The sequence below is a fragment of the Molothrus aeneus genome, chromosome 10, assembly GCF_037042795.1.
Source record: "Molothrus aeneus isolate 106 chromosome 10, BPBGC_Maene_1.0, whole genome shotgun sequence".
Classification (NCBI taxonomy): domain Eukaryota; kingdom Metazoa; phylum Chordata; class Aves; order Passeriformes; family Icteridae; genus Molothrus; species Molothrus aeneus.
The window spans coordinates 18,487,609-18,559,160 of record NC_089655.1 but is presented as its reverse complement, the minus strand read 5'-3'; the positions used below and the strand labels follow the sequence as shown (position 1 = coordinate 18,559,160).

Sequence of the window (71,552 nt, the reverse complement as noted above, 5' to 3'; positions counted from 1 at the left end):
TTCAACATTAAACTCAACATTGTTTTCTAGCCCATGCTCAGAATTACTTGAAAATTAAATAAGTTAGATTATTGACTGGTGCAGACTGAACGTCCTTTTGCTGGGGTGCACAGAGATCTATTGATTTGTATTAGTGAGGATATAGTTCATTGTCTCTCAAGACCGTTTATGAAGCAGGGCCATTGCATTCCTCAGTAGGAACTCTGATAAAAGCACCTCCACTCCTGCTCTCCTGCAGTCAGTTGTATTTATATATGTAAGTAGGAAAACACTTATTAATCCAATTATTTTTTTTAAGTGGAGATGACAGTAACTGCAATAGGGAGTAAATGGGATCCTGCACCTAGCACAGGCAGCACTATTTTTTTTAGATTTTGGATCCTGCTTGCTTAGGATCAGAACATTTCTTTGTGTAATGTGACAACCTTGATTTTTGTAATGGCTATCAAAACTGTTGAGTTTGTCATTTTAGTCTCTACAAATCGTCATCATTATTTCCTCTTAGATGAATAATTTAGATATGTTACTTTTACGAAGGCTGGAAGGAAAATTGAGTCTGTATCTCCAACACCAGCAGAGAGTTTGTAAATTGTATTAGGATGGAGTTTCTGAAATCCGGTCAGTGCTGTAGATTATTTCATAAATGAATGGAAAAAGGTGAAGTATATTTATTGCAAGGTGCATTTAAATTTTCAAACCTGTAGGTAAACTTTAACTTCTTAATATTAATAGCATTGCATTGGTAGGAAAACACACCTGCTCACCTTGTGTTTTTATATTTTCTTTAATTTTAGATATTGCAAACAACATAGACATGGAAAGCCATAATAGCCCATGATTTCTAATATTGGGTAAAGCACAAATATAAAATATACTTGAAGCTCAGCTCTAAGTAGATTATAAACATTTAATATAGAATGTTATCATAATATTCAGAGCACCAAATTGCAGACTTCTGTCACCCACTTTCAGGCATGCTTCTGAAGATCATAGTTAATTCTGCTGATTTATGGTAATGCTACAGCACTATCATATGCAGCATCAGAAACCACTAACAAGCTTAGTATAAGCTTGGACTGAAATGGTTTGAGGTTTAAATTTCTGTAACGATTATAAACTAGAGGGAGTGAAATCCCACTTCAGCAAAAAAATAAAAGTGTCTTGTTACAATTCAATATTGCATCCTTTCTCTCTCCCCCTCTCATTCCAACCCCCCTTACTTTCTCTTCTCTCTTTAGCTTCTCTGAGGAGCCATATTTGAGAAAAGTAATTTTAAATTGTGACTGGCATTTTTAAATTTAAAAATAATCCTTTTTGTATGGTAATGCGCTTTATAATTAGAAGACACAATGCTAGCATTTATTAGAAGTAGAAAAAAAGCTCAGCTGAAAAGTATTAAAATCAACTAGATTTTTTTTGCCCATTTCATTTGAAATGATAGCTATTTATAAAACATATCTGATGAGTTTGCCAACCCTTTCCATAAACATTTTAATAACATGTGTCATATTTGACTGTCTCAGGGATACTGGGGACTGCAATTACCATAAATCTGTTTCAAAACTCGCTTTGAACACAGGGTTAACAGTAAGGTGTGCAAAGAGAAAACATTATAAACCAAAGAACTTTATAAACCATTATAGAACTTTAAAGAATGTAAGTCAGAGTGCTGTTGCTCCAAAATCCAGCCAAAGGAGCTGCATTAACTTGGAGCTGTTGGGAATCTCCCTTTGGTTGTTGTCTGCACACCCTGGGCCCCTCTCTCCTGTGCCTTTGTGAGAGCTGTGCTCAGCAGCCATTTCTGGCAAGGGCTGATGCTCTACAGCAAGTACAGAACTTCAGGAACCTTGTCATTGGTTTAGACAATATACTGCCATTTTCAAATTCCAGATTCCCCACTCCCATCAGCCAAGATTGCTTTTTCTCTCTCTAGCTATATGAAAATTGCCCAAGCTTTTGAAAGGATTTGAAATGTTTATGTTGTGGACATCAAATTTGATAGCAACAATTAAATCATGATTTCTGAGTATCAAATCTTAAAGAAGGATGGGTTTAAGTTATCTTAGTTTTGGCAGGTAAAAAAGATTACAAACCACCACTGCCATCCTTCCCATTCCCCAGTGCAGCCATTCATCAAAATTAAGGTCAAGTAAAACATTGCAAGGAAAATCAGCTACATTTCTCCTTTTTTTTTTTGTGATGCTTGTACTGAACTGATTGTTCTACCTTGGTGCAACCTATTTGATTTTGTAGAATTCTGTTAATTGTTTCTTATCTCTTAGAAAAGAAATCATTAGGAAACAACAGTGATATGTTCATTATATTGGGTCAAATTCAGGCATAGCTCTTTGGGTCAATGGGAAATTTGTGAAGGCAAGGAAAAAATCATTATCAGTTCTTTGTAATTTTTGGAAGCTGAGCTACATCTTGTTTCCAGTATTCCTAACTGTACCTCCATATTGCCTTTGTCATTCCAAATGCTTAAAAAGAAGTATCATGAGTTAAGCAAAACTCCTAATCATTTGCACTATCACCTTATTCCAAATAAATTGTAGAATTTTTCATCTGAATCCAACAGTAGATGACTGTATGGCAATGGGTTTTGCCCTCATCATGGGGAAATTGGTGCAGGCACCAAATTCATCATATATTCAGAGTCCATAAGAATCATGGGCTCACACACTTCAGCACACCTCCTGATTGAAGAGGCACATGTAATCCACTGCCTGTCTGTTGAACAGCAGAGAAAGGGAATCAGCTCTTCTGGGTTCTCAACCTGTGTCTCCAAGGTGTTCAGTTGGCACCTCCAGCCAAAGCTTCTAATGCATCCAATGGTCAAAGATTTTACTGTAAAAACAGATCTAATGGGTCTAACCTAACCAGTCTCATTAGTCAGATCTAATGTTTCATTTCCTCCATCAGCCTAGCAGAGATGTGAGAAGGAAGCCACCAGGTTCTATAAGATTTGGGAGGGCTCATCATCTGGTGCTGAAATACTGACTCCACATGCTACAGCTTTCTTTTCAGGATGTCACTCTCCCGCCTCCACACTCACCACCAAACAAACATAGAAATCTACTACTGTTCTCCCCATGCACTCCATTTTCTTCCAATCTGAGAGCCATTTGTGTGTATAATTGAAAATTAGCAGTGCAGCTGTTTGAAGAGAGTAATTTATCACAGCACATTGTTCGCTCCTGACACTTTAGACCTGGCTCTAACAAGGCAGTGGTTGCTGGGGGTTGAGCTGCAGAAAGTGATTCGGCTGTAATGCCGCGTTTCCCCTGCTTTGTTGCTAATTGTAGCCTCTTTTTCTCCATTGAATTGGGAGTTGAGTAAAAGAGCTTGTTTGCTCTGTGCAACGAGGCTGCCAGGGCCGCTTGGGCTATTATCACAAGATACTCTTGATCTTTTGAAAAGCAGGAAATAGAATTTTTCTCCAACAGGGAAAGTAATTTGCGATGCGTCCATTAGTTCTTCATTAAAGCAAGATTAAATTGCACGGCAAATCACATCTGTGTTTGGATGATTAAAGGGTGGCATTTTAGAGGCCAAAACTAATTACTAGCCAAAATGAATGGGAGTGAAAAAACAGTCATGTTTTTACATTAGATAGTGTGGCTTGTAATTAGATTCAAGCTAATTCCACTATTTCTTCTCATTTAATGAGATGAGCCTGTCCTCATCTTTTTCTAGGCCATGCTAACAGCCCCAAATGTATAATTTTGATAATACTGAGAGTTTACTTTATTGAAATTTCTTAGCTACCTGCCACAAGTGACTGTTCTGTCTAGTGGTGCTTCATTATACATCAACACAAGCTACTGTGCATGATGGCCCAAGCAATATCTCAGGCAATCTCTGTACATTTATATACGTGTACATTTACACTCCTATGAGTTTGTGTGCTGTATATGCACACACATATAAATAAAATGCCCATGGTATGTGCACGTAGCCTTGTTAGATGATTACAGAATTGTTTGAGAGTATGGAAGAAAGGAAGTGAGTTCTTTCTGTATGCAGAAAGTACAAATCTCCACAAAAAATTCCTTTAATCATGGAGGTTATGGAGGTAGTTTTTCTTTAGGCATGAGAAGAAGGAGGTAAATAGGGGCATCAAGTGGTGAGTGATTGAAATAACACAGTTATTTCCTAAATTTAAAACAAAATGACGTTTTGCTTGTTTCTACAGCAATAACTCTCAGTAGATTATTGGAACTGATAGCTAATTCTAAATGGCCAAGTAATTAACTGACTTTAGGATATATTATGTTTCTAAGATCAACACTTCTTTTTTCTCATAAAGACATACTGCCAATGAAATGTGGTGCTATTTCTTCTCTTTTTGGATTCCTGTATTGAGAAGGAAGGAGGTGTAAGGAGCCACAAATTGGATGAATATGAGGCCCAGAGTAGAGATATTGTCCCTTGATTCTTCTCCTTGGGGATTCTCTAGAAAACTATCAGTTTTTAACAACAGGTTTTTTAACAATAGTTACCTGTTCCATAAAATTTCACTGCAGTTACTTCCTGAGAGATAGCCAGTCATGGCCAAGTGTCTGTTCCCAGACCTCAGGTAAACACACTGCTGGGAGGTGTTGAGAGGTAGCTGGAGCAGGGCAGAGGGGGAGGAAAAGTTCAAAGCCTAATTGATAGTAGGCCTGTTCTACAAAATCTTCTGGCTGTTGGTTTATTTTTGTGAGCTAATTATGGGTATGTTACTACCTTTAGTGTGTGTAATCAGTCAATTGCAGGGACTTAAGTAGCCTCTTTTGAGCATATATTTGATGAATAAGTGGAGTGTGTATTTCCTTTTTCTTCCAGTTCCCAAACTGTTTTTGTTTTTTTTTTTTTTTAGATATCACCAATGCCCTTCTAAAGGGAATTTGCCTTTGTCTATCCTTACTATTCCCTGAACCTTTGCTGTTGGCCACAGTCAGGAGACAGAACTACAGAAGAGACCTTTCATTCAGTCCAGGCTGGCAATTCTTACGTTCTTGGCACTCTGGTGGATTAGTCACTGCAGGATGCCCCAAATATGGGGCTGGTGTAAAGGCTATAAACTAATTTATAATGTAGAGCTGTACTTTGATAAAGTACTCACTTGAACAATATCAAAGAGTTCCCACTACCTTCAAAATTCTTTTCATCCTTACTAATATGTTAGGATTTTTTTTCCTAATTTTCCTTTCCATGCCTTACTGTCTCCTGTGAAACTTAGAAGAGGTCAGTTGTGGTCCATTTGTTGTCTGCATTATTTTCACTGGATCATTGATTTATATTCCCTATATCAGATTTCCATTAAAGATGATACTTCAAAATAAGAGCCATGAAACTGCCTCCTGGCACAATACACAGAGGTCATTAAGATCACTTCTGATTAATTTTTAGAGATTTGGAGTTTCTTCTAGAGAAACAATGATGTATTCCAGGATTGCCAGTTTCATCTGAATTTACTACGGACATTATGCAAAACAAATTGTGGAAGTAATGCAGAAGTTACAGTGAAGGAGAAGGTGAACTTCAAATTGAAACTGCAAATTGAAAATACAGTTGCAGGGAAGTCATCCTCCTTGACCATGGAGTCCTTTCCTTCTTCTCACTGAGGAACTTTCCAACAACTTAGCCAAAGGGACTGGCTTTATTGTGCTTCCCCCATGACAGTTCTTTTCAGAGATTACTTGTACTTGCATCCCCCCTTTGCCTCCTGAGATTCCACCATGAATTTGGGTTATTTTCTAAAATTTTTTTCCTCTTTGTTTGTTTGATTGATTTTAGTCTGGTTAGAATGAGATTTTAGTGACTCAGGTCTCCACTATGTATTATTTCTGTTTCCCTGGAGATTGGTTTCATGTTCTTGACTAATGAACATGAGACTCATGGCTTAGTTTTAAAGATTATTTATTATCAATGTAATAATCATGATTTGCACTTGGCAGAATTTTAACCAACATTTTAAAGTTATAGTACTATTTTAATACATGCATCATATAATATGCACATTACATCTTTCTACTGCAATCCACATAGAACAATAACATAGATGAAAAGCTTTGTATTTTGAGTGCTTCATCTAAAATACTTTTCTCTATTCTTTATAAGTTTTAGGGACCCATGCCATTGCACCTGCATTTGAATTCTCCTGATTATAGGGAACCTTGCTTGCTAAAACAATGAGAGAAATGTGTTCATTTATCATTGCTTGTACCCAGAAGAACTATGACTGACATTCCTGCAGGTAATCTGGCAAGCTAAAAGGTTTCTTACAGCTAATAGGAGGGACTAAAATTCATTTGAAGACAGAAGGGTTCTATTTTGCTCTAAAGACAACATATTTTCTAAATTGGGGATTGCAGATTCCAAAACTTTTCTAAGCCCTCTGCTGACCTTGAACACTTCCTGCAATAATGGAACCAAAGTCTGCAATAACAAGCCTTACATACTGCTTCAAAATCATTTACATATTCTGTACTTTTGGCTTCCTAACCTATTCCTTTAAACTGTGCATGCAGCTGTGGTGGTTTAACCCCAAACAGCAACTGAGCCCCACACAGGCACTCACTCACCCCTGCAGTGTGATGGGGGAGAGCACCAGAGGGTACAGTTGACATAAACCCATCAGTTGAGATAAAGACAAGTGAAAAGCTAAACCAAAAGCTGCATTCTAAGGCAAAACAAAACAAGAATTAATTCTCCACTTCCCATGGGCAGGTGTTCGGCCATCCCCAGGAGAGCAGGGCTCCATCAGCTGTGATCCAGGGAGACAAATGCCATCACTCTGATCATCCCCTGTTCCTTCTCCTCCCCCAGCTTTGTGTGAGGAGGGGAGGATATGATGATGCCACATGGGCTGGGATATCCCTTGGCTCAGTGGGGATCAGCTGTCCCAGTTTTGTCCCTTCCCAATCTCTTCTGCCCCCCCAGCCCCTGGCTGTTGGTAGGGGGTGGGGAGCAGGAAGGGCCTTGGCTCTGTGCAAAGCTAAATTATCCCTGTATTACCAGCACTGTTTCCAGCACAAACCCCAAACACAGCCCCAGAGTAACCCTAAGTTTTGCTTATCAATCACTCAAATCTATGAATGCAAATAATTGTCCTCTTTCAACCTACAGAGGCTGAAAAGCTAAAGAGAGGATAAAATACAAGAAAAAAATTTTTTGCCCATAAACATAGGATCCATAAAAAGTTACAATTAAAACAAATAATAGTAAAAGGCCAGATTATCTTGCTATTCCATAAATAAAGCTCAATCATCCAAAGTCTCCAGATGTTTCTCATTGTTTTCCATGGAAAGAAGAATAACTGCTGAGATGTTAACACCACTACATATCACTGTGTGCATGCACATATAGTTACAGAAATCATTGTATATGAACACCTTACAGTCTAAGGGAAGATAAATATATGAAAGACTACTAGATCACTCTATTTATTCAAAAGATTATAAAATCACACACAAAGTTACCACATTTCTGATGGGAGGAATAATATAATCATAGAATTTACTAAGTTGGAAGGGAGACAGCCAACAGAGGAACTGGTGACAGTGACCTCTTAATCTTCTTCATTATCATAAGCATTTGTGTGATTGTGTCTGTAGGATGGTGAGAAGTTTGGTCATAGCCCAAGAAATACTGTTGAGTTGTGAAGAGGAAGGTGAAAGAAAAAAGGTTTTATGGCCTGCAGCAGAAGGAAAAGATCTCTGGGCAAAGGCAACAGGAGTGGTAGGAAGAGGTAGAATAGGTTGGAAGGATGCAGCTTTACTAAGACAGAGACAAGATTTAGCTGGAAGCAAGGAGGGGGAGCCAGCACCATGTGACTCTCCAGCCAGTGTTTGCTGCCACTGGTATTGCAAAAGAAATCTCAGGAATAAAATTCAATTTGAGGCAGAATAATATATCTAAGTCATGATCTTGGCATTTGGTGGAGATACTATAATTATAAAAACTTGATCAGATCTTCCAGTTAGAAATCCTGTACGATGACAAGTAATATTCAGGTCACACTTCTCCTTTGAAGTTTTAATGGCCACTACAATTTTATGTTAGTCACTCACTCATGTTTGAAGTAGGCATGCAAAGCCTTGGCTGGCTCCATTTGTCTATAACTACTTTAGAAGCTTCTGAAGGCACTGAACTCATAAAACTGCAGGCTTCAAAGAGCTTATTCAAAGATTCCATTCTGCTGCTGCCATTTATCAAAGAGACACTTTTAAAATATATAGCTCTTTATAATAAAATATTTTTTAAAATATAAACCTGACAATGGGGATGATTAAAACAAAATCTCCATTGGCTTCAATGGCAGCAGAACTGAGTTCCATAGCTTTAAATATAATATTTATATTTCTACAAATAATGTTATAGTCAAGCAAGTTTCTAATATAATGAATCATGGTTCATTTTCCCCTCTTTTTATTTCCCCTCCCCCCAGTAATTTTTTGGAACTTCACTGTGTGTTTAACCTTGAACTTTAAATCAAATTTTAAATTTAACACCACACTACAGAAAAGGATTGTCTCTCCTAAAGAAAATAGAAGATCACTGTTTCTAAGTAGAATTAATTCCATTTTCTGATGCAAACCTGAAGGGTCGGTAGAATGTTGATGTTAATTATAATTTATTTTAAAAAGAAATCCTAATATATTTTATTTTATCCTGTCATTTATCAATTCCATGACAGATCTTTTTGAGTTCTAGTACACGATTCTAGATAAATCACATGACATTGAGTTATTTTTTATCCCATTTAAACCAGAATAACAATACTTACCTACAGGACACAGTCTCCTGTCCAATCCTGCTCCCCAAAACACAGCAAGAGACTTTCCATTGGCTTTATTAGATCAGCCCTTTAACGCCTTATCTTCTGTAAAGAATCATGGGCTATGGGGGAATTGGTAGTTGATGTCTATGGAATGGGTATGGTATCAGCTAAAAATTATTTTAGAAGTGCATATTTAGGGTTATAAGGTACTGCTACTCCTTCCTTAGTCCAGCTCAGTTGCTTGTTTTGTTTGCTCCAGGAGAGGACATCATAACATCACATCTGTTGCCATGGGAATGGCTGTGAGTTTGCAAATTCAGCTTCATGTCTTCATGGAATCAGGCAGAACAAAAGAAATGGGCAATAGGGGAAAAGCTGCTGTTTAGGAACAAGGGCAATTTGATTCTAAATTCAGGCCTAAACCCTCTGTCTTTCCTGGGGTAACTCCCCATCAAGCACCTTTAGAAGTTATTCCTTTTCTGCCGTTTTTTACAAGGTTTCCCTGGTTGCTTTGGGAAGGGAATTCCACATCCAGTCTGCTTGAGCACAGCCTGGTGGAGCGGCCTGATTTGAGTCTCTGGACTCAAGTAAACAAAGATTAAATGATGATAATGATATTGTAAACACAGGTAATAGCACTTCACTTTTCCTACTCTGGAATAATTCGCCACCTTTCCAATTAAAAATTACTTTATTCCAAAATAATTTCTCTGGTTTGGATAACAATCATTTTTCTAAAATAAAATTATTACTATTTTAGACTAAAATTCCCTATGACAGAAAATCTACTGGAATATCTAAATGACAAGTATCCGGTTTACACAAAACTTCAGAATCTGGACTTCCTAAATAGGTGTATTTTTTTTTCTTTTGCAGTAGCATTGTTGCTTTATCTGAGTTAACAGAGGAAGAAACTTGCACTACATCTACCAATCATAGTTTCCAAAGTGTTATTCTGAATTCCTAGCTATTCCTGGAATACACAGTCCTGCTTGGAAAACCATGACTCTGTTAAGGCCTGCTTTAGAAGTAAGACAATTGCCAATGAATAAAAATTGGCATAGATGATATTTGGGAAATGCAGACAATTCATGGTCTCCATAGGGCTGTTCTGAAATATCAGGGTAAATTATGAACTTTCTTGGAGTGTTGAACAAATTTCTGTTTCATCTTTGCAGAACCATTTAGGAAGGTCAAAATAATGATATATTCCTGCACCTAATGTTTTTGACTGGACTTGTGCATCATTTAAAGAGTTTACCCCTCTCTGGAGATGGATTTGACTGATTTTTTTTTTTTCCTTGATAGACAAAACTAAATTCCCTGAGACTTACAGTCTTGCTTTCAAAATAATTTTTACAAACTACTGGAACTCTAGGCCTTTTTCCTACACACACAGTGAGACCTTTTATAGTAAAATTGAGGTATTTATTTGAAAATCCAAAGTTTTGAATTCTCTAATAAGCCATGAAAGGCCCTCTCTGGGGGACTGACAGAATTGTGAATGCTGAATGCCCTCCCCTACTTCCCCCTCTCCACATGTTAAACCAAAGATGTGCAACTTTGGTAAACTCTGGGGTACAAGCTCTTGTTTGATGAAAAATCTGAGATGGAATTTATAATTTATTTCTTAGAGAATTTGATTACATAGGGGCTTGTTTTTAAACTGGGACTTACCCAGATTTCCTCAGAGGTCCTCAGGTGCTCCATGCAGTTGCAGTGTGATGCTGGAGATGTGGATGTACCTTAGCTGTGCACAATTTCACATTCTCTAAGTTCCTGCCTGAAGATCAGCCTATGCATTGTGCTGCCTGATTCCTTCTCTGCAGGCTGCTGCAGTTTAGACCTTTTTGGAGTCAGAGAAAGAACAAGATTGTGATTTTTATGTTCATTTCCAGCCATTGCAGCCAACAATGTCTTCTTCAATCATCAGTCATAGGATAAAGCACTGAAATAATCCCAGGATGGGAGGTGGCACCTGTTTTCTTTGCTGTACAGTAGTTTTAAAGGGAAATGTATTTCAAGGCACCTTTGATCAACATTTTTACTTGGGAAAAATATTTTTTCTCTTTAATAAACTGTTGAATAAGAGCATTCTTATGGTTTGAACATGACTGATGAATTTGTGTAATGTGAGGTTGGTCAGACCAAATATTTATGGCAGACAGAATAACGAGGCCAAAGCAATTGTTGCGGTAAATTGACCAAATATTTTGAGATCTACTGAAGAATTCTTCTGTACAAAAGATGGCATTAGCAAACAGGTACAGACTTGAACTGCAGTCCTGAGAAATGTACACCTTGGCACAACTGCAGAAAACAAAAAGGTAAAAAGAATGACAAATAGGTTTTCAAAACTATGGAGCAACTCAAAAATATTTCAAAACTTCTCCATGAAACGAGGTGCAGTAGTGTGTCTAGCTAAGCTGGCACAATTGTATCAAAACTCAGCTTCAGTTTTGCTGTTTATTTCAAACCAAAAAACACTATAAAGCTGGTCTTTCCCATTTACAGCATTTTTTTTCTAGTAAATTGTACCACGTTTCTTCACTTTATATTATTTACTTATATAATGCAAACATGCATCACACAGGAAAAATTATTGAGGTATAAGAGCAAAGGCACATCTGAACAAACAGCTTGAGGACAAAGCTGTGATAACATGGGAGCAGTTCTCACTGAGGCTCTGAATACATTTTCAAAGCAGGATTTTGTACCCGATTTAGTTACTGTTTTAAATTTCCAAATAAATATTGGTGTTCAGTGAAAGATAATTACTAGAGGCATTATGAGTCTGAACACAGTGTCAAAAGCAAAGAGTATGATTGTTTAATAATGTGAACAGAATGGGAACCCTTATGTCTGAAACACTTTGAATCACATCATAAGGAGATGAAAATAGCACTTGAAATGATAAAAACAGGGATCCAGTGTGAATCTGGGTGGAATCTCTGGTGCAGAATCAAACTATCAACATTGGGTAAACCTTCTCTGCTGTTCAGGATTTGAATGCTTTTCTTAAATCTCATAAGCACTCCTAAAGTTCTTTGTGTGTTTTTAGCAAAAGAGAGCACATTGACATAAATTCCATTGTGCTGAACTGTTAACACCAAGGGAAAGCTAAGCTGTCAAAATCAAACTTACTGAATAAGTTCAGACTTCTCCTAAGGTAAAAATAACTCACTGTTAAAAAAAAAAAAAAAGAAGACACAAAGATAGTGGCAGATACACTGAGTGCATTTTGAAATGCAGAAATGTTGTTATTTAACTAATAAAAAAAGGCATTACTCTGAGTAGAACCAACTTAAAAGTGTTACATCCATTCTTAGTAAATATTTTTCCTATTTTTCTCTTTGGCCTTACACAAGTCCAGCTGTTAAAAGCCATCAAAATGCCCTGATCTGAATATTAGAAGAAGTGATTATCTCTGGATTGCTTCTGTGAAGTAAAACTTATCAGTCTCATAGTTTGAGAGACAGCCTGTACTACACATCTCAGGGACCAAATGCCAGGAAAGGATTAACAAACTACACAGAAGTTGTATTCACTGGAAAATGTATCAGAGCACCAAAAGGAAGCTGCACAGAGGGTGAGCCTTTAAAAAGAGCCATTCCATGCTGAGGTACCTGGGCAGCTGCTGGTTTCACACTTCTGTCAGGCTGAAGCTTAGGGACAGGACAACTGACATGGGAAGAAGACCTTTTGGAAGTTACAGAAACAAATTCTTGGGAATGCCCTGAGGCTCCCCTTTCCTCCATCATGCCAGACACTGTGGATTTCCTCCCAATGCCTGGACATGCCCAGATCTGAGTCCTTCCTTCCAGCCCCACAGGGACTCTTTCCATGCCCACACCCCTCACTCTTCATACTTTATACATGTTGGACCTTCATGGCTTCTTCCCTCCACACTCCTTTCACACCATTATTAATTCTATTTCTACAATGGGAGCCCAAGCAGAGATGAGATATTTTGTTGTCACACTGCATGCTGCTAATAGCTTTGATCTGTGGGCAATTACAGATCCTATTGTAGCCTCTGGATCTGCCAGCTCAATATCTGAGCTTCATATATTCCCTGTTTAGCTTTTTTTCTCATTTGATTCTGCTTAAATTTGTAAATACCTGTGAATTTATGCCTAGGACAGTCTTTGAGAAATGGTGGAGCTGACTGGATGTATTATTCAAAAGTTTCCATGTTACAGCCTAAAAGCCAAACGACACCAACTTGAGAATAAAACCCTGCTCCATTTGGCTCCCTGTTATCTGCAGCAGCTTTCCTGGGGTGAGCTATTTGGAGCATGTACAGAAGCATGTGTCACTTTCATGTTGCTATTAAGGTGAGGCCATTGTGCCAAGAGCTGAGAGGAGTTTTCATATAGTTTGAAAAGACAAAACCAGGACACTGGCTTTGCTTCACGTGTGGGTGAAAGAAGGCAAGGGGCACAGCCAGAGGAACTAGGAACCAAGAACAGCCAACCAGAGAAAGTTCTGTAATCAAAGTCCAAGAAAAGGGTTTTTTTTTTTTCATGAAATTTGCCATTAGAGATATTGAGGAGGCCTATGTATTAAATTCCTGAGTTTTGAGGCACTGTAATAGAGCTGTCAAACAAAGATATAGAAAGTGCCACTGTTTCCACGAGACATGACAAGCTAAGGATTCCCAACAAAGTCAGGCCACCTGAGGAGGGATAATGAAAGTGATTACATCAGCAAAGAGGAAGGAACAATCCAGGTAAAGAGTTGGTGGATGTTTGATCTTGGAGGGTTGCTGTTACCTCCAGTGCAGTCATCCAAAGCTGTCTAAAAATTAAATAGGCTAAAAGAACAAGAATGCCTAGGATTTCTTCCAGGAATTTCTGTAGTTACCTACTAGGCATCAAAGGAGGCTTCTTTTGAACCTTCAAATATACAAGGAGGTCACATGCATTAGCGACTGCAGATTTGGAAACCTATTATTCATTATTTTCTTTTATTGATTGTTTTACAGTCCCCAAGGCTTGTGTGTTGCTTTCTGTGCCACAAAAAAAAAAAAAAATCTGTAAAATCTTGAGGTTTTTCACAAAAAACCAAGCAGCTGTCTCTCCTTGTTAATGACAATAGCAGCGTATTTTTTTGCCTATTAATTCTAATTAGGGGGTCTCACATGAATGTTAAGTCAAATTTTTATAATGAATGATGTCTTGTAACCGGAAAAAAACAGATAGATTGACCTAAGATAATTTCTTATATAAAGATGACTTTTAAAAATGTAAAATTGCAATAAATTAATTACTCGGCTTAATCACTTTGTTAATTTTTGTTTAAAGAAAATATGATGCCATGCCATACTCAGACCATGCTGGCATCCAGGACAAAGAGACAAGCCAAAGCAATGATAAAATTGTGGAAAAGTAAGGTATCACCCAGAAATATAAATAGCCACTAATTAAACAGATGCAGTTAGAAAAATAATCTACTTGTTTTATAACTCTAGGTGGCAGCAGTGGAACAAAATAGAGAAAAATGTATGATTATGATTATACTGGCTCCCTGTTAATACAAAATCCATTAATTAAATACTGTTGATGCTATTGCTTGACACAGTGTTACTTTTACACTCTAGATGGCAGCAGCATCACAAAATACAGAAAACTAAGATTAATTGTATTCATGCTGTGTCTGAGAATGCAACCCCTTCAAGTTTTTGGAGGTTAAAGTTGGAGAGGTTGAAATGCAGATTTCCTGTAGGCATTTCCCACCACAAAAGAAGAAAAAAAGCCCTAACAGTGATTGTTAAATATCATGTACAATTACAGGTAAATCACTTCTGAAGCAAAGCGAGGTTTTGCCATTCTGGGTTTTCCCAATGGAGAACAGATGTGCAGAAAACATAAATGACAGCACCTCTGCAGGTGTGTGTAGTACAGTGATCCTAAAAAAATCTGTGCATGTGCATACCTCTCATGCTTTTGTGAATCAGGAGAGTTACAGCCTTTGCCAGAGAAGGCAGTAACAGCAACCATAGTGTGTATTCTGTCTTTCAAGGGTAGGTGTTTGCACACATCAGTTGACAAGGGCTTCATGTGCATAAGGCTGGGTCAAAAGACTGACGTGAAAAGAAGGCATTTGCTTTAGAAGATACAGAGTTTTGGTAAAACCCATTTTGAGTATTGTCTGACTAGAAAGCATCATAGGTGCCAGCTTAGCAGAAGGCTGAGCTGGGGCCAGCAGCAGGAGGGCCTGGAGATGGAACCACAAAACCTCATCTCTGCTGCTTTTCTCTCTCCTGATGGAAAGAAGGTCCCAGCTGGATGAAAAGCTCCAGCAGTCCAGTAATACTTTCATATTCAAACCATTACCTGCCAGGGGAGGTTACACAGAATTCTACAGAGCATTATTTAAGTATCTGAGTCTGTTTTTTCAGGTTGCTGTGGGTACTTCCCCTGTGTCATTATGCTGAGCTATGGCCAAAACAGCAGGTACCCAGCAGAGACTGTGACCAGCAAGGTAAGGCACCACCAGCTCTGAACATGGGATATTAAGGGAAATCCAGTGAATGAAGAGATTCTTTTGGGGAGCTCACTTTGTCCAGCTGGCTGCTGTATCAGACTCAGAGGCCTCTGGAGGGTGGGGAAGGTTATCTCCTGCTCCAGTTGCCCAGTGCCATGGCAAGGTCACACCATGGGGGGGGGGGTTCCTTTGCCTTGTTCAAAGGTACAAATCTCTGCTGAGATGTCTCACTGGGATCTGTCAGTGTGATCCAAGAGTAGGACTATGAGAGAGACCCAAACACTAACTGGGGGCCCAGTGAGTTTTTCCTTTGTTCTTTGATCACTTAACATTCACTCAGTATGGAAAGGTTCTTGTTCTGTGATGCTTAATTTAATAATGGATTTTTAATGAAATTATTATTTTGTTAAAAATTGTTATATCTGTCTAGGAAAAAAAGATGAAAGTGGGAAACTAAAATTGGGCCAGTATCATCAGTATTAAGCTAAAGCAAAAGTTAAGACAGTCCACATACTGAGTGAATACAAACCTGAAGAATTTTTTTATCTAAATATATTTAAAAGCTATTGGTAAATTGGGTCTGAATTAAATTATCAGATCATCAGTTCCAAAGACTGACTATAAACTAACTCTATGAGTTAGTTCATTATGAACTCTTTGATTATAAATCCTAAAGAATTTAATCCTGTGAATCTGAAACTCAGAAGTTACATTAATATTTTGATAGGGAAATGAAAAAAACCTTTAGTACCTGAACAATCTCTGAGAAAGAGATTGAGTTCTCTTTTCAGTTCCTCTGCAGTGGCTAACACCTTCCTTTTCTCAAAAGTAAGCCTAGCCAACTATTGTTTCAGGCTACTTAAAACTTATTGCAAAGTTTTCTGGCACTTTTCCCAGCTGAACTCCAGTAGCTTTTAATAAACAGACCTGCATTTTCAAATCCTAAAATTAAATTAAAAATATTTCGGATGTCTCTCACCAAGGAAGGTAAGGATAAAAGCAAGTACAGGAAAAATCATATACTGAAGACTGCAAAAAATTTTCAACTCTCTCCTCTGTTCCTGTAGTCTTTTGGAAGAAGAAGTGAAGCAGTCACAGAGCCAAGAGGTGGTGCAGGTACTGTGCCCCTCACTCGGGGCTTTTTCCACAGCCCAGAAAGGAGCCCATGCACAGGGGTGCTCGGGCTGCTCTGGAGCTCTGCCAGTAGATGTGCTGAGGTTTCTATTTTCTGGTGAATTCCAGGTGCCACCTGCACTGTGAGGTGTGTGACAAGCTCCCTGTCCTTGGCAGCCCTGCATAACTCCATGGTCACAAGCCAGTGATGTGTTTGAGATCTGAGTTTTCTGAGGATTAGGCACAGCTTAGCCTCTGTCCTGTAGGGACAAGTGCCTGCTGGGAGGCTGTTTCAGGAGACAGTGATTCCATGGAAATAGTAGTTCCTGTTAAAGTGAGAGTCCTGTTGAACTTAACACTGTGGCATTAATTTGGCCAGATGTGTATTTGCACATCTGCTGTAGCCAGATTCCCAGACAAAGCTGTTCCACGGGTGGGATCAGAAGGCACAGTGAAACAGGGGGGTGTATCTGCCACCTGGGCCAAAGCTCTCTGTCCCTTCTCTGCTTTGAGTTGATCCCTTCAAGGCTTGGACAACTCTTGACAGCAGAGATCCCATTGGATGGTGCCAGCTAATTTGTTGGTGGGATGAGGGCAAAGACAGCTGCTGCTTTCTCCTTAGTATTATTAATACATGCAGTAATAGTAGTGTTATTTTCTGCCCATTATTATTAATTTGTCAGGTGAATAGCAGCTACATACTGCAGGAGACCAATCTGCAGGGTTTATTGTTTTATTTCCTCATTATTGCAATGACTTTGAATACTTCTTTAAAAGGAAGTTCCTGTGCCTGAGGCCATAATGCACGTACCTGCTGTCTGACCCACTGTACAGTTGCACAGAGAAAGGACCAAAGACCTGTTCTAGAAACACTGCCTTGGAGTGGAGCAATGCAGGAGGAGGAATGACACAAGAAGAATGTGTGTTTTCTCTGGAGAGGAAAATGCATTAGGACACAAACATTTGCTGCATGTGCATGAGTGCCTGTCTCAGTGACACAAAGCCACTTCACTGAAGTGCTCTCTCAGCCTGGGAGGCACCAGCATCAGGCACAGACCTAAACTACCTCTTGCTTTGTGAACTCCTGCAATTCTCAGGTGTGGAGGTGTCTTAATTTACTGAAATGAGACAATGGCTGAAGATGCTGAGAAGCACTGGCTGAGATTGTCACAGAACCCTTGCAGCAGAACCTGGTTTCTTTGAAATATTCTCCACCATTTAAGTTATTTTTCCCCAAGTATGGGGATCATTCCTGTGATTTCTAGCACATAGTCCCTCCCCTAGTACATACTCTCACCGTGTGGGCTACATCATAAATCCTAAAGAAGGTGATTCACCAGCTCCTTGGACTGCCTCTGGCAGACTTTCTCTAAAATTAGTGCCTTGGGAATATCACTGGGAGCAGGGAAATTCTCCAGCTAATATTTGAATAAAAAAGAGATCTTTGCTTAATAGCATGTGAAGATTATGTAGTGAGGAGCACTATTCTGCAGGTAATGTAAACTGATCCTCAGTATAAATGACCATGGTGAGATCCTTCATTAGAAGTCCATAAAATAAAGATAACACAGATTAAATTATATCAGGAAGATAAAGTTCCATTTGGGTGAAAGCACTGTGCTGAAACAAATAATCTGTCATATTGATCAGCATAATGTTTCTGACAGAACTGTTCTGCTCCTTTGAAATCCCCTTCACCTGCTTTTTGCTGTTGTGGGATAATGCAGAGCTGGGCTGTGAGGAGCTGTGAGCTGGATCTGCTTTACAAAGCCCTGTCCACATCCCCCTACTCCTGTCCAGCTGCAGGCTGTCCCCTCTGCCAGCAAGCAGCTCCTTCCTCTTTCACACAGCACTCAAACCTCACCTGGCACAGCTCTCCTGCCCTGTCTACCCTGCCTGAGCATCCCCTTCCACCTGCAGCAGCTCCTTGCTCATCTCCTGAGAGTTCCCCATCCCCTCCCTGTGTGAGCAGCCAGACTCTCCCCACGGCTGACCAGGCAGCTCCATTCCCCCTGAAAGGCCCCATTGCTAGAGACCCCATTTTCTGTATGCATAGGCAGCTGCAAAGGGTGTGGGCAGGGAAGGTGAATGGCAGGAGCTGTGGTGGGGATACCTTATGGACTGGTATCATAAGAGCTGTGTGCTGGGCTGCAATGCACTCAGTGCTTTCACACATGGAAAATGAAATTGGCCTTCTCCAACTACAAGTCAGATGTAAGACTGAGATGATGATCTTCTTCAGTCCATGTAAACATCAAAAACTTCATGCTTTGAACTGAAGAGCTCAAACCTAGGAGAAGAAAAAATGTCTCAGCATTTCATACTGAAATCAACTGTTATCTTTACAACATGAACAAGCTGCACCAATAACACTCTCAGCTGAACGCGCAGATTCTCAGTTTGGTTTTGCTGATAACTAAAAATTAACAATTCAACATAAGTCTTAATATAGGCATGTGTCTGTCTGGCACGTGCAAGACTTTCCTCCAGTAGTTCCTCTCTTAATGCTGCAAAAATCAGTAACACCAATGACTGATTGAGCAGAAAATACCTTGAACTTTGGAAGAGTGACTTGGCACCTGAGCCCTACACAGCTCCAAAAGGACACTACTCCCTTGGAGCTTACCAAGTCTTCTCTCAAAGGTTACATGACAAAATGTCACCAGAGCCTTCAGAAAGAGTTTGATCAATCAAAGTATGATTAATTTTCTGGTTTATGATATTTCTACTTTGATAAGGGGATAGGCAGATTAGGTTTTTTCATTAAAAAGTTAACCCTTTATGTTCAGTCTTATCTGTGGCATTTGAATTGGATTTTACGTTCAGCTAGTTTTTCCAGACTCAAATAGATGAGAGACAATTTTCTTCACTTTTTTTGTCTTGTCAAAAGAATTATATACTACATTTCATGTATACAATACATGTATACAAATGTATTTGATGAAACTGGGTAGATGATACAAGCTGAAATTTGAAACAGAGAAGTCTTGATTAACTGGAAGTAAATGCATAAAATATGTATGCACATGATGGAACACTGGAAACACAAGTTCTAACTACAGTTTCAGCTCCAAGGTTATGGTGTCGGGTCTTGGGTTGCAGGTTTTCCAAGCCCAGTGGCACAAAAAATATGTCCTTTGCTTTTTTTTTGTGCAGAATCATTGACAGACAGCAACAATACATCTACTCTATACAGAAGAATATGTAGAAAATCAAGTATGAAGTGTAATCTCATTATCAAAGAGAAGACAAAGCTTTGATGTCAACAGGAGTCCTTCTGTAGACTTTGATATAGAATTAATTTCAGTAATCTTAATTATTTTGCCCCAGTCTTAATATCTTTATTGCACCACTTTTCCTAAGAGAGAGCAAACAGTTTGGGGATTTTCTTTTCTTTCTTATTCAATTTTGTTTTGGTTTCAGTGGGAGTATTTGGTGTTGGTTGAGTTGCTGACAAAGAAGTCCTGAGGGACAAGAGAGGATGCGTGTGTCTTGGAATGTAGATGTAGGTGGCATATTGGCCTTATGATGGATGCAGAGAATTGAGGAGTGATAATTTACCAAAAATCCCCAATTGTAATATTTTGATGTATTATGACAATATAATCTTGTGTATTAATAACAGATTATAATATGTATATTTATAGGGTAGTATGTTGCCAGATGAGATTTGCTTATGTAAATTGTGCTACCTGTGTTTGAAACTGATAGTGGCTGTAACTTAATGGTGCTCCAAAAAGCACATTGTAGCTTCAGTCTTAGGTGGGATTGTGTGTTTGAAGAAGTCTCTCAATGTTTATTTGTTTCCTCCCTATTCTCTCTTTAGGATTTTTAGAAAAATGTATTTCCTCCAAGAACTCTAGTCTCCTAATTTGGTGATATAAATTTCATTTAGCTGTGTGCCCCTTTATGCAGTCTTGATTTAATGTGTCATTTTCTTCTGCCTCACAGAACAGGGATGAGTGAGCAAGAACCAAAACTTTTCTGAAAACAGCAAGAAAGGCTTTATTATATAAAGCTTAAACAGAAAAGCAAGAGTGACAGGATTTCCATACAACTGAAAGATTATCTTCTTTAAATGTGTAACTCGTGTTTGCTCTTTATGGGCAGATTGTTAGACTGTATGTTCAGCTCTCTCATGAGGCATTTAGGACTTCAAATGCAATAATAAATTAATTTGCAAGATAGAGACAATAATAAGAGATTCGATTTCAGACCAGAGACGTGAAACTTTTGTGGAATACTCAAACACTAAAAAGCATAAATGACAGCTTTATTTACTTGTGTAAATGAGCCCACCAAGGAGGCAAAACACAAGATCAACAGTGTTAGGAAGAGCAGCTCCTTTTTTCATCTCCAGAGAGATGTGCCTTACATCAGTGTTATTCCACTTTCCTCCACGTCACTTGGCTACCCCAGTCCCCTGAGAGGCCAAGGCAGCAAAGCAAGGGCACATGAGAGCCCTGGTGTGTGCAGGCTCCCTCCTCCTGAGATAACCCAGGGCACTCCTGGACACAGGACAGGGCAGCTGACACCCATCATCTCAGAAAGGAAACCATTCGTTTACTCAGAGGCCAACACAAAGCCACCAGATGGGAACAGTTTTCTGTCACTGTCTCTCAAGGCTGGAGCACAGCTCTCCAGCCTTCTGTGACATCAATTTTATGCTGAGAGCACAGCAGTCTCAAAAAACACTGAAGAGCCATTTACTTGTGAAGTATAAGAAACATCTGTCAGAGGCTGAAAGTGTTAAAGAAATGCTTAACTGTACATTGAGTTGGCAGAATCTTAGGCTCAGACTACAGGAAAAAACATTAGCAGTAAAAGTCCACAAGATTTATCCTAATTTATCAGATTACTTCCTCAGAAAGTCTCCTTTTGAACTGCTCTTCAACAGAAGAACAAATGTGTAGACTTCAATGCTTAATAAAGCTAAAAGCTTCTCCCTGGGGTAATTGAAATTTTTCTATCAAAGGGTAGATAGACCTGGTTGCAGCTGCAACAAAGAAGAAACATATAAAGCCAAGTGGAAAGCAGTTAGACAGCATTGGTGGTGTAGGACCATTGAACATGGTCTTGCTAATTGGAATCTATAGCACAGGACATTCAACTACATGCTGGGCAAATGACCCTGAAAGTTTCAAGTCTATCTAGTATAAAAAAAAAAAGTTCAGATGTAAAAATAATCATAGGAATGATGGATTCTGTATCCTTGAATGGGCATAACCAACCAGAGATCTGGGTAACTGGCAAATTTCTTTTTTAAATAAGGCCCTTTGAGTCCCATATATGCATCTACTTTCACAAGCATTTCAAAACCCGTCTTCTAATAATTTCACACAGAGCTTTCAGAGCAGCAATGTTCAAAAGAATGAAAGTAATGAAACACAGCAAAGTTTTACATTTTTATTTCTGTACTTTGGGAAAATTCCTATTGAAGACAGAAGGCAGTTCAAATTGGAATTGCTTTACTGCCAACAAAAATGTGTGACTCTTGATCTAACGAAAAATTAGAGAGATTGAAAAGCAGAAGTAGACTTAGGAAAGATTTCAGTTACAGCAGGATGCAGCCCTTATTGCATTTGTAGTTCAAACTGTGATCTCTAAGAAGATCTAAATTGCTCTGGAGTGTGGAATTTAGGGTATTTGAGACTTTATTTTCTCAGAGGAATAAGTATGGGTAGCTAAGAAATCAGGTTTTATTGTCACACATTTAGAAAACATATGTCACTTTAATTTAAAATAAAATGTCATTTAATGATGAAAATGCTACATTCTCAAAACCCTTGTCATGCGAATATGAAGTTGTTCAAAATGGTTTCAAGAAGTGGATATTTTAAATTTTTTTTTAAGCTTTTATTCCAGTAAACTGATTTGGATTAGCATACTTTTATTTTATACCAGAAGAACTGTTGTATTTGTGATTTGTGATTATTAGTATGTAACAACTTTGAAATAGTTGTTGTCACATGCTCTGTACCTTTGTGAGCACTAAAGTATTTCTGGGAAGTGAAACAGGTTCAACAGCAAAAGCTGTTATTACACTGACATAAAAGGGTGTCAAACACTGTCTCTGTGCTTCGGTGCCCCTCAGGGGTGAAAAACCCAACTGGGAGGTGGAGAATCTTACCTTGGGTGCAACACCACATTATGGGTTCTTCCCATGCAAACATCACTTCATTCCAGCTTATTGCAGTGCCCTGATGGGATGTGGCATTGACTGAGAGCTACAGACATGGGCACATAGTTCAGAGAGTGAAAGAACTGAAGGCCAATTCCTGACCCAGGGCAGCAAAAAGTAGATTTTAACTTGGATGTTCAAAATACCAGTTACCATTATGCTGGATATGAATTAATCTTATGGGTCTCTATTGTTGATGTTTGCAACCATCTCTTCTACCATTCTTTTTTAGTGAGAAAAAGCATGTGAATATCACAAGTGACCATTGTGTATTCTCATGTACTCCCCAGAATTGTTCTTTCTCTTGATTTCCCTCATCTATCACTCATTTTAACTAGCCACCTCTCTTACTTCTTCTTTTTTATTTATCAAACACTTTTTCATTAAAGCCTGAATTTGGTACTTTTCTTCCACTGTCATTTGAACTTTTCTTTCTTCTGTTGTTCTTTTCCCTCTATTCTTGATTTTTTAATCATTTTTCTCCTTCTTTTTCTTTTCATCCATACTTCATCCATTTGCACTAATCCTCCTCAGCCCCTCCATTTGACAGATCTAATGTAGTTGCAATAAGCCACTTCTTTTCCACTGTCTAAAGCAGCATTTTAAATGTTGAACAGAGGAATTCCCTTCCAAAATCCAGCAGGAAAAGTCCAGGGCTGGACACATCACTCCACTGAGACAGAACAAAACAAGCAGGCACATACAGCTGTGGTGAGAGCAGGTCAAAGCAATCTCAGCTCTTCAGGCTCAGCTGATGAGCCTATGGCAACAAATCACTGGTGAAATCACGTGCTGCAGTGTCTAATATGCCAGACAGCAAACAGCATTTGGCATCAGAGGATCAAACAACTGAAAAAAGGATGTGGAAGCATGCCAAAGGCATGAAATCCTGAGCACTCATGCAATAATTTTACTGATTAGATCAAAAGAATGGTCAGTTTGGCTGTATTTATCAGAACTGTCTATTTTATCACTAAAGAAGCTTAACGAGTTCCCTTTTCCATCTCAACAGCCAGGCAGTCTGGGAAAACACTATGCTATTAATAGAATGGTATTTTTAGAAAGATGGAAAAAAGAAAAAGGCAAGAGTCCAGATTTCATCCCACCCTCTTCAATGGCATCTGTGATACTACTGCAGCACGCGTACCAGAGGAAGGTCACCTCAGTTGAAAGAGCATTTACAGAAGCCACAGGAAACATTTGAACTTCTTGATAACTCCCTTCACTGAGCTGCTCTCTGTTCCATACTGCCTCACCCTGTCTATACCAGCAGAGATGGGCTTGAGGGAACCTAGATTTGTGTGATGTGAGTTACCAGCTACTTCTTGCAATCACCAAAATGTGCATGTTTAATCCCTTATTCTGACTGTTAGTATTTAATTTCTTAAATCAGTGCCTATGACCAAAGTAATAGAAAAGGTTTCCCTGTTTTTTTGAGGGAGCTGAATGCAATCCATATGGGAGAACAACTGATGCTGAGATCCCAACACTGACATATCAACATTCTACTACTTTGTTTGTAAAATGCTTATCTTTGCTCCTGGGGGACCCAGGCTTTGTGTTTATCAACAGTTTCTTTACATATGCACATAACGACAAGCATACAACAAATACATACATATGGAATTTATGTGTATATATATAATATATATCTGTTGCTCTGCAGATGGGACTTTTCAGAGAAACCAGAAAATACATGTACACAGAAAGCTTTACATTATTGTTGTGCCAACAAATTTGAAGAAAACTTTCTTCTCAACTCCTTTCTTTCCAGAGGAGCACAGATTAAGCCAACTATTAAGTCATTCTTATATCCCTTCCATTTAGATGATAAATAAACACCTGTCTAAGTACTTGGCTGTACCAAAGCCTTCAAAAAGTAGCGTGTGTCAAGACAGAAACCTGCTTTCAGAACTCTCAACAGCAGAGTGCCCTCCGCTAACAACTGATCTCCTTTTGAAATTAATTATTTTGTGCTTTAGATTATATCAGGTAATCCTCTAGGAAAATATATGTTTTTCAGTTTGCTGAGTTTCACACAGATGCATTGTTAACGTCTTCCTACCTCTAAGTTCTCTCTCTTCCAAACTGCATTTTTTCATTGGGATTGATGTGCATCCCTTTGCTGCTTCAGGTACACCTTTGTTTAAGTGCAGTTGTTTCATGTTTTCGTGCCCTGCAACACTAAATTTCTCTACCTCAGATCATGTATTTATGGTAGGAACATGTCCACTGTCCACCCTCTCTCACAAATTTTGCTCAAGGCTTCATTGCCTCTTTTTTAGAGCGGGCCTTGAATTTAAGAAATGAAATACAAATACTGAGAACCAGGGATTAAACATGCACATTTTGGTGATTGCAACTCATATCACATAAACTTACATTACCTGAACCCCTGCTCTGGGTCCAGTCCCACAGTAGAAATAAATGCAAATATCTCTTTACATGACACTGACACTAAAACTTGACCCAGGTGTCAAGTCAAAACAAAGGTAGTCTGGACTTGCCTGAGAACCAAACAATGACCAAAAGTGGATCAGTTATAAAGAAAAACATAACTTTCCTCTCCTGATTTCCACTGAAAGTATTCAGAAGACAGAAATTATTTGGGTTTTTGTGGGTGTCAAGAGCGATAGGAAGGATATAACTCCTAACTAACACTTGTAGACAAGAACTTTTGTGCTTGGACACCTGAAGTTAATTCTGTGGCAGGTTTTCCCACACCATTACATCACCACAAGTGCAGAGGAGTATCAAGGTCCCTCTGGAGCTCACTGCATTTATTTGCTGGCTTGGAACAAAATCAGGCACAAGGTTAGCTTGGACCAGCTGCATCCACACCAGCATTCAGAAGAGGAAGATGCAAAGTGATAATGAAAATTAGCAAACCAAGCCAACCCCATGAAAAGTTGGACTGTGAGTGGATGAGCTCCCACTCCTTGCACAAAGTCCATTAAAGAGCAGTGTTCTCATTGGAGTTCATTAAAATTTCATTGAAATGATTCTGCAGTTTCTTTGCACGGTGCCAGGATGAATATTGAGTTTACAGCAAGCATTGTCTAGTGCTTCTTGTTGCTTTTAGAATGACATCAAACTTTAATTTTATTTTCCTTACTTTCCTGTGCTGCTACTGACAAAAATGGGAAGACCAGTAAAGCAATGGTAAGGCAGAAGTTCACACTGTTTTTTCACCAGTGTGAAAAAACAAGGTTCATATGTTGTCATTCAGAGTGAAATTACTTTCACATAGTAGTCTGTTGCCTGGATGTATATATTTTTCTTTTTCTGAAAATGCACATTATCTTGTGGACTTTGAACAAATGAAACCTGAATGATATTGCTCATCATTACTTCAGCATAAAAACAGACTGTAATCAAAACCATTTTAAATACTGGTTCCTGATCCCTTCTTTATATAATTTAATTAGCTGAGTGACTTTTTATTTTTTAGATTGCAGTAACAGGAAGTAGAATACAATAGCAAATACCTACTGCATTCTGTGGATTCTTAACACCTTTTGTCCTTCTAAACACAGAATTTTTAACCCTACACCTGCAAATCATTTTAAGTTCATTTGGTCTCCACAGATAAATGTGAGTGCCATCAGCTATAATACACAAAAATAAATTGGCTTCAGAGGTTTTTTCCCTTTAAAGGGAGGTGTAAATGATTGCAAGAGTTAATTTACAATAATAGAAACATCTATGATTTATTCTTTCTCTGATTTCCATACCAGACAGAGGTATTAAAACTGAACTGCACAAAAATGTTTTTACATATACTCACTTAGCAACACCTTTTGTGGGTCCTATTTTCAGAAGTGGTGTCTGCTTACAGCAGATGTGGCTGGACACGGATGGGGGGTTCAGCAAACCTCCAGACAAAAATTCATTCACTGGAAAATGTCAGGAATGCAGTTGTGAAAGGCTGATGAGAAATGGTAGAGACTCTTCTTCAGCTCAATATTCAAATAGGGCAAAAATCACAGAGAAGTATAAAACAAAACAAATAAAATCAAACCACAATCTTTTCCAAAGGAGTTTTCTACAAGTACAGGCCCTTTATCGAGCCCAACAGGATGATCTGTATCGAGGCCATATGTCTCTATACCAGTCCTACCACAAGAGATCAGATCCTCTGTTCTAATCACACAGGTTTACTGGAAGTAATTTTACTTCCTTCTGCCACCCAAGTACAATTCATAGAACAAAGAAATGATACACATAACTGAGCAAACTTGGAAGCAGGTAATTTTTCAAAAGAACTCCTCCAAGACTTTTGCTGAGTTGCAATGTGGTTTTGTCATTTGTTATTGTCATGAGGCCAACATGATCTTAATATTTCAAACCTGTGTTGTTTGTCACCACTAAGAATTAATGATGCATAATAATTTACAGAGCATGCTCCCTGTTTCCTAAGCTTCTGCTAAGGCTGGAAGTCTGTGGATGGATGCCTCTCATAGTCATCAGCCTTCTGCCAAAACTTCAGAATGAGCAATGGAACCAAAAAGGTTTTTACCCATTTACAGGCGAAGCTAGATTAATTTTTTATCATTATTTTGATTTTTATGGCATGAGTTGCTAAGTGTCAGCACTTCCCTTCACCGAATGGAATGTAAGACCCAGTTTGTTATATTGTAAGTGAGAGCATAAGCATCTGAATTTAGTTGACCTTAGGTTTTGACTATTTTTTTTAACAAAATATACGAAGACAGGATGGTTCTGGGTTTTTATTTTACTGAAAGGTAGGAAATGTGGTCAGAAAAACAGAGAAATTACCCCTGTTCTGTATCAGAAGAGACACTGAAGTTATTTGGCAGGAAAATAACCGATAGTTTAAAACTACAACATTTTTTTAAAACAAACTTTCAGGCTATTAGTAGCATAAGAGGAATATCAATGTGTGCATTTTTTCACAACTAATCTTACTTTAAGAAACCACTATTCTAAATAGTTATGTTGTTGATTTCAGTGTTGATTTCATTCTTCCCCAAGTCTTTGAAAATAGCTAAAATTTTTCTGCTTTTGGCTGCGGTAAACATTAACAGTCTTATGTCAGAAGGTCCCTGAATGACAATGCCAGTGTGCCCTTCAGTTACACAGATGATTCCATTAATTCATGTATGAACTAGAGCATACTCAATATTGATTTAAAAATTGATAGTGATAGGAATCTAAAAAAGCCTGTGTATTTTTCCTACCTGGATAACAGCAGATTTTGGAGAAAAAGTCAGTATTTCAAAATATGAAAACTCTGCTATGATACTGTTTCACTGTGAGTTACATTTTCAGTGGTTTCATGGCTTTTTCCTGGACCCTCTCTAATATTCCACATACTTCCTGAATTTTAGAAAATGGCATTTGGAAGGATAGGGGTGTGGGTTGGTTGTTTACTTGTTGAAATCAATGCTTGCAAAGTTTTCTCTCTTGAAAATTTGGTTTATATTGCTCATGCTATAGCATCATCATAAATGTTTTTTCCATCCCAAATAAAGTAGGCAGGAGTTACTAACTTTCATTAATTCATTCTGAAAGGCTGTTCCTGAAATTTTTTCAACCTCCCATTGTAAACTTCTTTCCAGACTAAGTTGATTAATGGTCAGTCTATAAATTTTGGGGAGTCCTTTTGGTCTTTTACAGCCTCAGTCTCTCATAGATCATTATCCCTCTGTGTGCCTTGATGTATTTGAAGGATCCTAATCCTTTGGTGTTTAATCTTCACCCTTCATTTCACTCACTCAAATTAGGGAATCCTTTTTCTGCTCTTTCCAACCAAGGTCCCCAGGATACAGGATCTTGCAACTTCTGACTTAGTGTCCTTCAGGCATGATGCAGCTTGCTCTGTCTCCTGAGCTGTGGAGGTTTCAGAGAGGACAGAGAATGGTTCAACCACATTTACCCAAAGTATTTCCTGGACCACATCAGCTCTAGGAAATGAAAGTGGCAGTTTCACTGCGGGTGTTGCAAAATGAAACCAAAAAGTGAAACGAAAATGAAACCTTAAAAAGTATCGTGAAAAAAAAAAATATTAAGTAGCTATTATCAAAGGAATTATTGAGTTTTTTGAATCTGGATCCAACCTTTTCTTGTTTCAGTAAATGTTTAAAGCAATTTAATTTAGTAGTTACTCATAATTTACATTCAGTGAAAACTAAACTTAGAACAGATTCATCATCTGGCTGATGTGCTGCAATGGCCCACAACCTGCTAAAACCTTTTTCTACCCCCATTTAACGCAGGCACAGCAGTCTGCCTCAAAATTAACATGTAAACAACCCTGTCCCTTTAGCCACTATCATCCTCACACTTCCAGAAAAACAAACGTTATCAGGCAAATTCAGATGCAGATTGCATTTGCTCAAGCCAGTCCTCATTATCACTAAAGCCCAGAACTGTCCCCGAGTTCTGCAAATGTGGACACCCAGGCACCTCACACAGTTCTGGAGTAATTTTTTTTTTTTTTATCCACATCCTTTTTTTTTATTTCTAAGGTCAGCAGCTCATGCACAGTTTATTTGTAGTTTGGTTTTTTTAACCCCAGACACCATTTTTTAGCAGTTGGCATTGAGACTCTGTGTCTTGGAAGCCGAATAAAAGAACCTCAGTCTATGCAATCTTGAGGTGATGAAAACTTTAGGCATAGAATTTTTGTTTGCTTTATATTATCTGGTTCCTTTATCCTGGAAAATCCTGAGTGGACTCTGCCAAGAGGAAAGGAGGTACCTTTCTTCAAGAAGTGCTCTCTTGCCCTTGTGTGGCCTTGGCACCATGAACAGAATAAGTTGTGGGTAATTTTTAAAAATTAAAACAAAATTTAGAATAAAAGGTACCCGCCAAAATTTATGTGGATTATTCAAGATTAGGAATATTCATGCACACAGCATGGGTAAAAACATTGATGCTGTTGAACTCATATCTTTCCTTCAGTTATGGCACATCACGATCACAGAACCATAGAAATGCTGAGCTTGAAAAAGACCTCCAAGATCATCAGGTCCTGCCATCAACGCACCACTGCCTTGTTCAGCACCAAACCATGTCCCCAAGTGCCACCACTGCACAGCCTTTGACCTTTTTGAGCATTTGCACCTCCTTACCCAGTACCTCAAAACCTTTTGGCCTTTATTGTCCAAAATCCTCACCCATCTGACAGATTTGGTTACAAGCAGCACAAAAGCAAGACTAACATGAAGAAACTGAAAATGAAAATATCTGATGGATAAAATATCATCATGGACTCCTGGCCATTTGGGCCTGATGCCGAATGGGAAAGATCAGCTGAATGAGCATTTGAAAGCATTGCTATTGAAATGGCCTTAGGCTGAGATGAGAGATTCAGATTAGATATCAGAAAAAAAAAGTCAGGGTTAGGATAGTCAGGCATTGGAGTAGTGGTCCAAGGAGGTGGCGCTCACCATCCCTGGAGGTGTTTAAGAGGTCCTTGGATCTGGCACTGGGTGATGTGGTCAAGGGGTCACAGTCCTAGTGCTGGGTTCATGGTTGAATTTCATTATTTTAAAGGCCTCCTCCAACCCAAATGATTCTATGGTTCTGTATTTAAAGCTATTGCAAAAACTCATGGATTTGGCACAGGTACAGGCCGTTCATCAGGCTCTGCGTGACTAAGCTTATGTGAGCATCCAGCTCACAGCACAATTCGCTCCCCAGTGTGTTGTGAGGGCCAGCACATCACAGGCAGTGTTTATTTTTTATTGTTTCTGTCGGCAGCATCACAGGGGGACAGCAGGCAAGGCAGGGCAGGGCAGGGCAGGGCAGGGCAGGGCAGGGCAGGGCAGCCCGGCGGGGTGTGAGCAGGGCGGGGCAGGGCGGCCGCCCCGGGGCCGGCGCTCCGTGAGGGACAAAGCCGAGCCGGGTGTCGGGCACCATCTTTATTCCCCCGGGCAGCGGCTCGGGAGCCGAAGGTGCCCCCTCCGGCGCGGCCTTCTGAGCGGTGTTCATCGGCCAGCGCGGCCCGCCCCGCACCGTGCCGTGCCCGCACCGCATTGTCTCCGCACGCAGCGCCCGCCGCGTCCCTCACGCGGCCGCACCCGCGCCCCGCGCTCCCCCCTCAGCCCCGCGCCGGCGGGCGGGGAGATAACGGCGGGGAGTACTTCCCGGGAGCCTTTCGCGCAGGGCCCGCCCCGCTCCGCCGGCGGCCGGGAACCCTCCCCGCAGCGCCCGCTCCGCTCCGCTCGACTCCGGAGAAGCAGGAGGAGCCGGAGGCGCGGCCCGGCGGGCGGGGGGCGGAGGGGGCGGGCGCGGTGCGCTCCCCCCGCGGTGACAGTTTCTAGAAGCTCGTCCCGGCGTCCTTTGCGGCCCCAACATGGAGGAGCTGACGGTGGAAGTGCGCGGCTCCAACGGGGCCTTCTACAAGGTACCGGCGGCGGGGGCGGCGCGGGCGGCTCCGCGCCCGGCGGGGCCGGAGCCGAAGGGCGGCGGGGGAGGGGACGGTGAGCGGGGAAGGTGCGGGGGGTGCGGGCCGGGGGCTCGGGGATGGAGCGGAGCGGGGCGGCGGCGGCGGGGGGGCGGCGGTGACGAGGCTGCTGAGGGCTGCGCGCAGGGGAGGTTCGTGTGTGGGGAACGCAGAGCGCCCCGGGGCCGGGGGCAGCAGATGCGCGGCGCGGGGATTCCCTGAGCCTTCGGTTCGGGAAGGGTGGGTGGGCGTGTGGGGGAATTGGTGCTGGAAGATGCAGAAGCTTTTGGGTGGGATGGGGTGAACCGAGGCGATAATAATGATTTTAAAAGATTTTAAATAATTTTTTTAAGATTTCGAGTTTATTTATGCCTTCAGAAATCTTCCTTCACCATCACCCTCCCTGGAATGTCAGGATGGTACAGGATCAATGCAGAATACTCTCAGCTGTTGCCTGTCAGTCATTTTCCCCTAAGCCTGGCTTCAGATGTTTAAGAATCCCAGCTCTTTTTATGGCAGTAGGCTCCTGTCTTCCTCTCCAGAAGGGCTGATTCCAGCCAGTATTGTGAGCACGCAGCCTGGCTGTGTTCTGGGAGGATTTAATCTCGGGACTCTCTTTAGCTATTGTGCCTAAGCACATGCACGGTGTGGCATTGCACGGGCAATGCCACACTTGGTGTGGGGCTGGCCCTTTCGATGCCCCCTCCCCCCTTCAGAATTTCCTGTGTGCAGCTGTGGATTTGGCTTGGGAATCATGTGGTGACTGTACAGTATGCAGAGGCAGTTGGGTGTAAGGGATTGTAACCAGCTGACTTCAGGAGTTAGTTCTTTCAACTGGCCAAGACAGATGGGAGATACCCTTATGAGGAAGGAATGCTGTGGGATAAACTGCATCCCTAGTAGGGAACCCTCTGAATTTTTTTACCAAAAGGAGTAGATAATAAATTTTATACAGTGGATAATTTTTTTGTTGAACCTGAAGTATCACACAGAAACCCACATCAGAATCATTTGCTTCCAGAACAGGATGCTCCTAAATAGAATTGATTTTTTTTTTCCTCCTGAGCATTAAGAAGGCCAGAATTTGGAAACACTTTTCTTAGCTTTCCATTTTATACCTTGTGATCTTGGACAACTTTCCAAATGATGAATCAGTTGCTCTTCTCCTTAAGGGGAATGTCAGACACATGGGAGTATGAGATGTGCTGAATTTTTGGACTGAAGGGATCTTCTCCACAGAATTTGGTACAATAAGCCTGTTCTAAAATCTGCAAGGATGACATCTCCTAAATCAGTGAGAATTATCAGCCTTGGATTAGCACCATCATGTGTTTTAGCCCTGTGAACAGTGACTTTAAAAAGCAGAAGTTTTAATTAAAAATGGCATAATGGCCTTGAGATCAATGAAGTGGGGATTATGTCCAGTGATGAAGATGGTGGATGAAGGCAGGTTAGAATGATTTGGATGCACCATGATCAAAGCCCCAACTCAAAGTAATCCACTGTTAATACGGAGGGGGGAGAAAACCACATAACCCCCATAAATAAAGACCCAAACCAAATCATTCAAACAAACACAACTTCAAAGATTATTCTTGTGAGCTAAATGCAGTGACATGTGTGTGTCAGTGACTCCATTTTGTGAGTCTTACTCGTGAGGAAGGCGGAGGTTTTGCATTTATTTTGGAACTAGGTAGCACTCCCAGGTCACTTGCTGTTTAAAGTGACCTAAAGCAAAGAGGTGTGTCAGTCTCTTTAGGAAGTGTCCTATTTTGGGCACCAGTAGCATTGATCATTGCAAGATAATGACAAGAGGCTCATCTTTTCTAAGCTGTGTGACACTCCATGGAAGGTGGCAAAAGTTTTCAGAAGAGAAAAAGCAGAATTTCTAAAAGGGAATAAGATTTGAGGTTTGCCTTTAGAACAGTCTGAATTTGGATTAATTAGCACAGCATAACCCCAGGTAAATGAGATCAGAAAGATCCTGCTATGTCAACAGAGAGAAAACCATAATTATGTAAACAATAACATGAGAGATTTTCTTTTAAGGAGTTGTTACTATGATCTGCAACTTAGCTGCAGTAGAACAAATGTAGTGGTTCAATCTGTTGGAGCATTCTAGTGGGTTTTCAGTACTTACTAGAGGTATGACCATGGTAAATGAAACTCTTTATTGTAAAGTTTCTTTAGTTCCTCTAATAATTGCTCTTCAGTTTTAACAGGGAATTCTTCCTAAGTGCAGGAAGACCATACATGATATATATACACTGTGGTTGCAATAAATTAGTATGGAAAATTAATATTCTCTATTAAAATTCATGCATCGTGAAAAGCATTTTGAGTTTTCCTGTTGCAGTGAGCAGTTATGGTAAATCCCAAGGTGATTTAAAAAAAATTATAAGAGGATATTATGATCTAATTTTAAAATTGTGTACCTAAGTCACCAAACTAATTTGTGGTTTCTTTTTTTTTTTTTCCCATTTGCTTTAAAGAAGTAATATAATCTGGAGAACAGGACAGCATTTACTGTATATTTTATGCCAGGTTCTCAACCATTACACAGCAGAGCCGGTGTTTAGCCACTTCCTGCATCTTAGGAGACTTTGCACAGATCATAATTTTGAGCACCCATTGTCTTTGGAGAAGAGATGGCACTGATGGGGCTTGAAATGGTCATGGCCTTCTGACAAATGGGGGGGTTTGTGCTGTGGAACAGGGGAGAACTGGCAGGCTTGCTGAAGACCACTGCTCATGGGTTTGCATATATTAAATGTGCTATGAGGGCTTCCTGGGAATAGAAAAGTTAATGCTTTCTAGGTGAGGACTAGATGGCAGGAAGGTTTTTGTCTTTGGGACATTAGAATAGACTTTTTTTTAATATATGGAATGGTCAAAAATACCTGGATTTCTTTGGTTTCTGAATGTGTTGAAGAGAGTGAAAGCTGTGTGCTCCCAGCCTTGTCTTGGCCTGCCTGCAGTGTTCTCAGGATGATGGGTCACTGTCATTAAGGTGATGAAGTAATTGACAGAATCACAGGTGCCTGAGGCTGGCAGAGACTGTGGGAGTTCACCTGGTCCCCACCTCTCCTCAGGTGGGGCCACCTAGAGCCAGGTGCCCATGTCCAGATGGCTTTGGAGTATCTCTGAGGATGGAAACTCTACAGCCTCCCAAACAACCTGTGCTTCTGCTTAGTCACTCTCACAGTAGAAAAAAACGTTTCTGACGTTGATACAGAAATTCCCATTTGTGCCATTTCCTCTGGACCTGCCACTTGTGGAGGGTCTTGGAAGAACAAGACAAACCCTTCAGTTTTACTCAGTATCTCCATCAGCTCACTTGTATGTGCTCACTTGTATGTAGATCAAGAGCCCTGCTGATGCACATTATTCATGATTTCCCATGTCAGCTTCCCTGAAATAGATTGGGCCTTACAGTAAGACCAAGGTACATAAATTGAACATCAGATCAATTCCTCTGACTGAGCCTTTCAGTGGCATTTGAAAACTCTGGAAGATCCAAGGTGTTCTTCCTTGTAGGGCCTTAGCTGTGCTGGAAAATGGGCTCTGGTGTGCTGCAGGCCCTTGTGTTCTTTAAGTCCTACAGTAGTAGCTGTTTATGCAATGGGAAAAAGCCCTATGTATTAAAATGGAGCTCACCCCTTAATTTGCAGGTTCTGAAGTGTTTCCTTGTTGGCCTGTTCCTCTTTCAAGAGGAGCAGTTGTTCTGCTAACAGGACTAAGCAAAATGCTGGTAGCAGGAGTTGGCATTGGCCTCAAGGCAGACACAAGCCAAAATATTACTAAGGGGAAAAAATGATGAATGACAAGTACACACCATTTCTTCACTTGTAGAGCCAAAGCTTGATGAGCAACTCTGTGGGAGTGAAGGTTTATGCATCAATGAAAATACAATTATTTTTTTAAATTTTCTTACAATTTTTAATTAGTGGCTTTGCAAACAACTTGAGTTGCTCTGAGTGGTTTTCAGCTGATGGTTATTAAAGTAAGAAATTGTCATTAGGAGTGTAGCTTACACACTGTTCATACCCAATTACTACACCAGGAAACTGTGACTGGAATGACCTTTGGTTTTTTTCTTTAAAGATCTTAACTGCGTTATGATTGTTAGCATTTTTTATTACATCTAGCCCTACATCGATATGGGTGGGGAATTTTAGACATTTTAAAGTTGTTCCTGATCAGTTGAAAGTTGTGTAGTCTTGCAGAAGCAGCTGTAGTTGTTGCTGTTGGTGAGCTGTTTGCTTGAGCCTTTTAGGCTGATGGAAGGGAGAAGCCAGAGGGAGTGGTTATTGATTTTTGAGGTACATGGTCAGTGGAGGGTGTCTTCCAGAAGTTTTGCCCTTTTGGAGGATGCATATGAAGAACCCAGTGTAAGAAATGAGTCATTGAGACAAATTCAGTGCTGAGGCTCTTGCGCAAGTGTCAGAACAACCCTTGAATTGACATGTAATTTTGATTGTGGATGGAAATAAGCAGTAATGTCATAAATTAAACTGTGCTTGCTAGAACTGATGTGATAGTTCAGGATGTTTTTCTTTCCTGATACCTGCTTATAGTGTTTGTGTTTTGTAGTAGGCCACAGCTGCTTGTTTCTATCAGTTCCTTGTATAAACAGGTGCAGCTGATCACTTATAATGAAAGTAATACCAAATTCAGTCTTTCTTGTCAAGTGGTTTGTGTATTTACAGGTTTCTTTTGTTTGCTTTATCTTCTTTCTTTTTTTGGGGGGGGCTCAGCATGAGAAACATCTTTAGCAATGATTATTTCATGTGTTTGTTACACGAAGCAGTTGTGTTTCAGTGTTGGTTAGAAATACCAAGGGTTCTTGCATGTGAAAAGGAGTGAAAGGCTTGGTAATTGGATATAGGCTGCTTGACCTTTATGTCAGTGGTTCAGGAGCAGCCCGTGGTACCAGATGCCGAAGTGTTTGCTGTTAGGGGTTGGCTCAGCAGTGGGTAAGGTGATATTAATACAGTTTTAGTGTGCAGGTATGTGTGACTCAAAGGCCAACACAGTGGCTGTCCCTGGAAACAAAGTTTGCAGCTAAACTAACAGCACCTCATTTTTACCTTGGATCACCCTACTTGGAGGTCAGATATACTTACAGAGAGTAGGATATGGAGGGAACTTGGATTGCATCTACCTGTTTTACAGATTTTGTGACTTTGCCTGGAATTGGATTTAAAAAAGTGTGTGTGCATATACACACACAGACACACAGTTCACTGTAAGGGCACTTCAGTAAGTCTTGATCCGTTTATGTTATCAGCAGATCCTAATCCTAAATCCATGAGCAAAACCCAGGTAAAAGGGAGAGAGTGTGTGTGGGTGTCTGTTATGAAATGAGGAAGTCTCAGCTGCAGTGATTTTGGTGCAGAGTTGGTTGAGAGTTTCCTGCCCCGTTGCTCACCCTGCACCCCCAGACCAGCCCCAGGCTGGATCCCCTGGCTCTCCCGTGCTCTCCCTGTGCAGGTGCTGGTGCCAAGTGAGTGGCAGAGACAGGTCTGAGCCCTGGGGAGGCAGCAGGCCAGGAATAGCCTGTAGTACAGTACAGGCTGCTGCTCTCATACATGGGCTGCCCTGAGTGAGTGACTGACACTCGGATCTGCACTGCCTGAATCCCAGCTCTGGCAAGATGAAGTCATGACCATTTTTTTTCCCCCCTCTTGCTCTCTGCAGATTTGTGTGTGGTATAAAACACACATAAAGGTTATGTGTAAGATAAAACACACATAAAGGTTATGTGTAAGCTCACTTGCTGATACTGCAATTCCTCACTCTTTTTGATGCCACTGTGTTTATTGATGATGTGTTTGGTGGTCTCCTGTTAGCTCTGCCTTGTCACCCAAGGTCCATGCAATGATATGTTAGGAACATAGAACACTTCAAACTTAGACACTGGCATTATCTGTCTTAGGCAACACTGCTAAGTTAAATTTCAGTAACAGAGTACATTGTTCATGAGAGCAAAAGTTAGGGTGATGGATCATTACTTAATTTAGTAGAGAATGCTTTTGACACAGTATCAGGCATGATTAGTGCAAATCTATTTATATAGGTTGTCTCACAAATAAAGAGCTCCTTCAAAACTCCCTAATTGAAAACCAGGTTATTTAGTTTTCTGGTTTATGTTCATCACCCCTCTTCTGGAAAAATCCTTTTGAATTTATACCATTTACTATAAAGTCCTTTTTGTATTGTGAAATACCAAAATACCCTAATGCCACAAGTTTTGTTGTAAAACCTTTCTTTTTAAATTTAATTATCATAGACTCTATGAAGACTTCTTTTAAAACTACACTAAATCTCATCCTGACATGCATGAAATCTCTTTCTGGTCTTATCTGGAAGTTGTAAGTGACAGCTGATAATATGTATAGGCAGGGTTGAATGCCACACCAAAGTTGTACTCAGGAAGTTTTGCTTTTAGAAAATGTTCTAATGGTACTTTTGATATCCTTCTTGATGGTAATGAAATAATTTCTTAGAAAACTATTCGAAAGCCATACTGAATTTTCATTATTTCTAGTTTTATTACAAATGGACCATACAGTCCATAATACCTCATAGACTGCTGTACTTCAGTTGCTGTAAATGTGATCTCATCCCACAGCTGTAGAGAAATTGATAATAATCAGAAGTAAATGTATACAGTTAGGCTCTAATCAGATTTTTTTCAGGCCTCACAACAATAAAATTATTTAATAGTTATATAATTTCATTTGATACTTTACACATGTGCAGCATTTGTGACTCAAAGTGCATACTTGATAGGTATTGTGCTTGATTTTACTAGGGAGTGAAAGTTTGGGAATACCAAGTGAGAAAGCTGTGCAGGTAATTCCAAGGCATTGCTGCCTGTGTGTCTGCCAGCAGTGAGTCTGCATTCCATTCTCCTGTGGGAGGGAAGAGCAGTGTGCACACTTTGAACTGAAAGACTTCCTTTTGTGAAGGAGTTCCTGAAACCCACATGGTGTTGTAAAATGTACAGACTCTTTGTTGGAATTTGTACTTTGGATTTTATTAAAAATTGTCCCTGTGCAGCTGATGTTTGTGCAGTGTCAGCTGTTGGTCTGCTGAGAGCTGTAGCTCTGCAATACTGTTCCACTTCAGCTTTGGCATTCTTCAGTGGACCTTAGCTTGAAAATTGGTTGTGACTATTAAACGTGTCTGTACCTTACACAGAAACCCACATTTACCTGGTCATGGGCTAATTAAATCCTCAAAAGTCAATGCAGTTGGGTTCTTTTTTTGCACTTCTTTTGTCTTATTAATGAAGCCTATAGTCAGTGGATTCATGACTTTCTTAACTCTGCAGAGCATTAAGTTCTGAATGTTAATCAGATGGTTTAGGATACCTGGTTTGGAATCTCTCTTGATTCTGAAGTTGTGCTTTTCAGCAAAGGAAAGAACTGAATTCAGTTCTGCAGAATAAATTTTTAGCTACTATAGGCTTACCTTAAAAACACATTGAGTACTGTGAGAGCACAACAGGAATAGAAGACCAGGTTCAGCTACAAAATAAAGTAGCATAAGGAGGCAGAGACTGGTATTGGATCACAGACTCTTGGAATGCAGATAAATGGCTGTCTCTAGTAGGGAGTTCATCTCTCCCTGTAAATACTCCTGTCTGTTGATAAGTTGTCATGTAGCAGAACGCTGGACTGCGTGAAGTTGGTTTGAAGTGCTTCAGTGTTTTGTCCCTGTGTAGAATTTGGATAAATTGTAGTAGAGAAACTCCTATTTCCTGCACTGTGTGCCATGTTCATTTATCCCTGTGCTGGGGTACATTTGAAGGGAACTGCTGGTAGCATAAATTTGGTAGAAGTTCTGCTTTATCTCTGTTGCTGGCTTACACATGCTTCAGGCAGTAAAGTTTTATATGCTCTTTGCATCTTTAAACAGACATAACTTTATACTCCCATCCGGTTTCCTTGAAACCGAAAGTCCCTGACTCTGGGTGTATTTTACTCTCAACTGTTTCACTTGCTCACCTTTCAAAGGAGGAGATTTGCCTGCCTTCCCTTGCAGTGGCAGGATGGCCTTTGAGAGGGTTTATTTTATTAGGAGCACACTAGGTGGTTCAACAAGATGATTTCTGGTGACCTGCTTTGTTGAGGGCTACCAGGGTGCTTTCTGCTAGAACCAGTCTTTTGTGTTGCTGACAGATGGGTTTGAGGGGAGCTCAGGGAGCAGAAAAGCAGGTTTTGAGCAAATTCTTTCAGAGCATTGGCTGAATATGGGCTCAGGTAAAGGAGATTGGTTTTTATAGGCCCCTTGCAGCCAGCTGTCAGTGTGGGCTCCTTTACTGTCCGTCATTGCATGGAGGGATCGACTGTGTCAAAATTTATCTTTCCCTGAGCTGACACATAATACCTCAGTGGTGCTTGCACAGCTGCTATGTTCTTCGTCCTCCTCAGTTGTCAGTTTCTTTAATGGATATAATCTATTCAGCAGATTTCCTGGAACTTCTTTCTCTGAACATAGCTGTGCAGCTTTCTTACTCCTTTAGAGCTGCAGGGTCCTCCTTGACCACCTCTGCTTGGGCAAACACCAGGCTGGAGCAAAGGCAGGAATAGTGGGTTTATGTTTTAATTTACTTATTTTTTTTCAGCATGTCTGCCCTCCTTAATCAAGAAATGTAGCAGCTTAATTTCTGCATGGATACTTGGGTATAGCTCTGTGAGATTGATCTTTAAGTTTTTGGTATAATGAATGTCCCCTAAATGTAAGCACAAAAAATCCATGAAATACTGTATTCTCTTTGTTTTCCTGGGAGGTCCAGCAGGCTTTTGGCCTCATCCAGTCCCCAATTTAGTACCTGAAAGATGATACCATAACTGGCTGTGTGGCAGCCTCTACTGCCAAATGTGATTCAAACTGGCTGCCTGGCTGTTGGGGGGGCAGTTGTTTAGGATTCAGTTTGTGTTGGGAGGAACAGCAGTGAAGCACGTAGTACTGTGCACAGCCATTGGAATAACTGTCCTTGCCTGGATCTCTCTCATTCTGTTCCTGTAAAACACCTGTGCACACCTGTGGGTAGAGGAAGAAACTCTTGATAGTGAGTTCAGTTGTAAATGAGCTGGTCAGATTTGAGCAGTCATTGGGAGCAGTCCCTGTGCTCTGCACGTCTTGGAATAGCCAGCTAAGAATATCAGCAACCTCCTGCAAAGAGTGGGAGTGTGTTTTGGAGCTTTCTGAAAATGGAACCTCACTGTTAGTGGTAGTCTTAGCTCAGGTTCAGGCTGTATTGGAATTGCTACCTTTTTGATTTCACATGCATTCCTGTAACAAAAATATTTTTGTTTTAGGGATTTATCAAAGATGTTCATGAGGACTCCCTCACAGTTGCATTTGAAAACAAGTAAGTATTTTATCTTTAAAATAATTATTTGAATATTGGGTTATTTCAGCTTTTGGTGGTTCTTTTGTTTAATTGTTTGCCTTTAAGAGGGAAGAGATTTTATTAGATACAGTTCTAGAAGTACAGGCTCACTATTGTGTTCAGCTTCCATGAACTGCCTTCTTGAATCTGTATCAGACCTCAGTTCCTCAGTCCTGTACATTCTTTGGTATCTTTAGTGATGCCCATAGATGTGACAGCCAAATTTCATTAACATAGGAAACAGTGGCACAGGCTTGATACTCTTACACAAAAGCAGGAAATGATGGAGAATACCAAAGTACTCAAATGAGCAATTCTGTGTCTGCTGTGTGGAATGCTGACCAGTATTCTCAACCAGAGAAAAGTAAAATTATCCTGATGGTGATTTTTTTTTTAACTATTAGGATGATAAATATACATATCTAGCCACTCAGAAGACCTATTGTTTTTGAGAGGAAAAGAGTACAAATCTGTTAGCAAATCTTGAAAAAGAATTCTCCATGAGGTGCATTTAATTTAATATATAAACACAGCAATGCTGCTGGGAACTTGTAGTGGCAAGCCAAGGATAATCCATGGGCTGGTAAAGTACAAATGAGTACCTGTTGTTCAGTGTCTGACTGATAACACTGTGGATTACCTGGGAGATTTCAGTGCTAATTCCAGATACTCTCTGAGCTGCATCCTCTTTCCTGTTTCTCTTCCAGTTACTAGGTGGAGATCCTATAAAATGTGTCACCTTTGATGTGAAAATTGAAAATTGTTATAACCTTTGCCAGCCCTAACCTGTAGATTAGTCTTTGAGCCTTTCTTGAAGAAAGATTGCTGGGTAATAAAGGTAATGCTAGGGAGTGTGCAAGTGTGTCTTCATAAACAGTATTTATAATCCTGCTGACATAATCCCAGGTGTGTATGTGTGTGTACAGATATATACATGTGTGTGAGAAGAAGTCCTTAGAGGTTAACATAAGTAGTCCTGGGGTTTACCTGCAAAACCCAGTGTTTGTTTCTTTCTAACCTATGCTTTCTAGTCCTTCATTTATGAAGACAGTTAGAAGATGAGGTGGCAACCATAATTTATAGTAATACTGAGGTGGTTATGGAACCTATTACTGTCTCCTAGGTTTTCATATCCTCACCCCAAAACCCAACAAACACAAAAAAATTTAAATCCTTCATTCTGTCCATGGTCTAATTTAAATCCTTCATTCTGTCCATGTGACAAATCATGAGTTTCATCTTCAACATCTACATTACTTTCTAAAGAAAAGTAATTGGTTCTCTTTGCATTTAATGTACATACTTTGATGTCAGAAACTAAGTAAGCTAAAGGAAGTGCCAGGGCTCACAGCAGGAGTTGGATTGTTGGCAAACCATTTCTAGTGTTTAGTATCTCTATCATCCAGTTGTTCTACAGAAAGTCTGGCAGCAGCAGCCATGTTTCAAAAAGGATGGGCTGCAGCATATGTAGAGTGTTCTGTTGACTAAAAATAGATCTGATCAGGAAGTGTCTACACAGTCAGATTGTTCTGTGACGTAAATCTGATCAATTGGTGTGCTTTTTACAGAGTTAAATTCATGAGGGCTTTAGTGGAACCCAAATTGGCAGGAGTGTCCTGTGCTGAGAGCATCAGTGTTGTGATAGTGATAATCACTAACAAATACACACATCTACCCCACAATAGGCAGTCTAAACTGTCACTTTGCATTTTCTGCTATTGTTAGCCAATCCTTATCCACAGCTATTGTAAGGTTCCCAAAGTTAAGTGTACCAGCACAGACTGCTAATGATGATTTTGTGGCCATAGCAACACTTAGTCTCTGGGCAGGTAGCCTTAACTCTTTTAAGAGACATTTTCTGAGGGTAAGGAGGCAAGGAATGAATGCAGAAGCTTCAGGACCTGGAAACTTTTACTGCTGTTAGATGGAAAATTGGATCTTGAGGTACAGTTTCATGGAGGCTCATTGCAGTTTGAAGCAGCTGTATTGCAGGAGAGGCTTCTGTGTTATGAGCAAGAACCTCCTTTTTTGGTGATTTGTGCCCTGCAGCTTAGGCATCAGTTTTGTCGGATTGTCTTAGTAGGTAGTTTGTATCCCATCACAAGTAATTTCTTAAAACACCTTGGTTTGCATTTCACCAGTGAGGTGCTCCAATTCTGGACTTAAAAAGTTTTGCCACCAAGACTTGGACTCATATTCTGAGAGCTGAGCCTTCTGTGCACTTTCCACTGTGTGCTTCCTCCACTGGCAGGGAGGGGAAGGAAAAACTCAAACCATGAGATTAGTAACTGTTATATTTGCAACAAGGACAATTTAATTGCAACTGATTTTTTTTTTCCAGCCCCCTTCACCATTTCTCAGAAATGGAATGTGATTTAACTAACATTTTGTGGCCAAAATACCTTCCAACCTAAACAATAGCTATCCATGTCCTAGAATCCTCAAGGCTGGAAAGGCTGACACTTGATCCTCTGAGATCAAGTCCAGCTGTGAGCCCTGCACCACGGTGTTCACCACTATGGTAGTGCCACATCCATGTGCCCTTGGAACACCTCTGGAATGGAGATTCCACCACCTCCCTGGGCAGCCCATGCTAATGTCTGACACCCTTTTAGTGAAGAAATTTTTCTTTCTATCAGTCTAAACCTCCCTAGCACAGCTTGACACTGTTTCTTCTCAGTTCCCTCTGAGCCTCCTTTTCTCCAGGCCGAGCTCCCCCAGCTCCCTCAGCTGCTTTTCATCAGATCTATGCTGCAGACTCCTCACCTTGTCCTTTTTGAATGTGTTCCAGCATCTCAGTAATAATCTTCATGCATTTTTGTTGTTTTTCAAACTAAAATTAAAAGAAAATGTCTATTATAATGTCTAGATTAAAACTATATGATACATAACATCTTTGTTAAGTGAGGTACTTGAGTGTAAGCTGTGGTTTCAGAGCAAACATGTAAATGTATCCATCTTCTCCTCTGGGAAGTTGCAGAAGTGCCCTTTGCTCCTCATGCTCAGCCTTGTTCTACTAATCCAGGCTGCTCTGTCTGCAGAATATTAGAAGTCAGCAAAGCAAATGGCTTGCAGTAATCCTGACTGTTACAAGGGTTTGTTCTGATTCTGTTGGTGTCTGATGTGAATCAGATGGGCAGGAAGGATGGATGTTGCAGTGCTTTGACAGGTACCATTAAAAGTCCCTCAGATATTCTAAATTAATATGGGTTTTTTGAAGGGTCTTGCCCTTGGTTTTATTTCAACCTTTGTAGAGTCTTTGGTCAGATTATATGACTAAGAGCGAGGAACAGCTGATGGCATTCTGTGACATTCACAGAGTAGAAGGAGAAAGAATTTCAGGAGAACACAGTGGATTTGATTGCTCCAATAGTCTTCATAAAATGCACTGGAAACATACACTTCTACAAATAAAATATTTTTGTACAGCCAACTATAGTAAAAAAATAGACTTGCTGTGTAAGAAGTAAACCTTTATTTTGTATGCCTAGAAATAGTTGGTATTGAGAAGCAGATATAAGGATATGTTTTGATCTCAATCTGTTACTGGGGAACATCAACAAGTTTGCAGGTGGAAAGTTTTGTTAAATATGGGAGTCAGACTTTCCTGAAATGCATAAAACTTTGGTGGTAAGCAGTTGAAATGTTAAATATGAGGTGGAGAAATGGATGAACCCCATAGTGGATTGCAAAGTTGAACTTAAATCTGTGTAAGGGCTCTGTGACTTGAGTAGGAATGTTAACTACATCATACAATATCTTTCAGGAATAAAATCCATTACTTAATTTTTTCAGTTAATTTAAAAATTTTGTTGTTAAATATCTTCCCAGCTACTACTTTTGCCTTGCCATGATTATGTTGTTCCTCTGCTTACAAGATTTGCTTTTCAGCAATAAGAAAACAGAACTCATTATATGGAAAGAAAGAATTTTAATGAAATAGAATTCTAAATTAAAGAAAACAATAGGAAAATTTGAGAATTAATGTGTAATGCTTCTTCAACTTGCAGTTGGCAACCAGAGCGCCAGGTGCCCTTCAATGAAGTCAGATTACCACCACCCCCTGATATCAAGAAAGAAATTGGTGAAGGAGATGAGGTGGAGGTGAGTGAATGCTCATGAGCTGTGCTGGTCTGGAGCTCATTGTCCATTCCAGGCAGTGGTGAGGGGTGTAAGGGCATTCCCAAGGTGAAGGTTTAAAATGGAGCAGGTCTCCATACAAAAGTGATGTGCTTCTTTCTTCATTATACATGCACATAAGTGAATTATGCTTGTATGTGCTTTCAGTGGTTCTTACTGCTTTCATTTCCAGGTTTACTCTAGGGCAAATGACCAAGAACCTTGTGGCTGGTGGCTGGCAAAAGTTCGAATGATGAAAGGAGAGGTAAATTATTTTAAACCTTACTGATTTCATGCTTACATGTTAAATAGAGTAAATAGAAGTTCTTTGTCATGGAAAAGCTCTGAATAAAGTACTATAAACATGACAAAAGAGAATTATAAGTTGTGACTGTTTTGGAATGACCTTTGCTGCATGCACAACAGAGGGTCGTGCCCTCAGAGCTGAGCAAGTGACTTCCATTATCTGTAGTTTAATTGCTTGAAGGACTGAAGGCATGCACAAGGACAGGATTTCTCACAAACCTGTTTTGTGGATTGAACTCTGTGCTGAAAATGAAGTAAAGTACCTGTGCTTAAAAGCTGTTTGTCATCTGTAAATTAGGCCAAGCTATTGCTGTGGGTGGCTGTGGGTTGGTTTTTGTGTGTATGTTTTTACTGAGTGTGGTGGAAGGACACTGCTTGTTTTGTTTTTACTTGTGTCAAGTTTTTATTTTGCCATAAATAAATGGTTGTTTGCAGCTGCCAATTAACTTGCAGATTCAGACACTTGAGTGTATAGAGGTGTGGCAGTGTTTGACCCAGTCTCATTAAAGCTTTATTTTGTGGAATGGCAGCAAGAGAATTGAACTTCATTGGGGAAAGAGTCCTGTGTTTTGATGCTTTGCTGTATCAGATTCCTAAAAGCAAAGGAAACAGTATTAAAAAATAATAATTATCCAATTTCTAGTATTGTTTAAAAACTGTCAACAAATACCAACTTTTGTTGAGCTCTGTAAGGGCAAGGTAGTAGTAAAGACCTACCGGGGAAGATTCTGTGTGTTGACCCATGTGAATAAAGAGCTCATTAAGAAATCAAGATAAAATGAGATAAACTGATTTAAATGATAGTTTGTCATTTGTAGCTATTAGGCTTTTCTTAAATGTCACAGAAATTTGAAATTTTGGTATTATTTAGCTTGCTGTGCTGCTTATTTTCATAAAAAGTCATGGAAGTAAAATTTTTTATTCCAATTTTTAATTTCTTACTTTTTACAAGAAAAAAAGTTTTTCACCCTCAATGTACAGTGTGGGATTGTCAAATCAGTTCTTTTAGGGAATTGTCCCTGGAAAGAACCTCACAGTTTGTGTTGGCTTCTTTGTACAGTCTTTAACACAGTTCTGTATTTAGATTTTTTTCTGTAGAGTTAATATTAAATTCACAAACAACCCACGTGTCCAAGAATTTGTCGCTTTGTGATTGTTCTGATATCCAGAGTTACCTTTAACTATAGAAGTTTTTAGAGCATGTAGTGGTAGTTCTCTAAAATTTAGTTGTAGTTTAGTGTTTATTGTTCCTTATTATCACTTAAGGTAATAATGATACATTGATACATTTCAAACAGCTTTGCATAATTTGGATGATACTTAAACTTAAAATTTGTAATTAGAAAAAAGTGTGTGATTATCAGAGTGATTTCCTTTTTCTGGATATTAAATTGTGTTGAGACAAACAGATCCCAACTTGAAGGGAGGAAGAGGTGAATGAACTGCTGCACCCCTAAATTGCAGCTAGGTGGAAGGGAGGAGAGGAGGAGGCTGCATCCCTAGCACAGAGCCAGGCTGCAGGGATGCTGTGCACACAAGCTCCTTTAAACTTGCATCTGTTGGGTGGAAGTGTAGGAGTAGATTATTGGTAACTTAAATCTTGTTAGTTCTCTTGCCCTCCTAAATTTGGCGGTGTGTGTCAAAAAGCTGGAGTTTCTGTATTGATTTTGATCTTGCATGATTCCCAGGTAGTTTGCCCACTGAATCAGTGGATTCACCTTGTTTGTTTTGGTGTTGCAGAGTAGATATTTCTGTGAAGAGGTGTTCTCTTTGATACATTTTAGAATTAAAGCTCCAGTAAACATTTTGGGTTTTGGAACTTGAACTGAACTAATTAAAATATTTGAAAGAGATGGGCATGAGAAAAATCAATCCAAGATGATGTTCTGGGGGACTGAGACTATGCTGATAACAGTGCCCTGATTTCAGTGGGGGAACACAGGGATGCTGAAATATATCCAGGCTCATTTGTGTAGAAATGTCTCACTGTTTTAGGGTTTTATATATAGTCATATTTTATGCTTCCTTGCTGGTGCTGGTAATGTTACTATGTCTTTGTTCCTTACTGAAGTTCTTATTTTTTAAAAAAACTCACAGTTTTATGTCATTGAATACGCTGCTTGTGATGCCACTTACAATGAAATTGTCACTTACGAGCGACTGCGACCCGTGAATCAGAACAAAACTGTCAAGAAGAACACCTTCTTCAAGTGCACCGTGGATGTTCCTGAGGACCTGAGAGATGCGTGAGTAGCTCTGACAATTCAAGAAGGCTTTTGCTCTATGGGAAGGGGAGAAGAGCCCACCTGGCTTCTGTTTTAGAGACTGATTGACAGGTCCACGAGGAGCCTCAAGGATGGTTAGGGCTGCACAAGCTCATTTAGAAACTGCTGACTGGGACCCCTGCTGAGCTGTCAGGGTGGGGACAGAGGGCAAGTTCTCAGGTGGGGACTTAGTGCCTGTACAGGTGATGCACTTCACAGTGGGCCTGTTACTGAGGCTTTCCATAGAATCCACAGGGAAACTGGCACCATGTTGAGGAGAATGGAAACTCTGCTGTTTCTGAACAGTCCTTGCCATAAACTACTGAATGTTCTTCGGTCTGATCATCTTATTGCATGTTTGGTTTTGCTGCAGCTTGTTGAAATAACAATCATTTTGTCTCCTTAGGTGTGCTAATGAAAATGCACATAAAGATTTCAAGAAAGCTGTTGGAGCATGTCGAATTTTTTATCATGCTGAAACTGCTCAACTAATAATACTGGTAAGTAATTGCTTCTGTCTCAATGTTCTGTGAATTCCCAGTATATTATTTACAGGAAATACATAGCCAGCTGTGTGTGTATATGGAAAATGGTTTAACTTGTCAAGCTATGTAAATTGTGAGAGATTTAATATAAGTAGACGCATTTAAATTTTGGGGGTAAGGCCTCCAATGCATACAACCTAAATTTCGTAGCAGCTTTGAGTTTAATTGTTTGTATGACTTCTGTCATTCTCAGCTGAGTTCTGTTTCACTGATTTTAGCAGGTGGCTCAGAGGTCAGTCATCTCCCTCCACTCTGGAGCAGTAGCTTTCCCCTCATGCTGTATTACACTGCTCAGTTTGACCCACAGCTGTGTTTCCCTGTGGAGAGCTGCACCAGCTCAGTGTAGCCATTAAGGAATTGCTCATTTAGATGCCTCTGTGGTGGTTTTCTTACTACATAGGGTTGTCCCAGCTTTAGTTTTTCTTCATAACTCCATTTACTCAGTATTATGCACTTGAACCTCCCTCTGCAGGATTGTTGTCCTTGATTATTTCCTTAGCTCTCTTATTCACACACACAGTGACAAGTATGTATATGGTGGAAAGATTTGTTTGGGCAACATCAAGGGGAAAGGTTACTGTGTAATTCAGCAGAAATGTCTTTAATATAAAACACGCTGTGAGTGAGAACCAATAGTTGGTGGTGGTGATGAATTTCTCATGCTTTGTTTTGAGGAAGAACAATGTTCATGTAACTTCTGGACATTGAGGTCATGTTTATGACTCTAGTTTCAATAGGTTCCTGATTTATCCTTTGAATGTATATTTGCTTATAAAGCCAAAACTTAGGTTCCCTCTCTCCTGTAGTCTGCCAGTGAAGCAACAGTGAAGAGAGTGAACATCCTCAGTGACATGCACCTGCGCAGCATCCGCACCAAGCTCATGCTGATGTCGAGAAATGAGGAAGCTACAAAACACTTGGAGGTAAAGCCACAGATTGTGGCTCTTGTTGCTTGAAACTGAGCTCAGAGCAGTGCCTTACAGTGAGTGCACGTGGATGAGTCTGCCTTTGTTTTCCCTTCAGTGCACAAAGCAGCTTGCTGCAGCATTTCATGAGGAGTTTGTAGTCAGAGAAGATTTAATGGGACTTGCTATAGGAACACATGGCAGTAACATACAACAAGCCAGAAAGGTTCCAGGAGTTACAACCATTGAGCTTGAGGAGGATACCGGTACTTTCAGAATCTATGGAGAGGTAAGGGGGAACTTCATATGAATCCTTGAAGCATTTCACTCTGTATCTGCTTTTAGAGTGGCAAGAGCTGTACCCAGAATTAAGAACAGAAAGCACTTCCTGAGTTTTTGTGTGAGTGTCATTGTGTGTGTTGACACTGTGGCAGCTTCACATGCATTTATTTGAAATACAAGCCTTTGTTGCAATGGTGACCTCCATAAGGTGTATTCTGTCCTAATCACTCAGTTTTGCTGTATATCCTGGGTCAACCTGAGAGAGGTATCATTTTATCATTTCCTGCTATTTTCCTTGGTCATGGGTTTAATTGGGTTTCTTTTCTCCCTCAGAACCTTACTGGTTCTCTTCCTCCTTCCCCCCCCTCACTTCATGTGTATTTTACTGTGTGGTGTCTGCTTCTCTCACCTATCCAGGTGTGTTAAAACCTCTGTCTATTGCTTCTAACTCTTACATTTTGGCTATTTAATGTTGGCTTTGGAAGAATAATGATTTGCTCCAGGTTGATTCCATTTGTGTGACTCTTCTGAATTTAACAACTGCCTTGAAATATAGTTGATCTTTGGGCCAAAACAAGGATACATTCAGGAAGCAGAAGGCTGGTGACAAAAATGCCTCTCTCACCAGGTCTCTGTCAGAAAATATGTTGAGGGTTTTTATCCCTTGTCCCTAACACTACAGGTGTGACTGAGTTTTTGATGGTAACAGTTCTGAAAATCTGTGGTTGTCTCCTGTTTCAGGAATCTGAGGTCTTGAATTCTGCTCCATCTATGTCAGGAGTAGCACCTGGTTGTGATCAAAGGTTCAGATGAAGTTGGTCCTGTGGAGAGGAGGTCAAACTTCTGTACCGTGCAGTATCTCTGAAATTGTCCTTTTTTTGGAAACCTTAAATGCTTCCAGGGTATCAGGTTGGCAGCAGATCCTTCTTTCATCTACTACTGCCAGTAAATTGCATCTCAGTTCCTGAGGAAGAATGGCACAAGTTTAAATGCAATGGAATGTCCAGTGTATTCCAGTTTTGATCTCCTGCATGTGAATGATGTGATGCTGGAACTTGTGGAAAGGTTATGACTGTCACCAGCCTCTTACAGAGGGTCACAGCGATGATTATAAATACCAGATGCCCCCTAAATAAAAATGCCTTTAGGCACATCCAACCTTGTCCTTCGTAGAAGTGATAAGTGCTTCTAAAAATGCCAGGCAGCTTAACTATTCCACTTGATAAGGTTTTCAGCATCTGGCTACACTTGCCTATTCTTTTTGCCTCTCTTCAGCTGCAGTGGCAACCAGCCAGGCCCTAATGGCTGAATGCACAGGCAGACAATTTCAGGCTGAGATGTGTGGGTGTAGTGAACCAGTGTTGTTGACATAGCAGTCATGGTCTGAAGGTTTCCCGTAGCTCATGTTTTGCATACAAATAAAAGTTCACTGCTCAGGGCCGGGCTATCTGAGGGAAGAAACATGAAGATAAGTTTTAAAGACTATTGGAAACCTTTGTGGATAGAAGGAATCTAAACTGTATGGCATGTTGTTTATGCATTTGTCCCTGTCTGGTCAAGGCCATTTTGGTTTCAAGACCCTTTCCTGGTTGCCTGAGCTTCTGATTGTGATGCCTGTACAGGTCACAGGCCTGTGAACTTGTTTGGACAGCGTAGCTTGGACTACTTATGGAAATTTGTGCTTCCCGGAGAGGGAGAGCTGTGTCAGAAATAGAAAAGTTCCTCTCCGATCTTCATTGCTGTCAAAATGGAATTGCAGTCAATTCTTGTGTGATTCTTAACACTGGTAGGTATAATGCTGAATTTAGAAAAATATCCTGTATTTAATTTTTCTATTACACTCTTTGGCAGCATGGACATGTCTTGATTGTTTGGGCTGCTGTGCCAAGTAGTGAGAGCATCAGTGGTTGTGTAGGCTGTAAATCAGGGTTAACAAAGGTAGTTGCTAGTGACTGGAATCCTGTGAGGTCTTTAATCCATGTTCTACTACAAGGAACTGGGAATACCTTGTCTGAGTCAGCTTTATGTGCTCACTCATGTTGGGGTGTGAGTGAGTTAGACAGGTTGTACTTGTGTAAAAATCCTGAGTGCCCATGACAAGTGTAGAGAGGCTTACGGGTGCACAGGAGAGCTGCAGCTCTGGCAGTTGTGTATTTTCTTGTCCTGACTCTGCTTCTGTAAATGCATTCATGGTTCCTTTGTCTTTTTTGGGGAAAGAATTGATAAACATACCTGAGGCAGGAACTCTTTGCAGAATTTATTGAGGATGCAGAATTGGCCATTGTGTGTTAAGTTTGTATCATTTGAGCCGTTGCCCTGCAAATACAGCATAACCTCTGCTCTTCACAGTGGCTTCCTGTTCATCTGTTTCTCGTGCTTGATCAATGCTTTCATTATCTTGAAATCCAATTTGGCCATGTTTCTTTTGCCATCATTTTGACCTCTGCCAGGAGTCGAGGTTTATACATCTTCTTCTAGGATTTGCCTGATTTGATTAAAAGGTGCAGGAGCTGGTGGTACTCTCATTTCACATGTTGCCTAAAAATGACAGATGAAAGGGCTGAGGCATTAGTGTAAAATGGAAATTGTGCTCTTAAGCTGTTGTTACTGACTAGATGCTGATATTCTTTCCTTAATTCTACATTTCTGCCGTTGCTAATTTGAAGCCTTGTTTCTTGTTTCAGCATCTCAATTAACTCTCAATTAAATGATTTTCATCATTTAATAATAAAGCTGCAAGAGAGCATTTACAGGAGTTCTCCCCAGTAACCAGAGCCGCTGTCCTATCTTGGAAAGCATTTTAGATGAACTGTGGCCAGAAGCCAGCATTCTGGAAAGAGAGTGCCCTGGTTGTGAAATCACTTGCAGTGTTTGCTCAAAGCCCCATCCAGCCTGGCCTTTGAACTCTTCCAAGGATGGGGGATCTATTTTGATACCTCAAAATGTCTTGAGATAACATAAAAAAAAAGTTTTATTCCTTACTGATGCTTTGCTTTTCTACTGAATTTTGTCTCTGGGCATCTCACTCAATTATTCCTTTATGATTTAGCTCAAAACTAGATTAATTATGTCTTTATTCTTTTCTTTCTGGAAATAAGTTTATTTGGAAGACTGGCAACTGTTGCTACAAGGTTTTGTTCCTAACATTCTGTATTCACAAATAAATTCCATTTTTTTTAAATTTATTTCCAGACTGCTGATGCAGTAAAAAAGGCCAGAAGTTACTTGGAATTTGTGGAGGATTTTATTCAAGTTCCCAGAAATCTTGTTGGTATGTAATACTGCTGAAACTTGAAAAGTTGGGAAAAGGGAGCCTAATCATAACTTTGCAGAGAGGATTTAGGTGCCAGTACAATATTTGATTTCTCCATTTAAGTAGAAAGTGATTAATCTTTTAAAACTATATGTATCTGAATAATTACGAAATTGGATATATTTCTGCTGCATAATACTTTGTCAGGATTTTAGCACTTAAGCTGACTTGATTGCAGACTTGTACCACATAATTTAATGGTAATATTTGAAGTTTAGATTCTAGTGAAAAAACACGCTCTACTGAATTGGCTTCTTAAAAGTGCTGAAGCAAAGGTCCCAGGTTTAATCTGGGAATACTCATCTGGGTTGCAAGAATGACAGAAGATAGTTTCTCTGTACTGCTCCCTCCTGGGGTGAGGTTTGTCACAGGTGGTGGTTGGATGCTGGTGAGCTCCTGTATAAATCAGCCGTGCTCATAGGTCTCAGCCTCAGTCTCAAAATTGACATTTTTCCATGTTGCAGCTTTATGAAGGTGTAGCACAGTCTAGTAGGTTCTGTACTGAAAACCACCTGAAGGTGTGAAGTTAATTATGTTCCACTTGAAGACACAAACCTCTTCCCCTAGTCTGGTCTTCACAGGGAACTTCTTTCCTCTTCCCTCATTCTCCTTCCTTTATCCTGCTTTATACTCAAGTCTGGCAGCTTCCTCCTCCCCATGCCCCCAGCTTGTGGGCAGTGTGGGCATAGAGGCAGTGTAAAAGTTGGAGTTGTTCTACCTGATTGAACAGCTTGGATTATCCAGAGAAGTTATAACCCAGGCTTTAACGTTCTGCGGGGTTTGGGCCTTGGAGCCTGCATATTATAAACAATGTCATTTAAATAATTCATCTGCAAACTCTCATAACTTAGACTTTCAAGGTTTTAGAACTTGACCAGAAACTCTTGTGCCATTTTACTCTTGGTTTGGTTCTGTTGGAAACCTGTGTGCAGTGGTGATCTTCATTACTGCTTGTCATTCTGCATTTAGAGAGAGTTTAATTTTAAAATTTTTTACCCATTTTTTTCTGACGTAGCGTGGGGTATTCTTTAGGGATTTTATGTATAAAGTACAAATAAACATGTTAAAATACTTTGACTTTGGGTGCAAAATTAACCATTCTTGCCCTCTGAAGGAAAAGTTATTGGAAAAAATGGAAAAGTGATTCAGGAGATTGTAGACAAGTCTGGAGTCGTCAGGGTGAGAATTGAAGGAGACAATGAAAATAAGCTTCCCCGTGAAGATGTAAGTACTTCATTCTTTCCTGCTGTGATTAGGTTTATTTTCAAACCCAGTTTTATTTCAAAACCTGTGGATATAGAGAGCATTAGTTCTAAACTGGCATCTTGCAGTAGATTGTGTATAAAGTAATTCAAGGAAGGTTTTTGCTGCTGAAGTAAGAGGTTGTGTTTTTTTTGCTCTTTCTCCTACATATACTTGGGCTATATAACTAATTTGGGATTGTTAGTATTAAAAGTGTTCACATACTTTAAATAGATAAGAATAAAAGGGAAAAATCTTGTAAAGGTGCTTGTTCTTATAAAGTTGGTTTAATGAACCACCTTCTTGGTAATGTGTGGATGTTTCTATACACCTGTTGTGCTAAACACACCAGCACGTGTTGCATGAATATGAACGTGGGATGTGAGGTTACCTCAGCTCCAGAACAGGTTGTTGGGAAAGCTGGACAGTCTGAAGCCATTGCTATCATCCCAGCCTGAGCTATTTCTAGATGTCTTTGCAACCAAAGGCTCAGTTGCTGCCTTTGTTTAGCTCACTCTGGTAATTTAAAACAGATCTCTTTATATAATTTAAACAGAAAGCATTATTTCAATGATAATGTTCTCCCTGATAAAAAGCTTTGATACTTTGTTCCTGTAGGGAATGGTACCATTTGTATTTGTTGGTACTAAAGAAAGCATTGGAAATGTCCAAGTTCTGTTGGAATATCACATCGCATATCTAAAGGTGAGTGAGTGTGTTTTGGGAGAGAGAATCTTCAGAGGAAACTTGGGTTGAAGTACTTTTGAGTAACTTTGGTGGGATTTGCAGTTGTTAAGCTGTTCCTCTGTATATCAGGATTTAAAGCTTGGTGCCTTGAGCCCACCCTTGCCCATGGGTATCATGGGCCTGTTAACACCTTGTCATGGTTACTTAGTGCTGTTGGGGTTCAAAGAATCAGACTGTAAAGAGCAGGGCTTTAAGGGACTTTTGGGAACTAACACAGAATTTTTTGTCTGTGTTTGCGTTCTGCTGTTCTCAGGTTAATGCTCTGTTGGGGAAGGAGGGAATCTCTAATAGAACACAGTAATACAATGTGGTATTAGAACAATTATCTATTTAGGTTTAGTTGCTTTGTGATGTTAATAGAGCTTATGAGTGTGAATTGTGTTCCCTCATCAGTTTGCTTATTTATTTTTCCTAAATTTTACTGGAAAAATGTGCTGAACTACAATTGAGAAAGGTAGTAATAGTCTTAAAGCCAAGTTTCCTGCATAGTGGTGAAAGTTTTTAGATCTCTTCCAAAACTCAGAGATAACTCATCTTCAATTTCATTATTTGTAGTCACCTCCCAGATGTAGTCACACCAGGTGGTGTTAATTCTCCCGGGAATATTAATTCTCACAGGAATGATTATTTTCAATATGACTGGGTGGGGATGGTGTTTTGTGAGGGACATTTTTTGTCAGCACTCCTTTCCATGGTTTTTGTTTCCTTGTACGTAGGAGGTAGAACAACTAAGACTGGAAAGGCTCCAGATCGATGAACAGCTGCGGCAGATCGGGATGGGCTTCAGGCCCTCCTCTGCTCGGGTTCCCGAGAAGGAGAAGGGTTACACCACTGACGAGAGCACCCTCTCCTCTGTGCAAGGCTCCAGGTCCTACAGCGGCCGGGGCCGGGGCCGCAGGGGCCCCAATTACACCTCTGGCTACGGTGAGTGCCCTTGGGCAACCTTGGAACCCAGAACTGTCTCTGGATTTCTTTGTGTTCAGTGTACTTGGGTGAAGATAGGGTTGGAAATTCAGAATTGCTGTTTTATTTTGTTCATAGCTCAAAACTCCTCGTTAGTATTGTAGTCTTGAAGCTAAGTTTAAAACTGAAGAAATTACCAAACTGAGCGCTGGAAACACCTTGTCCTTGTGTGCTAGTTACTTAGTAAGTGACATCACAAAAGCTGGGAAGAGAGCTAGAGATGCTTTTCAGGAGACACAAATTTTTTTTTTAAAAATCTGAAATAAGCATTAGCTGTTTTGATTGAGAAGGAGAAAAAGTGCTTGTCTGTGATCATGGCCATCTTAGCAGCATATTTCTGAAAAGTGAACCAAAATAATGTAAAATGGAGACAGCACAAAATCCTGTTGGTTTTTTAATTTGGTCAGGAACTTACTGGATTTCTTTTAAGGTGAGGTATTCTGATGCATTTCTCAATTAAAAAGCACTGTTCAGTTCCTGACAGGTGTGCACATCCCCAGCTTGTCCAAATGGAGACACTGCATTTCTATATAGACATGTTTCACAAAGAAGAGCAATGTTATTTTTTCAATACAGTAAATTACTCTGGATATCTACATGTAGCTCATTTCTGTTAAAAAAGTTAGACACATTTTGGGTTTTACAGTCTGTCCCTGGCTATAGCTTCCTGGATCGTGCCAAGTGTTAGTTGTGCTGTTTCTGATGATGATGTTTGTAACTTCGTTTTTTTATTATTTCCCAGTGAGCTGACTGAACTGTAAGGAAAATTATTCACTTTGTGAACTCCAGATCACACACTGTGATTTGGAAAACTTAAAGTATTTTTTTTCCTCCCAAAATGGCAAGAATCACATTTAAGCCATATGGGTCTAAAACTTTATATTCTAGACTGGGTAGTTGGGGGATTTCCTGGATACCTAAAACGAAGAGTAGGTGTTGGGTTTTCAGGTAGTAAAAATCTGGGTTTGGGTACTTGGTACTACACCGATGGTGTTAGAGATGCTGTGTGATATAAACAGTGAAATTGTTCAAGCAGCATTACAGCATCCAGAAGGGGTTGCTTAGCAACAGCCATCGGCTATAAGGTGGCAAAGTTGTCCTTGGGAATTTCAGAGAAGTTGCCTAGAAACTGCACCAAATGCCTGCAGTGTGTAGACAAAGAGAAGAAACACTGCTAAATCCTTGGTTTATCTGTGTACAGAAATTACAGAAATTTCAGCCATTATTTCACATGTTAGTACAAACAAACTTAAACTGAGAATCGTCCTTAAGTAACTTCTGATCTATATTTTATGTGTTCATATATTTTTATATATGATTGTATATAAATACTAAAATATATCTATGATTGTATACCTGTGTGTGTATTCATACTTTAATATATATGTGTTTATGCATTATATTGTTTGTTAAAATAACATACATATATAACCAGCCATGCTGGCTTGGAATAGTTCTGTGAGGACATGAAACCAGAATATAATCCCCAAATTCATATTAATTTCCTGTTTTCTTTTCCTTCTCATACAAGGTACAAACTCTGAGCTCTCTAATCCCTCTGAAACAGAATCTGAGAGAAAAGATGAACTTAGTGACTGGTCCTTGGCAGGAGAAGATGACAGGGAGAGCAGGCACCAACGTGACAACAGGCGACGTCCTGGGGGACGAGGACGTAGCGTGTCTGGAGGTCGTGGGCGCGGGGGACCTCGTGGTGGAAAGTCATCCATTAGCTCTGGTACCGTGTTCCAAATGGGTTTTGAGATTTTCTTCCTGGCAATTTTCTGTATAACCTTATACTCTTTTAAAATACTCCATTTTTACATTACGATCTTAACACCTTGGGATTTCAATGCAGTTGTGTGGTAGCTATATCATAGAGTGTTTTAGATTTTTGCTTATTTTCACAGTTCACAGTGGTCTTAATTTCCTTCCATTACTGCTCACACATAATAATGTTATTAGCAAAGTCAGTAAATCTTTGGCATGTTGCCTATGGCTGCCTTCTGAGTTAAGCTCATGTTTAGATACAGAATGAAAGAAGAAATCAATGATTGGAAATTAGGTTTTATCAGAATCTGTGCTAATACAACACTGTGTCAGAAGTACCACACAACCACAAAGTGTAAGGTGTGTTTTATGTACTTAGCAGTTTTGAGTAAAAGGTCTCTAAATGTCACCTTGGAAATCTTTGTGGTTAAATAGTGCAAGGGCAGATTGGGCTGTTGTGCCCCAAACAGTTACTGTTGGGTTAGAGTCAGAGGATCCAGTTTGAGATCAAATACTTCATCTCTGTGTGTTACACCTTGCCTTAAGGCTGCTTTGTAGTTCGAAACTTTCAGCCACAGCTGTAAGTCAGCCTGAAAATGGTTACACATGTCTACAATATCTTAGGTGGACGCTTTCTGTTTGTTTAGTGCTTAAAGACCCGGACAGCAACCCCTACAGCCTGCTGGATAACACGGAGTCAGACCAGACCGTGGACACAGACGCCAGCGAGTCCCACCACAGCAGCAACCGCCGCAGGAGGTCCCGCCGGCGAAGGACGGATGAAGATGCTGTTCTTATGGATGGGATGACAGAGTCTGATACAGCTTCTGTTAATGAGAATGGTTTAGGTATGTAAATGGTTGGATGGTAGTCCCAGAGCAAGCTAAGAAATAAATGTGTTGTCCCTGTAAGTGTAGTGAAGCCCTTGTTTGTTTTTGTAAGTGACAAATCGTTGTTCTGTTCAAGGTTGCTGTCTGATTAAAGAAAGACTCCCTCCGTGGCAGTGCCATGGAATCTTCTGTTTACTGAGCTCCACTAGCCTTTTCATGTGCCTTTTTTTTGTAAAAACTGTCTGATGGAGACACCAAAGACTTGACTTGTTGTTTCCCATTGCACTGCTGCTTTGATAGAAACAGTACTGTCAGATCAACGTTCTGTTTTGTCCTTGGTAACCTCAGTCTTGGTGTGGGAAAGCTCCTTAAGTAGCTGTTAATTTGTCCCTACCCAGCTTCTACTTAAGAACTTTCCTTCAGTAAATTCTCTTGATACTCACTGGGACGAGAATACAATTGTTGCTTAATGTAGAAAAAAAAATTCTGGGTTATGTTGCTAAAATTTGACGTATGGTTACTTAATAAATGAAATCTGAGGTCATTAAGCCCGTGCCTAAATGTTTTAATGAACCAAGAACAAAAAGTAAAATCTAGCTTTTGTGTTACTGTGTATGCTTTCAGTATAAAATTTTCTTTTAGCTTTTCTGTCTTACTTAGTCTCTGTCTTTAACAGAAGCCATTTTAATTGCCCCATGCTGAAACTGCTGAAGAATTTATTTATTTCATGATCAGAAATAGTTCATTATAAACTTTGCAATTGCAGATGATAGTGACAAAAAACCCCAGCGACGCAATCGTAGCCGCAGGCGTCGCTTCAGGGGTCAGGCAGAAGATAGACAGCCAGGTAATTCGAGTGGAGCTGTGGGTAATCTCAGGTCAAAAGCATGAGAGAATGTTGTGTCTGCTGTTTTACATAGAGCTGCATAATATCAAAAGGTTACTCAATAACTAATAAGACTACTAGATAAAGATGAAAGACATTTCTTCTACTAGGAAAACTTCTAAAATCTGTCTAATGACACTAATTGATGTCTAACTTTTTGCTTGGACATACGAGTTACGCTTCTGATCCAGTTCTCACTGAAGTCAATGGCCAAAGGGCTGTTGAGTTCTGTGGTCCAGGATCACGACAAACATGAAGGTTCATGGTCTGCACTCACTGCATCTGTGCGCTTGCACTGACTGGGACACAACCTTTTCAGCACTGGCTGAGCAGCAGTGTTGGAGGGGCAGGATGTGGGTCCTGGCAGAGCTCAGTGAGGGAACTCAGGTGGGGTTTGCCAGCCCCACACCTGCATCACACTGCTGCTCTCAGTCCTTGGCTGTTGGGAATAGTTTAAGTCATCTGCAAATTGAGGGTGGGAAGGAGGAGGAATTTAAGTGAAATTGCATGTTTCCAATTTTTTGTTGTTGTGGCTTGTTGCATTTCTTTTGTGTGTACTAACACTTGAAATGTTAAAGGTGAACTGGCTAATGATGAATACAATGCCCTGTTTAGAAAATGCTTGTACATACATGGCGCAGGGTAGTAACAGAAGGTCTTCTAGATTGACAGGTTCAAAATTTCACCCATATTTGTCTTCTACTTGTATCTGTGGTGCTCATGCAACATTTGATTAAGAAGAAAAAAGTTGTTCTATTGTGCTAAAACTTGGGGGAAGGAAAAGATCAAACACCCCACCCTCCTAAAAAATTTCAAACCCACACATTTCTTCTCAACATTCCAGTTTTCATAGCAGTGATTTGTAAAGGGGCAGAAAAAGTGAAAAGGATTTCAGCTTTTACTTCTAAGAAACATATCTCAGCCAGCAGTGTTGAAGGAATGTTAGTCATTTCTAGAAAACCATGGGAATTCTTTTAAATCTTAAGTATTCTAAGTACATAACAAAAATTCCCAAACAAGATTTCTCTGATATCTTTGGTAAAATGCTCTAATAATTTAAAGTCTTCATAAATACTGAGTAAGTGTGAGTGAAATTAAGACAGAAGGAACTTTTCCCTCCTTCCCCCCCAATGCCAACTACTGTATTTCAGTCACTTAGCTGTATCATTTAATTTACATTGCTGTATGTTATGGTGCCTTATTCATAGAGGAATATTAAGAATGCACTGTGTGCATGAAACACACTTCCTGTTTACTAATATTAGAGGCATTGGGTTCAAAACCTCATTTTAAAGAAAAAGTACTTGTGCAGTATCTCTGGCCTTCACAGTTCAGGAAGGACCCAGTTGTAAGAAGTCCAGTTACTGTAACAGAAAGTTCATCTGTTGTAGTTCCCAGTCTAATTTGGATTTCGTGCACAGTCATTCCTAAATCCAGAAAAATAGCTCACCTAAATACCTGTTATACTAAATACAAATGACTGTGCAGTTCAATAGGTAATGCTTGCCAACCCTAATGTGCTGTAGCTCATCAGAGATGCAGGTGTATGTTTAAAGTTGCAGTACTCTTTATTCTAAGGGTAGAACTGAGTCTTGGTGTGGTTACAGGAGGGCAGGATCAGACAAAGCCAGGCTACAGAACGTGTGTTGAGGTGGTGAGGAGAGGTCAGAGAAGCCCTGGCTGTCCCAGTGAGTGCAGCTGTACTGGCACAGGCACAGCTGGGCTGGCTCCGGCAGCACTGCCTGTGTCCACACACCCCACAGCAGCCACACCCGAGCCAGGGACAGAGCTGGTGGCACAGAGCTGATGGCACAGTGCTGGTGGCACTATTAGTATGGCCAGTTCCCTCCTCAGTCACTTTGTGATGTACCAGAGATTTGATGCCACATCATCTTAAGTGATTTCAGGCTCTGACCCACCCCAGTGTCTTCATTTCATTTAATTAGTGAAATTCTTCACTACTCAGCTATTAAAACCCCAGTGACACACACACAGTCTGTAGTTCAAAGAGCTGCAGCCAAATCTCTTCAAACTTAGTACAGAAAGCCCTTCTCCAATAAATTCTGAATTGGACCAAAATTGGTTTTATTAAGAGTCCACCTTCAGATCATTGTTACCACCGATTTTAGTGAAAATTGTTTTTAAAAACAGAAACAAATTGATCCTTGCTGTATGGTTGATAAACCTGTAAGTGTGAAGGCCTTTTGTGAGATGTCTCCCAGTTAGAGCATAACTTGTGCAGAAAAGATATGAAGGTTCATGCTGAATTGACTGCTGATGTGAGCATCACTGTGATTTTTTTCCTTGAACAGTAACAGTAGCTGATTATATATCACGAGCTGAATCTCAAAGTAGACAGAGAAACCCTCCAAAGGAGACAGTAGCCAAAACCAAGAAAGAAACGGTAAGATTTTTTTAATATGCATTTCCTTTTTTCTCCTCCCTTGCAGCAGAACAGTAAAGGCATGAAGGGTTCAGTTAGCTCACCCTCATTTGACTACAAGTGCATTTGATTTCAAGAACAAGTCATTAAAAGCAAAAACGGCCCAGAGCAAACAGAACTGACAATGATTTGTTGTCTGTTGTTGCAGATTTTAGGGACCAAATTAAGTCTGTACGCATTTAAAATATTATATTTAGCAATGTTGCATTATGTAATAAAATGTGAAAATTGCCCATGGTAAGTCTTGAGAACTATTCCTTAAAACACATTAGGGATAGAGGATACCATGTGGCATTTTTAGTGACTTGTATAAACTATTTTAGAAGGAATTAATTTTACAAAGATTGTATTGTATTGATCCTTTTTCCTTAAAGGATCAGAGTGGCATTACATTATCCTGAAAAATAATCAGAACTGAATAAAGCAGAATTTCTTTACCTCTGAAATGCCAATGTATTGCCACAAGTTATGTAAGAAAGATCCATTAGCAAAATGTCATCTTGCTATAGACTTCAAAAGGGGTGTAAAGCTCAGTTTTTCAGTAAACTCCTTTGTGGGCTTAGACAAATAGAAATAAATAAGCATTCTGGGTGTGCTGGGGGTGTGCAGTGCTGGGGTTACATTGGCATGTTTTCCTCAAAGTGGCAGATGCAGAAATACACCATAAACCACACGGTGAGTGATCAGATGCTTTAAGTGACAGGATACAGGCACAGACAGACAGGAGATGTTCCCTCTTGCAGAGCTGCTGTGTGAGCCAGAGGGAAACTGAGATTACACTCTGCATTGTTATGTTTTTAATACTCCCCTCTTCTTGTTTTTGCAAGGCAAAAGATGCGATTGATGAGAACAGCCCTTCTGAAAAGGCAGTGAATGGTCCTGCCACCACCTCTGGGGATGAGCCTTCTAAACTACAGCACAGCCCTGATGAAAAGAAAGTCACTGTTCAGGAGGATGGAAATAATCAGGAAGAAGCAGTGCTGAATGGTGTTTCATAAACTGAAGTTCCTAGTTTACAGTTCTTTTACATTACATTTAAAATAGTGCTTGTATAAGCTTGCCAAAGATAGAATATGGATCGCCAGTCTTGACACCGCACTTTCAGTTCCTCCATTTTGGAATACAGAAAGGGGAGGGATCCTGGAGAAATCATATGTTAAACATACTTTGACACCTACTGTGTTATAAATATATCATCAGATGTGCCTTGAGATAGTATATGTAACATTTAAATAAACAAAATTGCTGGCTATAGGAAATGTTATTTTGTTTTCAAAATACGGCAAAGATGTGAGGGGGATCCCTAACATAATACTCTTTATGAAAGCATTAGCTGCTTTTGTTACATTTTTAATAATATGCAACCACTTCTTCACCTGAGGAATACTAGAAAGAAATGCAGTCTAAAATATTTTGCACTGAAATGTAATTTCTCCATTAGTTTAGTCTGGAAACTGGTCTGTTTTAATACATGTTTTTTAAATGCTGTATGTAGAGGAAAAATCTGCAGACCACTGGAATGCATTTGTTAAATTCTCATAATCTGCAGGGATACTGGGTGACATTGGCAGTGACTGTTCTACATTGAGGCTTTGTTTGGTTTATTTATTAAACTGTACAGTATTTAAAAATCAAACATAGCTTTAGTTAACACTAAGCTGAATTAGTCATGTCCATTAAGACATAACCTGAACTACTGAAAAGATCAATTTCCAGAAAGTTTATTCTGTATAAACTACATATGTTAGTCCTTAGTAGAGTATTTTTATTTTTGTTTTTGGTTGTTTGATGTGCAATATGTTTTTTTTGTATGCTGGTAGTAAAAGAAAATAAACTTTGATCTTCCATCTGTTGACTGTTTCTATCAGAAATTTAAATTACTATTGACTTTTAAAGTTTTCAAGCTGTTAACTAACAATGGAAACCTACTTGTGAGGCAGCTTGAACCTTGACCTCTTTTTCATAAGTTTCTAATCTGCTGATCTTTTGTTAAGGCAGTGGTGTCAAACACCAGTTAACAAGTCTAAAATCAGACTCCTTACCTTGGAGAATTGCATAACCTGACTAACATATATAGCTATTAATGCAGATGTACTGTTTGATCAGTTGAAGCATGGCACACCCCCACATCTTTCAGGTACATGAGCCAGAGCAAGGAAGCACAAAACAGCTGCGGAAAAGCATCTGGGTAGCAAGGAGGTGTAAGAAGTGAGAGCAAAGGGCAGTGTTTAAGTTGTACTGACTGAATGAAAAAATTGTCTTGCCTGATTTCATCAGAAGGACAAAACCAAGAGTTCTAAACCAGCTGCTCTACCTGACAGAGCTACAGCCAAGCTGTCCCAAGCACTGATCTGTGTGTGCACTTTGTCATAGGACTCCAGTGTTGGACACTCAGCAACAGCATTCCCTCTGAGACAACACACCCAGTTAAAAGCTGTAACTGAAGTGTGCACAAGTATCTCAGCTGATGGGGCAGGCACAGGAGTGGAGAAAATTAAAAAAACGGAGTTATGTAATAAGTCAGTAGTGTTTGGCTGGGAAATACTTAAGTACAAGAACATTCTGCATATGGCTTGGCCTGTGCTGACTCCAGAGCTCCAGCTGTCCTTCACCCTGCTCTAAATTCTGTAGCAGAGCAAAATTACTGCCTTTCTGGGAAGGTTGTAATGTTAAGGATTACTGTGGTAATCCTTCCTGAACAGCCCAGAACTCATCCACAGCAATGCTGTGGCACAGCAGGCAGCACTCCTAAGTCCAGGTTCTGGCAGTGGAAGCTTTCAGCCCACTGTGCTTATGCCCAGGTGGGCATTAACTCCCAGAGCTGCTGTGCAGAGTTTTGCTGTAGTGGGAGAAGCACTGGGATGATTCTTGGAGTATGACAGAGCTCCCTGGCCCCAGCTGAGATCCTCACAAGCTGTTGGGTGTGAAAAGCTCCAAAGAGCATAAATCCAGCTCAGGTATCAACAACTGATGTAAAGAGTTCCTGTTTCCTAATAATCATAAATACAAACCTCCGTGTGAGCTCTATTGTAGTGTACAATAATGTATAAAACTACAGGACTCCTATTACAAATATGGAATTTATTAAATGCTATTAATACCTGTCAAAACTAAAAGTTACTAAAAAAATCTGGGGTGTTCCAGATCCATCAGTAACACTTAACCAACCTTGTTTTTCACAAGGCAAGGACAAGGGAGTACATTGTTTCCTGTACTTTTATTTCTCCAGGCAGAGACAACCACAGATCTCGCCCATTTCCTCCTGTCCAATAAATGCTCTTGGTTTTTCCACCCCCTTCCCAAACAGGTTCAGTGTGCTAATTTTAGCAGATGGAAGAGCAGCAGCGTGAACTTTAAGCAGGGCCAGTTCATCAGAAATTAGCTGACAGCACATGAGTCTACCTGTGCCTGGTAACACACACTGGCCACACCAAGTTACTGCTCTCAAGCACTGAAAACATTTGAGTGGCAGATTTTGCTGTTTAATAAAGAACAGCTATGAAAAAAATTTTTAAGCTTCACTCCCTCACATATTTCCAAAAAAAAGTGACCAAGTGGGGAGTACCTCCCTGGATTTGTATTTCCAGCTTCATGTATATTAAGTCAAAGACTGACATTAGAACTTTTCTTAAGCCATTTATCAAAAATAATCATTTGCAGGGACAAACCCTCTGAATGAGTGATTTTCTTTCTCATTCATTTTTTAGCTTGGTCTTCTAGTAGATCCTTAGCTTCATTGATTTTGGCTGCTACATATGGAGATCCACCTAGAAGAAAAAGAACCTCAAATTAGATTAAAAAACCCCAACATTTGTCTCCTGTGTTGCCAATAATGCCATGGGATACAGGAAGAAAGAGTGTGGTCTTCTGTTTTCTGCCAGTTGTAGAACAAACTGGAGATGACTGAAGGCACCTGAGTTCAGTGTCAGACCACTCACTCCTGATAGGCTGCTTTTATTTTCCTGGAGTGTTTTTCCCCTCCAGTTTTAGCAGTCATGAATGAATTGGTCACCACTGACTTAGCACAGTTATGGTGAGTACAGAGGCACAGAACAGGTCTGCAGATAACCCTGCCCAGCTAAAGTGCTGCTGTACCAAGGGACCAGCTCAGTTTTCAAACAAGGCAAAAAATTACTCAGACTAAGACAGAAGCCACAGTGAAATCCAACACTGTAAAGCCATAAGGGACAATGACTGTGTTGGTAGCATATATACCATTAATTGCACTGTAATGTTTTACTTGAAGATTAGTGTGTTTAGGTCACGTACAACACCAAATGCTATTTTTGGCTCCTGCATATGTTCAGTAAGGTTAATTTTTAAGGTAACTTTCACTTGATAATACCTATGAAAGGCATATCCCCATGGATTATTTTGGTGCATAGAAGTAAGGAATTTAACAGTCACTTTAAAGGAAGCCATTTTACTTTTAAGCAATGATTAAGAAGTTGAATGTCAAACACCAACACATGATTCTGACTCACTGAACAGAATTGAGAACAGGTATAGATGCCCTGAGTTACTAGCTTTGAGCATAAGTAGATTCTGAGCCTTCAGAGAACCACTAACAGGAATATTTCATAATTTAATGTCTCCAGCAGCTGTGGAAGACTCAGTATTTGCCATTTATGGAGAAACCCTGAGGCATTCCCATGAACTCAAACTTTCAAGTGGCATATAAAACACACAAGGGTACTCTGGGTTTTCATCTAAACTTAAGGTGATTTTAAGTCTAATTTTAACAAATCATATTCTACTGTGGTATTCACAGATAGAGCAGCTAACAAACTGACCTGCTGAACCTGTCTGCTTGGCTCTAGAACATCCACACACAAAATATGCTCTAGACCCACGTGGATTAAGGCACCCTAAGATTTGTTTTCACTCAGTTTTCTGTGGGTTTTTTAGTAGTTGGCGTGGTTATGTATCACTGACTTCCTCCCTACACAATTCTATTCTCCTGTGTTAAAAACATGTATTAACTCATCAAAGTGGCTCAATTTCCTTACCTTTATCTGGATGATTCAGAAGCATGATCCGTCTATGAGCCTCTCTGATTTTATTTCTGTTGGCTGTAGGGCTTTGAAAGAGAGAGAAAAACGGACTTAAGGGATCCTCATGAAATTCCCCAGATCATCAGAAGGTGTCTGAGAACAAGTGAGCACTCTGTCTTACCCATAAATTCTCTAGCTAACATGTACGTTTATCTTTTCCTACTACTGATCTGTAGTGTCTAAATCCTGGAGAGGCTTTCTAAGGCTTTTCCAAAGCACTGTTTGCTGACAAAGACATGCTACAGCAGTCTAATGGGGTGGGGGTCATCCACACAGTTAAAAAGAAACAGAATTATGCTGTAACTTTTTTTTTTTTTGAAAACTTCTTAAAGGCTGTAAGACAAAAAAATTTGCTAGATTTATTAAGGTAAAAAAACCTCCAGAACCCCAAAAAAATTCACAGTTGAAAGTTGTTATTTGATAATTTGTGTATTTGGCCTTAAGTGCTTCAGCAGGGATTGCCACCATGGACAGATCTACAACATTCCAGAAGTGATGAATTTATTCCAGATCCAAGAATTTGGGTTTGCAGCACCTTCACACTGCATCCACCTGGAACTCTTCAGCACTGACAGAAACCACAAGGTTACATCAGAATTGTGATCCTCACACCAAGTGAGACCCAAGGCTCCCCGAAATGGCTTATTTGGACCACAAGTGGCTTTGGAATTCTGTTCACCTTTCACTTCTGATCAATTTCCTTTACCTTACTCCTAGTATTAAAGCTGCTTCTCGTTTAGTCATTTTGGGTTCAAATCCGCCTCTGTAATAACCACCACTGAAGGCCTGAAAGAGAAAATGTATTAGTTTAAGAACAACTCATTATTGCTTTAGTAGCTACTGAACTTTTAGTCTGTAAAAATGGCAAAACTTCACTTGTCATAGGAAATTCAGTTGAATTAGAGCGTCATTATTTAAATTACTTAACCTTGCCCAAACAAGTTCTCTATTAGCCAGTCACCACCAGAATTGCTGCAATTAATTGTTGTTACTGACAAAACACAGGAGAAAATACACCAATGCTATAGAGAGACAACAGTCTGTAGTTATTTCGCCAAGTAATGTTTAAATAAAAAAACTTACAGGCTTTGGTAGGTTGTGAAGGGCTTGTTTTACCTGTGGCTCCATGTGCTTCAAAGCTTTTACTGCATAGCGACCTTAAAGAGACCAGCGTTGACTGAGGTTAAAGATAGCTCCTTGAACAAACATTCACCAATTCAGTGCAACTGGGAACTTGTGGAGTAGAGTGTGGAATAAACATTTTTGGGACATGCAATAGTAAGAACTTTAATCTTTTGTGTCATTACAGCCATTAATACAGGCTCTCCCAAAAGAGCAGCTATTAAACTACCTCGAGAGCAGCCCTGAGGCCCGGCTGGGTACCCCGGGCTGTGCGGGCACAGCTGGGCGCTCGGTGCCCGCCCGTCCCCCACACACCTGCGAATCCGGCTGCCGCTATGGCCAGGCCGACCGCCACCATCGTGCTGGCCTGCATGGGAACGAACACACACACACACGGCGTTTGTTTACCGGAGGGCAGGGCAGCAGCCCCCGGCACAGCGGGGCGGACACGCCGCCGCCGGCCCGGCACGGCCCAGCGGGCGTGACACGCCCAGCTGCGGGCACGGCGCCCGCGGGGACACGGCGAGGGCAGCGGGGCGAGACCCCCGAGCTGTGCAGGACGAGGGTATCCCGGCCCGGCGGCGCCGCGTTCACCGCGGGGGCTGCGGGGCCGACAGCGGAGCCAGCGGGCTCTGCGGGGCCCTCGCTCCGCGACCGAGCCGAGCCGAGCCGAGCCGAGCCGAGCCGAGCCGAGCCGAGCCGAGCCGAGCCCGCGGGCCCCCGGGAGCCGCCGGGCCGGGCACGGGCAGCCCTCACTCACCATGTCCCCCCCGAGCGCGGCACAGCCCGGCCCGGCCCGCACCGACCGCCCGCCGCAAACCGCGGCCGCTGCCGTAAAGCGCGGGGCGGGAACGGCGCCGGGAACCGCCCCGGTAAAGGGCGGGGCCTGAGGGAACGGGGCGGGGACACGGTCTGAGGGGCGGGGACACGGTCTGAGGGGCGGGGCACGGTCTGAGGGGCGGGGACACGGTCTGAGGGGCGGGGACACGGTCTGAGGGGCGGGGACACGGTCTGAGGGGCGGGAACAGAGCCTGAGGGGCGGGGACAGGGACAGAGGATGGGGATAAGGTGGGCACAGGGGCTGCTCAGAGCTCAGAGTCACGGCGTTGTAAAAGTGACAGTACAGACCTCACTGTTAATGAAATCAAGCGATTTCGACCCTGATCCAAAGGCTTCTCGCACGCCAGATTCTCTTTTTCGCTTTTTCTTGAACTAAAAGTAGTTTTCAGTCCCTCCTGAGGTGAATATTGGTGGCCAGTTCAGGGCTCCTCGGTACAAGAAAGATAAGGAGTTATTGGAGAGGGTCCAGCGGAGGCACAAAGGTGGTTTGGAGTCTGGAGCATCTCTTGTGAGGAGAGACTGCAGGACTGGGCCTGGTTAGTCAGGAGAAGACTGACAGGGGATCTCATCAATTCATATAAATGTCTCCAAGAGGATGGTGCCAGGCTCTTTTCAGTGTTTCCCAGCGATGGCCATAAGCTAAAACACAAGGAGTTTCACCTCGACACAAGGAAAAGCTGATGCACAGTGCGGGACAGGCTGCCCTGGGAGGTCATGGCTCTCCCTCTCACCTGGACACGTTCCTGTACCACCTGCTCCAGGTGACCCTGCCTTGCTAGGGGGGTTGGACTGGATCATCTCCAGAGACAATTCTGTGGTTCTCCCATTTTCCCCGTTTTTTATGCCGGGGATGACCGCCCCATGTCCCCGTTCCTCCCTGCTGATGCACTGCCCACGGTGCCTGGCCTGGCTGGCACGGCTCTGCACGGTTGGGCACGGGCTGCCATTGCTGAGGATTGCCACGGAATGAGCAGCCTGCCATTGCAGGCATGGCACTCGTGTTTGAATGTTATTAACAACATAGTGTGGTCTGTTAACAGCACAGTGTCGCACGCGGCACAGCAGTCGCGTGTCTGTGTGTCTGTCTGTGGCTCTGGTTTGAAGGTGCAGTTTTGGAAACTGAGTAACTCAGCAGGGAGACCATGCCAACCTCTAGCCCCTGACCCTTAGTGAAAGATTTTCTGCCATCCCTTGTGCTTGTAGGACTTGTCACTGACCTCGGGGACTCCCAGAGGACCCAGTGGCCAAAGCCAGCTGCCTTTTGGCTGCTTAAGGTCCAGGATTCACAAGCCCTCACACAAGCAGTATGGTGTCACAGCTGATCATTGGCGAAGAAACTTGTAATTTTGCTGGCTCTTGCATTGGAAGGCAGAATTTTCCTTCCTTGGTGTTTATTTTTCTGTGAGTAATGAGTTCGCTTTGAACGTGTCCTAATTTTACTTTGAATTATTTTTCTCACTAAAACTTCAAGTGCCTGATTTTATATCTCCTAAGGTAATGTTTGCCAGTGCCCCCTGCCTCTTTCCTTCCCTGTCATTCTAGTAACACTACAAGGAAATAACCTGCTTTAAAAGGGATGGAAAAAAGGTTTTGGTCAAGGTACTTGTCCTGTTGTACAAGTGTTTCCTGAGGTGGAAGTTAAAGAAAACTTTTGTATTTGAAAAATTATTTGAATCCATTCATGGCAGAGCACTAGGCCCCTGACAGCCTGTAAGACATATTCAAATATGGAAAGGGGAGCCAGCAAGCAGAAAACAACTAGATGATTTTCTGGGGGAAAAAAAGGCCCCTTCAATTAAAGTAAAGGTGTACAGGTCTAATTTGTAGAAGAGGATTTGGTTTTAAGATGGTTTCTTCTTTGTCCCTTTTCTAAAAAAAAAGGCCATTCAAAAAACCCCAAAACCACCAGAATGAAGAAAGAGGGTAATGACTTTACTAGGGTATGACTAGGATTTAATTTTTCATATCATCTGAACAAATAAGGTTTTTGCATGAGGTTTAATTCTTCCATCTTGAAAGAACCTGCTAGATCCAAATCTTGGTGACCTTCAGGAGAAAATTATCTGAAAGGGAATTTTATTTTATTTCCTTTCTCTCTTTTCCCAGTCCCTGTTTAGAGGAACTGGTAGCTCTGCTGGTAAAGGGGCTTTTGCAAATTTATACTTCAATGTTCTTTCTGAAGATGTTCTTTCTGTACTGTAGAGTTCTTTCTGTAGTGAAATTTCTCATTTTTAGAGGGAAAGGACAAACTGTGCTGGGAAGGAGGCTGATAATATACCTTATTCTTTTCCTGTAAAAGCCCTTTAAAGAAAATCCAGAAAGAGAGATCTTGGGATCTTAAGCAAGCCTGTGCTTGCTTAAGAGATTTCGTCTTTATTAAGGAGAAAGGAAAATTAGTGGGAAGAGCTGGCAAGAGTGGAGGTGGGATGGAGGAATTTGCATTATTGGTACATGTAATATACCAGCAACTGGACAAGACTCAGCCTAGGGGTGGAATAATTTGAGTTTTATTATTAGGTGAAACAATACAAGATATCAAGATGAAATGCCATAATTCCTTTAAAGCATGCTGTATATATTTTTACACTTAGACAACTCAAGCTTTGTTTCTTCCCTCAGTTGTGCCTCCCTCTCAGAGCTAAAGGAGAGCTAGATGTGTCCCAGCTTGGACATCATGGAGAGTGAAATCAAAGTTCTGTTTGCTTTGCCTGGTGAGTTCATTTTACAGCACTTTATTCCTCTGCATCTTCTATTGCTCAGCCTTGTGGTGGGGTAGGGAAGGTCATTCCCAGGGGAAAATTAATAACTTCTAATGGGCTTAAGTGAAACAGGTGCACTACAGTTCTTATCCACTCCGAAGAGTGTCTGTATTTGAAATCAGGAGGGAGGCAGAATTATTCAGTGTTTGAGAAATACACTCTCAGTTGGAGTATACAGCCTTTTACTTTGCCTGTGTTCCTAAACTGTTCCCTTTCTATTAGCCAGAGAAACCCTGAAGCTTTTGCAGTTTCTTCTGTCAAGTGTTTTACTGTACTGCTTTCTTCAGGTTTCCACTCTGGGGTTAAAATGCCTCATGATAGAAGATTGGTATTGGAAGCTTTATCTTACAGGATGATCCAAAGCAGCTGGTACATGATATATAAAGAAACTTTACTGTTTAACAGACTCTTTCTGCAGAAATCTCAGCTGTGTCTTCCACAAATTGAACAGAAGGTGAAATAGATAGCCGTGCTCTCAGAGGTTTGTGGTGTAGCTGTCAAATGCCTTCAAGGCTGTTAAACATTTGTTTAAGTCAAAATCCCAGTTCTGTGTTGGCAAATGCACAACTGGCCAAAGCTTACACTGCTTGTGCCTCTGTGTGCAGTGACTGGACTACCAAGCTGTTAAAGACTTGCAGAACTTCTACTTGGGGCACCAAGACACAGGATTTCTAAGACATTTTAACACATTTTTTAAAATATTTTAAGATACTTATAATAAAAATTGAATTTAGATAGGATATCTTGGGGATTTCTTTTTCCCTGTGAAATTTGTTCCTGTTTTTTCCTCCTACTC

The 71,552-nt window shown here is 40.5% G+C and overlaps 2 protein-coding genes across 3 annotated transcripts; one reads left to right on the top strand and one right to left on the bottom strand.

Moving 5' to 3' along the window:
• Positions 1-30,824: 30,824 nt before the first annotated feature.
• FXR1 (FMR1 autosomal homolog 1) lies at positions 30,825-62,833 on the top strand. 2 transcript variants are annotated; one of them, XM_066556988.1, is made up of 17 exons: positions 30,825-30,924; positions 40,296-40,348; positions 44,380-44,473; positions 44,682-44,753; positions 46,892-47,040; positions 47,465-47,558; positions 48,410-48,526; positions 48,627-48,797; positions 51,983-52,061; positions 53,218-53,327; positions 53,964-54,050; positions 54,809-55,016; positions 56,587-56,790; positions 57,470-57,670; positions 58,419-58,499; positions 60,851-60,942; positions 61,809-62,833. In XM_066556988.1, exons 1-17 carry the CDS (start codon positions 30,874-30,876, stop codon positions 61,977-61,979), a joined length of 2,034 nt encoding a protein of 677 aa, XP_066413085.1. In that variant the 5' UTR covers positions 30,825-30,873; the 3' UTR covers positions 61,980-62,833. The 2 variants fall into 2 exon arrangements, with proteins under 2 accessions (XP_066413085.1, XP_066413086.1); XM_066556989.1 differs by lacking the exon at positions 58,419-58,499 and having other exon boundaries at positions 30,834-30,924.
• Positions 62,834-64,047: 1,214 nt separating this feature from the next.
• On the bottom strand, positions 64,048-68,010 carry DNAJC19 (DnaJ heat shock protein family (Hsp40) member C19). The gene is made up of 6 exons (XM_066556990.1): positions 67,918-68,010; positions 67,473-67,524; positions 67,119-67,192; positions 66,742-66,821; positions 65,991-66,061; positions 64,048-64,748 (listed from the first exon to the last, which is right to left on the bottom strand). Exons 1-6 carry the CDS (start codon positions 67,918-67,920, stop codon positions 64,678-64,680), a joined length of 351 nt encoding a protein of 116 aa, XP_066413087.1. The 5' UTR covers positions 67,921-68,010; the 3' UTR covers positions 64,048-64,677.
• Positions 68,011-71,552: the final 3,542 nt, after the last annotated feature.

What these genes read in the sequence shown, in the direction of transcription:
- DNAJC19 (XM_066556990.1), bottom strand. An exon ending in AGCGGCAGCCGGATTCGCAG is followed by an intron (nt 67,193 to 67,472) that starts GTGTGTGGGGGA and finishes GGTCTCTTTAAG; the next exon opens with GTCGCTATGCAGTAAAAGCT. An exon ending in TTCACAACCTACCAAAGCCT is followed by an intron (nt 66,822 to 67,118) that starts GTAAGTTTTTTT and finishes TTTCTCTTTCAG; the next exon opens with GCCTTCAGTGGTGGTTATTA.
- FXR1 (XM_066556988.1), top strand. Translation starts at nt 30,874, where the DNA reads ATGGAGGAGCTGACGGTGGAAGTGCGCGGCTCCAACGGGGCCTTCTAC. An exon ending in ACAGTTGCATTTGAAAACAA is followed by an intron (nt 40,349 to 44,379) that starts GTAAGTATTTTA and finishes TTCAACTTGCAG; the next exon opens with TTGGCAACCAGAGCGCCAGG. An exon ending in AAGCTACAAAACACTTGGAG is followed by an intron (nt 48,527 to 48,626) that starts GTAAAGCCACAG and finishes TTTTCCCTTCAG; the next exon opens with TGCACAAAGCAGCTTGCTGC.